Here is a 72,089-nt window from a genome sequence, read left to right as displayed (position 1 = left end):
TTTGGCGATGAGATCGGTAAAGGGATTCTTTTTTTTTATAAAATTTTGAATTTTTTGAGAAATGTCCGTGGTTGCTCTAACTTTCATCAATTTTGAGATATCGGGCTATTTATAATTCTGTTATATTCTTCAATCTTTTCTACCTCTATAATTCTTTAAAATTTGGTTGATTAGTCCCAGCTTTATACGTGATCAAAGGTCCATATGCGAAGTCCATATATGGACCATGTAGCCTGAACTCCCAAAGTTAATATCGACATTGCGTCGATTGTAAAATCCCACTTGTGCTACTAAGCTGATCCTCTATCAATTTATAAAAAAATTAAATTTAAAATTAAAAATTACGACAATAAATTTCCTCGTCACTTTTGAGGTACTATTGTTGACGCGTTTTTTTTTAAGTGGTTTCCCCTGTAGCCCTAGTCCACTAAAAAATAATATTAGGATGTAATCAAATTTTTTTATGATTATAATTATAATATTGAATTTATTTGTTAGAGAAGAAAATAAAAATATATATATAATATTATACATATAATATACTCCTAGAGACAGAGTAGAAAATATAAAATATTTTCTCTATCATTATATTTTTTACTGTATATATGTATACATATAAAAATTCGATCATTTTCTAATATTATTTTTTACACACTCGTCTTTATGATAAATATGATGCCTTGTTCACACACGATGCCTTGTTCAGACACGATGTCTTGTTCAGACACGATGTCTTGTTCAGACACGATGTCTTGTTCAGACCCGATGTCCTGTTCACGCACGATGCCTTGTTCAGACACGATGTCTTATTCAGACACGATGTTTTGTTCAGACACGATGTCTTGTTCAGACCCGATGTTCTGTTCAGACACGATGTCTTGTTCAGACCCGATGTTCTGTTCAGACACGATGCCTTGTTCAGACACGATGTCCTGTTCAGACACGATGTCTTGTTCAGACACGATGCCCTGTTCAAACACGATGCCCTGTTCAGACACAATGTCTTGTTCAGACACGATGTCTTATTCAAACACGATGTTGCAGATATAATGTTCTTACAAATCAGCATAAAAATATGTAAAAATACAATGAGTGCGTGTATGTGTATCATTCTGTATGTATTATATCCTTTAAATTTAAATTATTATTCTTTCGGAAAGGGCAGTAATTTTTTTTCTTTAATAATTTTTAGACAATGCCTACGCATCTTTATCATATCTGTTGAATATTTTTTAATAGATGGATTTTCTCCCCTTGCTATTGATATAGCAAATGCTGCTGCAAATATACCATATGATGCTAGGTCCGGCTGCTTTGTAACTTTTTCAAATATTACATTATTTTGGGTTAAATTAGGATATCGCTTTTTTATGTATTTTTGTTCAACTAATGTTAGATTGTCATAAGAGTGCGTCTCAAAATACAAACTGTCATATATATGAAGTTTTACACCGTCATAATAAATACAATGCCAGTGGTTGCCAGCCTGACAACCTCCAACAATCTGAACATCCGGGGTAAAAATTGGATTAACCCAATGTAAACCAGTAATAAATAATATATCAACACGAATAAATTGAATGTTATTTTCTATTATTTTCATAATTTCATTTAAAGGTCTATCATCTAGCCACAAATTTTTTTCTAGAACGTTTTCTTCTAAAGTTTGTGGGGGTGGATTAATCTTTATTGTATCTGCTATTTTTATATTTTTTTGTTGTCTTTCCTAAATACCTCATTAGTTTGTTCAGATATTACATTGAATAAATATTCTTCTGAATTTTTGTTCTTGTTAGAATAATTTTCTTCTTTTAATTTTTCCAACATCTTTACATTTGATATTAGTTCTTGTTCTGCTCGTTTAATCCGATAAAAATAGGTTTATGATCTGAGAAATAAGTTTCGTATACTCCAGCATTATAATTGAATATTTCCTTCGATATAAATATTACATCTATCTGCGTATTAAAGTTTGTAGTTGACACTTGAGTACTAATTGCACGAATTCATTTAAATGTTTTTCTAAAATTTCTCCTTTATTATACGAGTCGTAATTAAAGTCACCTATTATAATTTTCTTTTTATTAATAGATTTGCTTAAAATATTACTCAGTTCGTGCATAAACATGGTTCTAGGTACTGAGGGAGATTTATAACCGGTAATGATCTCTATCTCATTTATGTTTATGCGTATCAAGTCAATATGACGCTGTTGTCCATTTTTTTTTGTATATGGTCATCAATAAATGCGTTAAGTTCCTTCCTAATAAAACATATTATTCCTTTTGGTAAACGTTTATCGTAATTATCTGTTTGGAAAATAATATTAAATCCTTCAAATGTCAAATTGTCTGTTGTGATTGTTTGTGTTTCTGCAAAAATTAATAAATCTGCTTGTTTATACCATTTATCACAAGATATATTAATTAAATTTTTATTCAGTGACCGTACGTTCTGATAAATAATTTTTATTTGATTTCCTTTTATAATTTTGGAATACGACAATTTAAGACACTTCTCTTCTTTTAGACGTTTTATTTCTAATTCCAATAAATTATTTGTTGATGGTTTTTTTGGTGATGTTAAACTTCCAAGAATATATAAATCAGATAATTTGGTTACTCTACTCAGCGCTACGTACAACATTGGCTTCGTCATACGGGAATTATTTCTAAAATCAACACATACTTTTTCGTAGATTTGACCTTGACTTTTATGAATTGTCATAGCTTCAGCAGGTATAATGGGAAATAGTTCCCTTACGATTTGATATCCCATTCTCTCATTGACGTTCAATACGACAGATAGCGGTGATAGCGGAACTAAACACATTTCCATACAATTTTTAGTCATATACTTTATATATGGTCTTCGTTGTTCAACGCCAATTTTATTATTATTGAAATCAAGCTATATTTTAATTGGTTCATCTGTACCTGGTTTAAATGTTATATTTTTCAATATACCACAAGCTCCGTTAACTAGGCCTTCTTCTACATTTATATTAGTAATTATCATGTATTTGATACCTATTTTTAATATAACTTTGAAAGCCAAGCCACCACATTCTGTTCTTTTTCTTTTTTTTAATAACGTTAGTAATTTATTTCTTAATTTACTACTAACTTTTCCTAAAATTGTGTTTTTGGCTATACATTCATAAGCTATACCATCTTTTAAATCGATTTTTAATTGATTAAAACTATCAACTGAGCGATTATCAGCATATAATCTAATTGCATCTTTTGGAACGTATTCTTCTGTCGTTTCTCTTGACTTACACGGGAAAAAATTTTAAGTCTCTACAACCGATGGCCACGGCTATTATGACCTGACTCTGTTAAGCCGGCGGGTGAAGTTACAGAAGCTTCGGCACTCAGGCAGTTTTAGCCTGGGAGTGTCAAGCAGTTTGTACGGTACAGCGAACAAGCCGCGCTTGCCTGAGAGACCAGTCATACAGGCCTAACTCTCACTGTATATTTCTTCTGTGTGTGTATACACACACACACACACGACTGACAGATGACAGAAAGATATATAGATTATGTAAACTAAATACGATTGATAAATTTTATTCTTCAACAAATGGTTGTCTTTATAATAAATCTTTTTCTAAATGAATCTCTTTTTTAGGGGTAATTTCCAAACAATAATTTCAAAGTATATATACATTTGATCATAAACATTTACTTTATTATAGTTTAATTGTAAGCAGAATATGTAGTATATAGGATATATATGTAATAAAGGAAAAATTAATTTCTGTCGCTTTGTCAGTAAATATCCTTTTTTTAATATATACATAAAATAATAGTCGAATTATACATATTTGCTACATATTTGCTATACAGTATACATATTTGCTGACTTCAGTGGATCAGAAATATATTTCTTCAATAAATGTTGTCAATCATATAATGCTTTCATTCAGAATTTCTAATATACTGAAATCAACAAATATGTATATATATATAGCAGGTTATGTTTGTAAGTTATCAAAATTCTTAGTTCTCAATAACCAAGTTATATACTTTTTTCGTATCGAGTATACAACTTAAGTCATGATTTTTTGCATAATTGTGATAATAAGAACTCTGAATATTAAAAAAAAATATGCACTTTGAAATCGTTGTATAAAATTATCAAATTTCCACTCCTTCAATATTTGCACTGTAAAATTGTCCATTGTTTCTTCAAACAGTCTCAATGTATTTGTTAACTATATATATTACGCACAACAACACAAATCACAATCACAAATCACAATCACGACGATTGAGAGACGAACTTACGTATATGCTTACTAAAACGGTCACATATGCCGGTCCGCACGGTAATTTCGGCAGGACAGCTGTTTGGTTAAAACAACCGAAATAGTAAACAACGACAACTGAAGAGCGCCGTAAAAATTACTTTACCGTCGGGCCGCACCAGCTTGATAAGACCAAGGCTATTTTGGCCTGGCAATTTTAGGTGATTTTAACTTAAAATTTTTTCCCGTGTAATTAAAGCAATATCATTTTCACACATTGTTCCTTTTGCAAGGTTGTTAAGAGCTTCAATAAACGTTTTATCTTCTTTTTGTCTCATTATTTCTGTTAACTGAAAGAATTCAAATTCATTCCATAGAACATTTTCTGAAAATACGCTTAACATGCAAGATTTCGGACAGAGATATATTGAAGTATCCATAACCGATGGTAATTGATAAAGATCACCGACTACCAAGACAGAAACTCCACCAAAGCTTTTATCACGTCCCATTATTTGTCTTAATCTTGTATCCACTCGACTAAACATTGTACTACCTACCATAGATATTTCGTCTATAATTAATAATTTTAATTCTATTAAATTCTCTCGAATAGTATTTGCCACATCTGCTGACAATTCTGGCATTTGTCCTCCGTACTGTGCTATCGGTAAAGCAAAAGCAGTGTGTAACGTTACACCACCTATTAGAAATGCTGCTTTTCCTGAAGGAGCACATAATAATATTTTGACCGAATTATTTTTTTCTCCAGGTGTTTCGTTGAAATAATCCAATAATAACTGATAAATCGCGTTAATGACTGTGCTTTTTCCAACCCCTGCTGATCCGCTGATGAACAATTTAATTGGTAAATTACCAGTTTTGAAACAATGTAAAACGTGTATTGTGATTTCCCTCTGTTTGTCATTTAATTTTTGAAGAATACTCATCATTTCTTCTTTGGTCGATTTACGTGGACTGCTTATTTTTCGTTTAGTGTCCTTCGAATAATCTGTTACACCTGTTTGGCCAAATATATCTATCTCTTGCTCTTTCGGAATTTTTGTATTCATGAAAGATTCTACGTCCTCATCTTCTACGTCTTGTTGATCTTGCTGTGCCTGAGCCAACGCATTGTCAAGTTTTGCATCACCTATTACTGCAAAGTTTATTCTGTTTTTTTCAATTAAATGAATATTTTTTTTATAAAGTGTTTCACAATTTTGTGTCTCCACATTATCTGTTTCGTTTTTCCAAGGTAAGAACAACAAAACCTGTTCTCTGAAATAATTATATCGGTCTTCTTGCAATTTGTAACGACGAAATCTAATAATTTTCTGTTTTTTTCGTTCTCTAATTTCAATGTTTTCATTATATTTATTTTCACTATCACTTTGGTATGTAATTCTTTTCTCTTCATAGTTCGCTGCAAATTCGGCAAGACAAACATCAGATAATTTTTGATAATTCCAATTCTCGTATTTATCAATTATACTTTTGCAGTATATATCTGTTGATTCATCACTCATTTTTTTTAATGTTTGTCATTTTTTAACATACGAACACGTTCTTTTTGCGGTGCAGTGTTAATATAAACAACAGCTCTACTGCATAATGAAAGTGGTAGGCCAAGGACATGGTAAACAGCTTCTTGTGCAGACATAGTATTACCGTTTATGAAAACGTTTGCAATTTTTCTAAACTTCTGTCTAATATTCAAATTGCCATTTTCTAAATCTTTTGCTGCTTCTTTTAGTAATCGTGATAGTCCTGCGTCAACTTTTGTGACATAATTAGCACGATAAAATAATTAGCACGATAAAATAGCTTGTTTAAAATAAAACCCTAACGAAAATTGTCTTAAAACTTATATTAATCCGATTCGCCTTAATCTACCCTAAGTTATTGGATGGATAGCCGATCCTCAAAACCGATCCTCAAAAAATTTAAATTCGACGTTTTCGAACATAAGCAACACATTGGTATCGAAAACTCAAAAAACAATTTTTACTTCGGTCTTTTCTAGCCCTATTTCATATATAATTCTTTTAAATTCGGTTGATTAGACTTAGCTTTATATGCGATTAAAATTATGGACCTTTGATCGCGTATAAAGCTGGTTCTAATCAACCAATGTGATCGAAAACTCAAAAAACAATTTTTACTTCGGTATTTTCTACCCCTATTTCATATATAATTTTTTTAAATTCGGTTGATTAGACTTAGCTTTATATGCGATCAAAATTATGGACCTTTGATCACGTATAAAGCTGGGTCTAATCAACCAAATCTTAAAAAATTATATATGAAATAGGAGTAGAAAAGACTGAAGAATATAATAAAATTAGAAATAGATCGATATCTCAATATTTGCGGAAGTTAGAGCAACCACGGACATTTCTAAAAAAATTTTAAATTTTGTTTTAAAAGAACCCCTTTACCGATCATCGCCAAATTTAATACCAACCTTCCTTGAACGAGACTCTATCGATTAAAAAAAAAACAGCCCGATATCTCAATATTTGCGGAAGTTAGAGCAATCACGGACATTAAATCTGCACATACACACATACAGACATGCGATTTTAATGCGATATTTCGACATTTTAGAACACTCTGAACATATTGGCAGAAAAAACTCAAAAACCGATCTCTTTGTTGGTTTCTTCTACCCCTATTTCATATATAATTCATTTAAATTTGATTGACTAGACCCAACTTTATGCGCAATCAAAGGTTCATATATGAAATTCACGAAAACAAAGCTTCCTCTATGAGGAAGCAAAAAAGTGTGCAAATTAGAAACTTGCACATTGTTTCCTCATCATTACAAATCGCTACCATTGCTCCTATTTTATTTCGCTCATAAAACTTCCTCTATGAGGAAGCCAAACTAATAAATACTAATAATTACGCATCAAATAAAATACACGCTTTCTCATAAGAGGAGTTTTGTAAGCTAAATAAACTAGAAGCAATGGCAGCGATCTGTAATGATGAGGAAGCAATGTGCAAGTTTTTTTATTCGTTGATAGAATTATTCATTATTAAAATTATTCGTTATACACAATAAGATGTTTATTCATTATTTTTATTCGTTATTTTCTATTAAGAAATAAAATAAAATATGTAAAATTTTTGTTAACAAATGATAATACTTTGTAAACGTAAAGTTATATTTTCTTAATTACTATTTTTAATATTAAATTAAAACAAAGAAATTAAATAAATTTATAATCAATAAAATAAAAATAAAAATGTATTTTAATAAAAACCTGTGTTATTAGTTTTAATTAATAAAATAAAAAACAACATAAGAACCAATCCCATTTATAAATAGAAAAAGAAAAATATAACAAAAAAAGTATATTTTTATTATCTAGGAGATCCAGACTCTCAGATTTCTTGCATAGAAAAATATCCCACAATAAATTTAATTTAATAAATTGATTCCTTTTCGGCTCCGGTGGAGAGATTATTTTCATTTGCTACGATGATTATACAGCCAAATCTCATCGACTATCAGACAGTATGTTTGAAAAACGTATGCTTCTGATAGCTTTTTAAATGAAAATGTATTAAATAAAAAATAAATTTTAATAAAAATAATTACTTTCGAGTGAGTTTTTATAAATTAACTAAAAAAAAACATTCTAAAATCTATACTTTTAGGAAACTAAAGTTGATTATATACTTTTTTTATTATATTTCTCTTTTTTTATTTATAAATAAAATTAATTTTTATGTGGTTTTTTATTTTATTAATTAAAACACTGCAGGTTTTTATTAAAATAAATTTTTATTTTTATTTTATTGATTGTGTAGCGTTATGGCTACTTTTGTTCCGCTCGCTATCGTTCGCTCGCTTCAGAACGGTAGGATACGCAGTGGCGAGGTACCGTACCGCAAATGATGAGAAGTGCAAGTCTGGTAGACACAGTATATATTCTTATTGTTGGAGTAAGCGCTTCACTAACAGTTTGAATCGTTTCTATCCGGAAGCGTCAGGCGGCGCTTTCTATTCAATGGCGCTGTCCGCTCTATCTACACTTGCGCGCTACACACATCTACAGAACTTCACTTCCTGTATTCTGTTCTCGTCGCTTGTCAGAAAAATATATAACCTGCATTACATTGACTTTAGACTGGTTCGCCTGTATTTTACCTCCTCTCGCATTACAATTCCTACAGGTTATGGGCCCAGTATACTGACGAAACTGTGGCTTCAAAGAAAAAGAGGAGCTTTGCGCTGTACTGTGTATTGGTATTATTGTCTTTTTGCAAGGTAAGCGGCAAGCCGACCGTTTGTAAAAGATGGCACAAGATAATTTAAAATTCAGTATTCCATTGCTGAACGGAGGAAATTACGTTTTCTGGAAAACCAAAGTACGAGCAATACTAATATGCGACGATTTATGGGATGTTGTAAGCGAACCTAAGCCCGTACAGGTTAATGTTGCGTGGATAAAGCGTAATAACAAGGCCATGGCATGCATAACTCTGAGTGTAGAGGATAATCAATTGATACATTTTGCTCATTTTGATAATGCATATGATGTATGGCAGGCGCTGTCGAGAAAGTACGAGCGTTCAACATTTGGCAACAGGTTATATCTACGAAGAAAACTATATGGCATTCATTATCGTGGCGGATCTATGAGCAATCACATTGACTCAATTATGGAGGTGGTTGGTTTGTTACAAGGATCCGGAAAACCACTTGAGGATGAAGAAATTGTCGCAGTACTATTAGTAAGTCTCCTAGATTCATACGCAGGTCTTGTTACGGCACTTGAGGGAAGAGACGAGGCGGACTTGACAGTGGAATACGTAACCGGAAAGATGCTGGACGAATACCAGAGACGTATCGAAAGCGGTGAGTCAAATGAAACCAGTTCGGAAGTGGCACTTCAGTCGGCAGTTGTGGCTTTTAAGAAAGGTAGTAATAGCCAACGCATTAATTCTAACAAGGGCGAAAAAGGAAAACGAAATGACAAGAGAAATAATAAAGAGACGCGAACATGTTTCTTTTGTAGCAAACCAGGTCATGTCAAAGCCGATTGTTTCTCCTTTAAGAAATCACAGCAGCAGAAAAATACAAACACAGAACCAGGTAAATCTTCGGCGGCAAAGGCTGATGTTCAAAGCGATCATGTTACTTTCAAAGTGTGCGAAGAAGCCCGAATAGCTAAGACTGGGACGTGGTACATCGATTCCGGCGCAACAAATCATATGACGAACGAAAACGGTTTTTTCTCAATATTGCAAGAAACTGCTACAAAAATATATCTCGCTGATGGTTCTTCTGTTAAGGCAACTGGAATCGGAGATGGTCGTTTAGCTTGCAAGATTTCAAACAATCACATTCAAATGATAGAACTAAAGAATGTGCTCTACGTTCCAGAGCTTGATGGCGGATTACTTTCTGTACGAAGAATAACGGAACAAGGTCATCGAGTGGTATTCAAGAGAGATATCTGCACCTTCTACCAAGGACGACAAGTCATCGCTCTCGCAGACAACGATGGAAATATGTTTAGACTGAGAACAACTGAAGTAGAAGCTTCGACTCGGGTTGCAAACGTGGCTACATGCATACATCAATGGCATCGTCGTTTAGGTCACAGGGATCCGGCTGCGATAAAACTTTTAAGATAAAGGATGGGCAACAGGAATGAACGTAGCTAAGTGTTCTGATGAGATAGTATGTGAACACTGCATTAAAGGAAAGTTGGCTCAAACGAAATTCCCGGAAAGCAAAAGCAGAGAGAAAGAACCAATGAGACTAGTTAACTCAGATTTATGTGGACCGATGCAGACAGCTACACCGAGCAGTAACAGATATTTTTTAACTCTTATTGATGACTATTCTCGTTTTACAGTGGTGCGTTTGCTGAAATCAAAGGATGAGGTTCCTGGTATCATAAAGGAATATATGGCAGCAATGTACACAAGATTTGGTAGAAAACCAATTGCCCTACGTACGGATAACGGTAGAGAATACGTATCATCTGAGCTAACGGAATTCTTACGAAAAAAAGGAATACAGCATCAACTCACAGTAGTTTATATCCCACAGCAGAACGGCGTGGCAGAACGCAGAAACAGGTCTTTGACGGAAGCTGCGAAGTGTATGCTTTTGGACGCCAATCTGGACAATCGTTTTTGGGGAGAAGCAGTTTTAACCGCAACGTATCTGCAGAACCGGATGACAAGTCGCAGTATCGATAAAACCCCTGTTGAATTATTCACTGGAGAAAAACCAGATATTAATCATATTAGAATATTTGGATCAAAAGTATATTCGCTCATTCCTAAACAAAAACGCAGAAAATGGGATGATAAAGCTGAGGAAGGCGTGCTTGTCGGTTACGATGGAAACACTAAGGGCTATCGAATTTTGAACCCAAGTACAAATCGAATATGGATCAGTCGTTCTGTAAGAATAATAGAACACGACGTAAATCAAACCAGCTTGCATCAAATTTCACGAGATGAAGGAGCAGAAGAAACTAATGGAATAAAAGGAATCGAGTATGAGATGCCAGAGACAAGTTATTAAGAAGAAGAAGTTTCAAGACCAGAAGAGGAAATTGGGGGCAACACGTCTGACGAAGAATATGAGATGCCGCTATCAACACCGGAAGCACCAAAAAGACGAGTATCACAACGGACGAATAAAGGTGTACCTCCGCAAAAACTGGTCTATAAGGTACAAACAAATCCGGTCAAGGAACCGCAATCATGGACGGAGATGTTACAACTACCATTACGAGAACGACAGCCGTGGATTACTGCAGCTGAGAAAGAAATGAAGTCTCTAAACGAACATCAAGTATGGGAGCTGACTGATCTTCCACCAGGGAAGAAGACAATCACCTGCAAATGGGTTTTCAAGGCTAAACTAAATAGCGAAGGTCAAGTTCACACTTACAAGGCTCGCCTGGTAGCTAGAGGTTTCTGTCAGTCTCACGGAACAGACTACGATGAGACATTCGCGCCCGTGGTCAAGCATTTGGATGTGAAGAGTGCATATTTAAACGGACTACTTGAAGAAGAGATCTATTTGGAACAACCACCAGGTTTCCAAAAGCGTGGACACGAATCCAAAGTTTTGAGACTACTAAAGAGTCTCTACGGGCTCAAGCAGTCAGCGCGTGCATGGAATGAGAGGGCTACCGAGGCACTCACTGAGATGGGTTTTGAACAGAAAAATGCTGACAAGTGCCTATATACTAGACAGGAGAAAGATGGGAGCACAACCTACATTCTGCTCTACGTTGATGATCTTTTGATGGCGGGGACATCTACAAAGGTGACTCAGGAAGTAAGCAGAGAACTTCAGGGACATTTCAACATCAGGGAGATGTCAGCCATTATCTCGGCGTTCAGATAGAACGCGAAACAGATGGATCGTTCTTACTCAGCCAGAAGGGGAAGATCTCCAAAATGTTGGAAGAATATGGATTACTGGAACCAAAACCAATGGCTACACCAATGGAAACAAGTTTCTTGAGCTCAGGAGCAGACAATAGTACAAGACTACCACATAATTCTCAGTACAAAAAAGCCATCGGTTCATTATTATACATTGCTACAGTATCCAGACCAGATATTACTTTGGCAGTAGGTATCTTAACCCGCTGCGTAGAGAATCCTACAGAAAAAGACTGGAAAGCAGTCAAGAGAGTAATGCGTTACCTCGCATCTACAATAAACAAGAAATTAAGATTGTCTTTCTTTGGAGAAACGGAGCTGGAATGTTTCGTGGACGCAGATTGGGCTGGAGACACAACTGACAGGAAAGTCGACTAGTGGATATATATTTCGACTGGGAAATGGAACCGTAGCTTGGTCAAGCCGTAAACAGACAACAGTAGCTATGTCATCGACAGAAGCTGAATATATTGCAGCTTCATATGCAAGTAAAAAATTGCTATGGCTTAGACAACTACTGAAAGACATGAATATTCCTATGAAGGGGCCGACCATCAATGAAGATAACCAGGGATGTATACATCTAATTGAATCAGACCGGTGTGAAGCACGCACCAAACATATCCATGTACGGTATCATCAAATTCGAGATTTACGGGAGAAGAAAATAATAGCTGTACAATACTGTCTGTCTCATCTGATGCTGGCCGACCTATTGACGAAACCATTACCTAAGGAACGTTTCATGGAATTGACGAACGTTTCTATCCGGAAGCGTCAGGCGGCGCTTTCTATTCAATGGCGCTGTCTGCTCTATCTACACTTGCGCGCTACACACATCTACAGAACTTCACTTCCTGTATTCTGTTCTCGTCGCTTGTCAGAAAAATATATAACCTGCATTACATTGACTAAGACTGGTTCGCCTGTATTTTACCTCCTCTCGCATTACAATTCCTACACTTATAATAACGTATGTACAGCTTCTATATACAGGTTTTATGTATAGTGATTGGACGTGGCCCTGAAAAGGACCGTTGGTGTGGTTTATCTATGTGGCCCTGAAAAGGGCCGATTGTACCGCTCTACCGCGGTGAATGCGGTGATCGCTTAGCCCACGTGATGGTGGCACGGTCTGCGTGCCCTGTGAGTGGAGGTCCCGCGGTGATGCGGGCAGCGGTGACAGCAAGGGCGGTACGATGTACCGCGGCGATGTACGGCGGTGCAGGCGGATATCCCACGTGGTGAGATGTGCTCTCGGCGGACGGGTGAGCGGCCACGGTGGTGATTCAAGCCGAATCAGCTTCCACGCTCTCGTTAGGCGTTCCTGGGGCTGCGCTGGGTTGTCAGGCGGTAGCGACGGGCGTGACGTTGGTGGCTTGGTCCTGCTGTGTTTTCGCAGCGTCGTTAATACCAAAAAGTATCTCACTCTCGATACCTCCTTTTATAGGGAGCGTACGAGCCGTGAAAATGCTAGGTAATCCTTCCTGGTGCGGCCTTATATTCCGTCCTGGCGGAATATTAAATGCGAGAAAGCTCAGCCGCTTAGCGTGTGAGCTTGTTGTTATCCCGGTGTCATCTTGGGAACACGTGCTTTAGCGCGCTCGGCCGCTTGCCGTGCCACTGGCGCTCCTGCCTGGTGGGACGCGTGGAACGGGTTGCCGTTCCGTAGGCGCGTGCCTATACGCGCGCGGTGTGGCAGTTGAGCCGCCGCCGCGCCGTCTCTCAGGGCGCTCACAGCCGCCACAGATTGTAAATTTAATTTCTTTGTTTTAATTTATTAAATATTAAAAATACTAATTAATAAATTATATTATAACTTTACGTTTAAGAGTAAGGATTTTAATTTTCATTTGTGCATCATTTTTCGTTATCGATTTATTTGTTATACAATAATCGAATTATTTGTTATTCAAATAAATTTATTTTATTTGTTATTTTTTATTCGTTAGTCAGAATAAATTTTGGCCAACACTGTGCTTGAATCGATCGGCAAACTGCTAGGTTCGTCGGCATACTTGTTGACATTTTTGCTTATTAGATTATTTTCTCCAAATCCCGCTTACCTCTTCATGCACCTGTTTTATTTAAAATAGATAAGAAATCGACAGACATATTGAAATTGTTACAAAAGGTATCATTTAATTGTGCTTTTTGTTTCTTGAAATTTATCTGTCACCGCGACAATCCGTTTTTCTATATAAGTCTATTTTTATCCGATAACAAGATAACTCGTCCAGCTACATTCAGCTGTGAAAGTTTGCTACACTCACGAATTTATTATTTAATTTATTATCTTATTGTAATTTCTTTAACTCCATTGTTCAACAATATTACAATTTTATTGTACTGCAATAAAATGTTTTAGTAATATGATGAAAATAGAAGGTTGCAAAAATAACAGATATTATAGTGGCAATTGCGACGACTTACATAATATAAGCGCGTAGAGTAAATAGGTAATATTAGTACATCAAATTATAATTTATCTTGTATTTCTTTGCAATTAGATAATATCGAAAGAGTAGACAATTGCAATGGAAGAAAAAATGGAGCAACCACCAAGTAACACGTCATCATCACTATACCCTAATTTGCAGCCACCACCGACAATGCCGCTAGCACCACGTAAGTATAAAATTATAAAAATAGAATCTTAAACAATAATCATCACAGGCGCCGACTTTGTGGAGGTAGAGCACTTCTTTCCCCCTAATAATGTTATTGTGGAGTCGGCGCTCTCGCAATAATTTTAAAATGACGAGTTTTGATAATTAATGTACGTAGTTTATTTGCTACAGCAGGAATAATATCTTGTGGATTTACTGCCAAAGTTAGTCAAAATAAAATTAATTTTAACGATCCCTGTAACTATACGTGTACTGCCGTAATGGTAATTTTCTTCTTTATGATGCGTGTCCACCTGCAAGTAAAAACTCTCGATAGTAGCTCTCAAGAGTAATTATCGCACAAGGACATACTCCTGAGAGTAACCTAAAGGTACTCTCCATTTGCAAAAATCACTCTCGAGAGCTACTTTCAAGAGTTTTTACTCGCAGGTGGACATCATTAGAAGATTACTAAAACTTATTTACGAAGTACCACGACACAAAATCGGTTACATATAGAAGAGGCGATGCAGTTAGATTTAAATGCTATATTGCTAACGAGTTTATTAATCGAAACGAAAGCCGTTGTGCAAACTTTTTACGATTATAATAAGTGTAAGTTTTCTTTCCGATTTTGTATGTATACTTTAAATATTCTGTTTGTATCTACACTTTGTTATACACGTAAGCATATAATCTACATACTTTCGTATTCTTCTACCTCCCCCTCCAGATAATGTAAAGGTTACTTAAAAAAGTTTATTATTTGAAATATAAATTTCTTGCATCCTGCACTTCCCCAATATTTTTCCCAAGTTGGCGCCGCTGATGATCATGTTATAGAAAGCGAGTATATACATACAATATTTGTGCATACCTACCCTAATAGAAATATTTTACTGAAAATATAATGAAATTTTACTGAAACGTATTTGAAATTCTCTCTCAGTTGACTTCTTTCATTATTATTCTATTAAAATTTCAGTAAAAATTCAGTTTTTAGTTCAATTTAGTAAATTTCATGATATCTAATATTTATTAGTTATTACTTTTCAATAGTATAATTCCTTATATTTTACAGTATTACATTACATATTTTACAAAGAAAATTGTGATTTATTTTGAAATATATTCAGTATAACTTTTAATAACTTTTATTTTATTTTTCATCGATTTCATAGTTGTTCGCGCGCATAGAAAAGGACAGGCAAATGGATGAGAGACTATTCACACCAAAACGTGTTGCGGTCGGAAGAGTTGACATAGATTCTGCGACACCGGCTGCAAACCGACTCTCATGTGTTTCGCGCATTGAGATGTAAGTATGGAGTGGGAACTGCGATGCTACGCCCGTAGGCAGAAAACGAGCCTGAGACAGATAGATATTGTGGGATCCCTCTCTTTCTCTGTTGTATAAGACGTATGCGCATGTTGCTAAGAGAAAGATATAATTATCTTTGTCATACGAACGGCATGACAAATAAGACAGCGATCCCACTTTACCTCTCTCTCGGTACGCGCCATCGCGCCAGTGCTCTCCAGTGCTCTCTCCATACTTATATCTCAGTAGTTTCGCATTGTCGCTCTTGTTTTTGCAGACCATTGCCAGAATCTGCTGGTTCTGCACGTCGAGGTCGAGTGTGCTGCTGTTGGTCTGGCCATTTGCCATTTGCTATTTGCTATTAGTTTAATTGTCAAGAATGAATCTGTCATCATTGATTCTTCGGCAATCGTGCAGGACCTCTATGCAGAACCAGCCGATTCTAGCAATGTCCTGCGAAGACAAGAGTGAAAACGCGAAACGCATAAAAGTTGCGGTCTGCAGCCTATATCAACTCTTCCGGCCGCAACGCGCTTCGGTGTCAGTGGTCTCTCACCCACTTGCCCGCCCTTTTCCACTCACACGCGCGCGAACAACTATTATGAAATCGATGAAAAATAAAATAAAAGTTATTAAAAAATTATACTGAATATATTTCAAAATAAATCACAATTTTCCTTGTAAAATGTAATGTAATACTGTAAAATACAAGAAAAGTTGAATTATACTATTGAGAAAAGTAATAACAAATTTGTTTATAAATATCAGATATCATAAAATTACTAAATTGAACTAAAAACTGAATTTTTACTGAAATTTTAATGGAATAATAACGAAATGGAGTCAATTGAGAGAGAATTTCAAATACGTTTTAGTAAAATTTCATTAAATTTCAGTAAAATATTTCCATCAGAATAGTCGCATCTATGATTAATACTTCTGAAGTTTAACGTGTCTAATATGGTACACAGATACGGTACATACGATTATAACGGCGACAGTCTTTGGCAAGGAAAATCAACGTATGACCTGTCCACGTTGCAATGCTGATATAAGTACGCGTGTAGAATCGGCAGCAAACATGAAAACACATCTGCTCGCATTACTCCTTTGTTTAGGCGGGTAAGATTTTGAAATATAGAGTAAAAAAAAATTTTACCGGAAAAAGGTATGATTAAATCTGATGTTTTTTCGCAGATGTTGTTGTTGCGCACCGTTACCTTACTGCATGGATTCTTGTCTGGTCCACAAACATTACTGTCCAGCGTGCAGTTTCTTCCTTGGCGTATCCAAAAATTAATCAATTTTTGCACTAATTGCGATAAAAATATAAGAAAATACTGCAGAATTAGGGTAACTCCGGTATATATATGCCACAGCTAAGGAAAACTTAATTTATCGAGTACTATATTTACTATGTTTGAGGCAAATAAATTATACCAATAAAAACTTTATACTGTCTACTACTATAAAATATAGAAATATAAAATATTCATTCTTTGTATTTAATAAAAAAAACTTTTAGAAACTCTTGCATTTTTGGGTGAAATATACGCTTTATAAAAAATTACAAATGTTTATAAATAAGGCAATAAAATGTCATAATAGGTTATGAAATGTGTGTAAGAAGTTTATTAAGATGTAAGAATGATGAACAAATTATAAAACTGAAAAATTTTAAAAATAAAATAGAAGAGCTATAAATGCATTAAAGATTATATTGTTATACAATCCCAAAAAAAAGGAAAAAGAACACATAGGAGATTTCGAGTTTTACAAAGTGTCTGTAGGTACTATAGCATAAATCCCGCATGCTAACTTGCCATATATATTAAACAGGAGGGATATACAAGATATATTAAGTTAAACAAAAAATACAAGAGCTATGCACTTGTAGTTTGCTGTATTCCATCCTTTACTATCCCTCCTTATGTATCATGAATTAATCATTAAACCTTTAACAATTCCCTACAGTAATCATTTTACGTAGGTCGTATCACAAGATCGCGCTTCTTACTACGGTGAGAAATCGATTCAACTCACGACAGTTTCGTTAATATTAACAGTAAAAAACTTAAATTACAACACAATACTAATATGGCATAAAGGCACATAACAGAATAATTGCGAGCAAATACCTTCATTCCTTTTATTTTTTCTGACATTTGCGGCGTAAAACCCTGCGCGGCGTAAATATATACTGGAGTTACCCTATATTACGTACCATATCAATTATATCACATCCTCAGTCCTATTACTCGTGTCGGAGTGTGGTGGCTTCTCTTTATATACATGTGTTGCGCACGTGGATTATACACATTATATATGGGACCTACAGTTGAACGCCGATTCCAAACGGCTATAATTTTGTAGAAAAACGTTCTTGGCAAGACATACTCTCGATGGTTTACCATTGCCTTCCAAGAGGAGAACGAGCGAATATAATTTTGGCTCTGCCGGGAATCCAATAACCCGGGACTTCGGTTCAATAGACCATTGCGCTGTCTACTATAGGCCACAGTAATAGTACATACATAATTTTTTAAACTTATGTATCCATGACTCTCTACTAATACAGGTTTAACATTTCCTTCAGTATCGTAACTATACCACGAACACAATATTCCTACTTCACGATTTGATTCATAATTAATAATTGCATATTCCTTGGAAAATTCTTTGCATTTTCTACTTTTACCTTGAAGGTAGAAAAAACTTAAAATCAAACCCGAGAGTATTACATTTTTTTCGGTCTGTCGAAACAAGCACCACTCTCTGACAGTTACATCATCACAAGTTTTACAAGATTGTTATGTATTCGGGTTAGAGTTAGGAGATTAGTAGCAAAAGCCGAAGAGTATAACACACACAAGAGTATATTTATTCGTGTCTACAATATATAAGCGGGAAACTGGCGTCTAGCGACCGGCTCGAAACGTCGTCAGAGAGCGAGCTACCGGAAACCGGGGGGGATCGATCTATCGATGCGCGAGCCCGAACGAGAGTCGCCAGCGCGAGCTTCAAATAGATGGCGGGACTGTAATATGGTTGTATCTCATATGCAACAAAGATGGTGTTAATAGATTCGATCTTAAAGTAGATTTTGGTTTGAAGGAATATTCCTTTTCCATTACACGTTGTAAACGATCACTACTAAGGCGATTACAATTTTTATTAAGAAGCCAACAGATAGACGATTTTCTAACAACTATTTCTTTACCATGCGCATCTGTAACAAATGGTAAATGGACTTGTTTTATTTAATGCAAGGGTCGTTTTACCATAATTTTTCATGTTAAGATAATCATCAAATACGCATGATAAAGTGGACACATCCTCAAGAATATCTTCTGCTGGAAATTCGTCATCATCTTGTTCTATACTTCTAGAAATAGAAACTTCAGTAAAAGCTGATGTAACTGTATTATTTTCTCTAGTGCCGTCTACATAGTCATTCAAATTATTATTTTTATTATCAAAGGAGTCGACTTCCGAGTCATCAACTCTCGTATCAATTACTAATGGTAAATTGCAATTTAATTTTCCCGGCTTTAGACCAAACTTGTGAGTATCAGTGATTGCTTTTTTTCTAGCTTCATCAATAGCTTCGTAAATATCGTCATTAGTTGGTAAACTAGACTGAATTTGTATTGTTTTTACTTTATGTTCCATTCTCGAGAAATTAATATTTTTATTTAATTCGCTCGCTAAGATATCGCTTTGTAATTGTATCTTCTTAATTCTATGTATGACATCAAGTAAACTACAATTTACAATAGTCGAGTAACTAGTAGACATAGATCTGATCTGATGAAAAAATGCTTCACAGGGCTGACTACTAAACAATGGCGGCATGAACAGATGTGGCATATTGCAATCTCTTATAACTTTTGTATTATATTTACCATACTATGTGCATTAATTTCAATACAGGCATAACAATTTAAACTTAAAAAGTTATCTGTTAAAGTATACATTCTATTATTTTTTATCCAGTTGCGCCAAATTCGTATTAATTATAAACACAGAGTACCATAATTTAGAAAGCTTTTCCAAAGGTGTTAAATAAGGATCAGTGTATGACAGTATTATATAATTTAGTAATTTTAAATATAACACGGTACCCTCCGAATTAGAAATATGATTAAGTAATAATTTCCGAACATGTTTTTGTGATATTTTGTTAGCAGATTCAAAATTCATTTTGTCCTTAGGTTCAATATCGGACAAAGATAACAAATGCTTGTCCTTGGATACAATATTTATCAGTATTTTTAAATAACTTACAGAAATAAGTGTGTTTCCGAACGGTAGCAGAATAGAGGGTTTCAATAATCTGTTTCTAAGTTTTGTAGCTATGTGTATGGTATCTTGTACAAAATAATTGTCAGTAGGTATATATAGCATTGAACCAAGGCCAATTTGAGGTAAATTTTGGATGTGCCGTATTGCATACCTGTGAAATTCCTAAACGTGTTTCTATGCGCATTGCTTTTAATAAACGAGGGTCTCCATCTGATGAAAATCCGAGTACAGTTATTCCAAATGCAGCTAGTTCTTTAAGAATAAATTTCCAGCGTTTAGTAACATTCTGTGAGGTAAACTTATTATCAGTACAAAATAATGACAGACAAAATGGACCAGAATGTTCTGCAATGGGTTGTGCCATAATGGTATAAACTAATGAGACAGTCTTTCCTTCATTGAAATGACGTTCAATTTCCTTCGCTGATCTGGCCAGAAATGAATACGATACAGGCATTCCATGCTCATTAAGTGGTAAAACTAATCCTACTAACTGATTTGTTGAGGGATCATATTGAATTTTACCAGTTATTCTTGTAGCATCTTCCGAGATCCATACAATAGAAGGCAAGTTTCTTTCACGTAGGTAAGATTTCAATTGATCACAACGTAATTCTCCCTCAACTATTTTTTGTCTATTCTTTTGCAAATATCTACTTACAGACGTAGGAGAAGGTAATGGAAGATTCTTATACAGTGTTTCGTATAGTAATTTCCTTCCAAGCATAAATATATATGTTGAAAATAACTTGAGTGTCTTACTGTATCTAAAACCGGTATTTGACTCTCGGTTTGACACGTTTAAATTCTTTCCAGCAGAATCAATTAATATTTGTAAAAAAAAAGTATTTTTTTATCATAATTTTCTCTAACATTTTCTCCCGAGTTTTCTTCTTGAATTAATTCTTTAAACATATTTCTAACTCTTTATTTTTTTGTAAAATTAAGTCAATGTCATTTAAAATTTTAAAAAATTGCGGTATTCGAGTTTGGTTTTTTGCAATAGATCTATAACGTAATCTCTGTGCCTTGTAGAATCGAGATCTTTTGTCCTTGCGTTTTATAATTTTGTCTTTCAAGTTATTGGCGCGCGATGGTGAGGGTGTTTTTCTGAAGCAATATGCGCCTCGATTACTCCAGGAAGTTATTCCCCCGAACTCGTTTCAGAGATGTTCACCGGTTCATCGTCTTCAAGCTGATTTTGCGAGTGATTTTGTGGAGAGGATTGCAATAAAAAGTTCTCAAGAGGCATTTGCTTTGTCTTCTCAGTAGGATTGTTACTGATGTGTATCGGTGTACCACAAGGATTACCCGCATTGGAAAAATGAGATTTGAAGTGCCTCTCAAAATTTGATTTTACCCATCTCATTTTTCCTTGTTTCCCATATTCGAGTTTATGGGCTTTTGTCTTTTTCTGACATATAGGGCAAATAATATTAGCCCCGACTTTAGCAACATAGTCAGAGCTCTCTGAATCATCCTTTATTCCTTCTTCAATGATGGTTATTTCTATAGAAGCAGACGAAAATTTCTCAACAACTTGCTTCTCGACTTCTTTACTTACCTCTGTAAATAATAAATAATTTTAGGAAATTGAATTTAACATTATTTTAATTTAGATTATTATTACGTAGTTACATGGAGAAAACACTAGTAATATCACCTGGCTAATGTAGCAACAGCAATTATTAATACAATATTTATTTAACGTTAATTCACATAACTTTGTTTTCTAATCATAGAGAGTACGAATGTAACAACCAAGGTAACAACCATAGCTGTTTTCTCCGTGTACTTACATAAAAATTAGATATTTGTATTAAATTATATACTTACTTTACTTTGTTTCTTTAACCATACCATTATTAAGGCATAAAGACTGTCATGCTCAGCGTTCAAATTGATATCAGTGGAAGTGTCAGGATTTGATCTACTGTTGGCATGCTGCGAAGAGCTTGGTAAGGAGTCTTCATCAAGGTCTTCATTTGGAAGTTTACTTGCCACTTGACTTGCATAGACTTCTTGCTTCTGATTAAAATTTTCTGTTAATTTTCGGGGTTGACAATTGGATTTTTTAAGTCTTAACTCAGGCATAAAATACATTCTATCCGTGGAGAGTTTGTTAGCAACGAATTTCTGTATTTCATCGAGTAGTGCCTTATGTCCGGTTGGAATGCGGAACTTACTAGGACAAATATGATATTTGTTGAAATAGTCGCTGTACTTTTCACCCTCTTTTATGAACTTGAGCATTTCTGTTCTACCAAACAATTCCAGCTCTTTAGTAGTATCTGCCGACATTTTCTCTATAGCAATGGGTGTGTCATATCCTTCAAGACGCATGATATTTTTTAAGTATACAGGAATATTCAGCCCCATTCCTTTCTCTATAATGTGCCACATTACGTCTGTAGCTGTTTGATCCTCTTCCTGAGTCTCTGTCTGAGTTCCAATAACACTAAAGTAGATTTTGTTACTTAGGTATCACCGCGTCGTACTTGTTGCCAAGCTGGCTACCGTCTTCTCGGTCATTCTTGTCGTCCATCATACTCTGATTAGAAAACACTCGAGAAAATAACTATACTAGAATCCAGCAACGTTAAGAGATTGTACACGCACGTTTTTGACACGCAGCCATCTCATTCCGTGGTTAACCTAACCTAACTTTACTGGGGAGGGCGCTTGCGAGAGCGATTGATAATCGATCGTAATCAATAGAACACGTCACGATGCGACACGGTTTCAACACTGTATACGAGATTTGATATGATATTATCAAATTTCACTGAGGATTTCATGGTGATTTCATGGTGATTCCACATGATTTCCAGTGATAACATGGAGATTCAAAATGATTTCTGCTGATTCCATATATGATTTCTAGTGATTTTATATTTCTGATGGTGATTTCATATGATTTCTGATGATTTCATATGATTTCTAATGATTTTATATGATTTCATAATGATTTCGGGGACATTGTCCCACGATTTCATTTAGTGGTTACCCCCTCGTGTTTAACGTAGGTACATCCCAGACAGCACACATGGTCAAAAGCGGGACATAAGACGTCTAAAAGACATCCTTTGGACATCTTTCAGACGTCTTACAAAAAATGACTAAAAGACGTCTTACGTCCCGATTTTGGACATTGTGCTGTCTGGGATATTATAAAAATTTGAATTAAATATTTAACATTTGCGTTTGATACAATTTTTATAATTATTCACATTATACAGCCAATATATGATATATCCGTCGAGAGATAAAAATTTACCATTACAATGTTTCATATCCAAATAGTTAGTCATTAATGAAAATATTATTATATTCGAATTAACGGATAAAAATTATCAGATGTATTTGAGTCTAGACACTTAATTGCTTCTAAATGTCCGAATAATAAGATACTTAAAACGGTAGCTTTAGCCTCCAACTTTTTTATACATGAGTCACTGAAGAGAGTCCGATTTAGGGCCAAAACGTTTGAATTTTAATGTTTTAATGTGTTGACTAATTGTAAGATAAATATAATTTTCCGCATATTTGATCTTGCATCGGCTCTCATAGCCCATTATTTCTTAACTGGTAATATTAAGGAATAAAAAACATCAAATAATTGTTTTAATAATTAGAATATTTCGTTCAATAATATTCAATTAAATTAACTATTTATGTTTTTGACAGCCCGTGACGTCGACGTTTAATTAAAGCAACTTAATTTTTTTTCTGTTACTACGTTTACGCGAGTGTTACTTTTGTAGTAACTTACAATAATTCACTCGTTTACGCGGAGTAAATTATCGTAAGTTACTACAAAATCCCGTTTACGCGAAGGAATTATCGTAAGTTACTACAGAAGTAACGCTTGCGTAAACGTAGTATGTGTGAGAGATCGGTTTCGAATCTATAAGAAACGAGTGGATAAAAAAGTTTGATCTCGATTATGACAAACACAGGTTTGCCAGTCTCCGAAGTTAACGGAGTACTTTGCGTTATTTCAATGTCCGACTGAATCGATTGTTCAAAAATAGATTAAAGAAACAGTAGTTAGTATAGGCGGGTTCAGGCCCGGGAGCTCCGAGGGGGGGTGAGGGGGAGGGGGAGGAGCGGGGTATCGGGCTACACAGGGGTATCGGGTTACACAGGGGTATCGGGTTACACAAGGGTATCGGGTTACACAAGGGTATCGGGTTACAAAAGGGTATGGGATTTCGGGGGGGGAGGGGAAGGGGGGGATGAATCACCGGGATGACTCACCGGGATGACTCACCGGGATGACTCACCGGGATGACTCACCGGGATGACTCACCCGCGCCGCGGGTTCGCGGTCGCGGTCGCGGTCGCGGTCGCGCCGCGGGGGCCGCGCGAGGGTCCGCGGGAGCCGCGTGGGGGTCCGCGGGGTCCGCGTGAGGGTCCGCGGGGGAATATTCTCTCACACAGCATTGACATTATCTCTATTAGTACCTGACAGTCGGAAATCCTCAAAGTCTTGCGACATCCTTCGAAATAACTTTCGGGAATCACGGCCATGAAATAACGCCCACGTTTTCTTGACTGTCCACTGCCCGAAGAAATCGATCTATACGGGTCGGGTTTACCCACCCCTCCACGTTCTCAAATAGTTTCAGTTGGAAAAAGATTCCTGACATCATTCGGTTTCCTCTTTTGTTTAACACTCCTATCTCCCTGACAGTGAGATACGTTACGACGTTTATACTTATATGGCTTTGACGTAGCGGTATCCTCTGTTGCTTATGAAAGGGGTACGGGTGATCCGCCATCCACATTATCGAAAATCTCCTCATCGATATATAATAGTCTTGTTCCATTGCTACTTCACGTGCGTGGAGTACTACGTTTAATAAGCGTCTCACCAGAAACTTATACCCCTTAGTAGTAGACGTTTTTTTATCTCTCTACAAACTCGCTACGCGGTTCGCGTAAGCAATCAGCGTATCGTCCATGAGGGGAAATCGGCCCCTCGTCAGGCGGAACAGGTCCTCCCGCGCGCGGCCGGGCGCGGATATCGTGCCCCCAAACGGAAGCCGGGGCGCGGGAGGAGCGCCTTCAAACGCCTCTATAACGTCTTCAAACTGGGGAGCGTCGGGCCCCCTCAAAATTTCACTGTCTTCTATGTCTGTAGGCACAAAAGGTTCGCGCGGAGGCATTACAAGAAACTTAGTTTATTCACCCGAACACAAAAAAACACGTTTGTACACAAGAAACTTATAAAAAATATATACGTGTAACACTTTGCGCGGACTCGACGAGACTGAATTCAATGACGGTTGCAGAAGTCGACAGAGAAAAAATATAATGGCGGTGTATAAAAATGATAGTCGTAAGACAAAATATGTCTCGCACTACAAAGGCGAGCGCCGAGGTCCGCCGGAACATCGGCACCTCGCTTCTATGTTATGATATACGATAATGCAATATGTGATTACCAATTCGTGCAACCGATGCTCCAGCGGACGTCGCATATACGGCTCGAATAGAAATGCGCGCGAAGAAAATATAGTATGATTTATACGTAAAAAAACAATCCATCTACGCAGTACGTGAAAAAAACAAAGGAAGAAATGACGTCATCGGGACGATGATCGACCCCGATAACGCATCGAACCTGTAGGGACATGTTCGTCGTGAGCAAATGTTTTCTAGGAAAAGGGGGCGTTATCGCGTAGACTAAACAATTCGCGCTATTTTTTACGACGCAGTACGCGAGACAAAGGAAAAGATCTTTCAAAAAATCAGTTGGAGCGAGAGAGAGAGAGCAAAGGGTATATAATGAGGGATGAAGCGCATCGAGCCGCATTAGTGAGATTTGAGAGCGATACATCGGTCAAAGAGTATCGAGATTTATTGTGTGGTTAAACACGTTATCACGTTATCACGTGCAAGTGCTGTGAAGTGATATAATAAAAGAACTGGTGCGAAAGTGATCAAACATGGATCAATTCGAGCAAACCGAACGCGATCTATTGGAGCTGTCCGACCAAGTAGCTACCGTGGGAGAATTTTTCACATGGGCGCTGCAATGCGCGGAATTCGTCGAGCAGCTCGAGACACGCTGTAGTGCCAAACGTCAGCGGCTCTCCCGACAATCCAACGATCGGGCAAAGGCAATCGTTGGTTGCCAGAATTGCGCGACTCGAGGGTGTGAAGTTGCGATTGGAAAGACAATTTATCCATAGCGGTGGTGATTATGCGAACGCCGGTACCAGTGGCAACACGCGCGCGACAGAACTCGTATGGCGAGAAATCGACGCCGGGTTCAAAAAGCGTATAATGACCGGTGCGGTAATTAATACAGACCATATAGAACCGCGACAGTTTTTGGAAGACGCCTGCAGCGTCGTGTGCAAGCGAGTGCGAGACATTATAAAAACACATAACTGTGTCAAAGTGAACACCGCGTTCAACGGGGAGTTTGTGGCGGGTGATAAACGTGCCAATAAGAGTATATGTACAAATAACATAGAACTCTGTGATACATCGCACTTGCGCGAGTGGTACGAGCTACATGTTATCGAGCCCACATTAGCGAAACTCGAGGAGTTCCAGGAACGCGACAGTGGTTGGGCGTTGACTCGAATCCTCAATTTGACGGTGAGCGTCAACAAGTACATACAATCCTTTGCGCGCGGGGTGTCACATGAAATTGCCTGAAGACATTAAATTGAAGCACGCGGTGATCAATGTGCTGTCTATGGACAATGCATGTTTTGCGTGGGCCGTGACGGCTGCTTTGCATCCAGCCGAAAGACATCCAGAACGGGAATCTTCATACCCGCATTATTCAACGGTACTGAATGTACGAGACATTGAGTTCCCAATGACGTTGAGGCAAATTAAACAGTTCGAACGACTCAACGATATATCCGTCAATGTCTATATCATCGAGGGACAGAAGACTTCAAACGTTCTCCCGATACGGCTTACCGACCGCACAAGTGATAAAAAACATGTGAATCTGCTGTACATGCAGGACCCACGAGACGACAATGTTGGACATTTCGCGTGGATTAAACATCTATCCCGCCTCGTGAGCTCGCAATTGAGCAAGAAAAAGAACAAAAAATTTTTTTGCGATCGGTAAGTACCTATACTTTTATTAATAATATATATCATTATATATTTTTTTGTAAAAAAATTTATAATATTTGTGTTTCTTTTTTGCAGATGTCTTCACTACTTTAGTTCGAGCATGAAATTGGAAGTCCACACCGTGGAATGTCGAAAGGTAAACAAATGCGCAATCCGACTACCGAGCGAGGACAACAAGTGGCTCAGCTTCAAGAACCACAGCAGGAAAGAGCGACTTCCCTTCGTGGTGTACGCCGATCTGGAGTGCGTGCTGCAGAAGACACAACCGGATACGGAACACGCGTCATACGCCTACCAACATCATCGGGTATGTAGTATAGCATACTACGTACAGTGTTCGTACGACGAAACGTTATCGACGTATCGATTTCGTCGCGATAACGACTGTGTCGCGTGGTTCGTCGAGGAACTCAACGGATTGGCGCATCGCGTAAAAAACATCTTGTCCGACATTGTATGCATGGTAGACCTAACGCGAGACGAGTGGGAGACATTTCACAGCGCGACGAAATGTCATATATGCGAACAACAATTCGCGCCTGATGATAATAAAGTGCGCGATCATTGCCACCTGACCGGGCGGTACAGAGGTCCAGCACACTCGACGTGCAATCTGAATTATAAGGATCCTCACTTTATCCCAGTAATATTCCACAATCTGTCGGGCTATGACGCACACTTTATTATCAAGGAGATAGCTGCCGCGTTCGAAGGCAAGATCGATGTACTGCCTATAACAAAGGAAAAGTACATCTCATTTACTAAACACGTGAAAGACACCGCGGAAAAATCTGATTGGCAAAACGATATACAGTTAAGATTTATCGACTCGTACAAATTTCTTAGCGCGAGTCTCGCAAAATTGGCATCCTTCCTAGATAATGATAAATTAAAAATTATACGATCAAAATTTTCCACGTTATCCGACGACGATTTCAAATTATTGACGCGAAAAGGTGTCTTTCCATACGAATATGTGGACAGCGTCGAAAAGCTGGAGGATACGTGTTTACCGCCGCGCGATTCATTTTACAGTTCCTTGACCGGTGAAACCGTATCCGAGAGCGATTACGCGCACGCCGCGAACGTATGGCAGCGATTCTCCGTTCGAACCCTGGGCGAATACAGCGATCTATACCTGAAAACCGATGTTTTGCTGTTGGCCGACGTATTTGAAAATTTCCGCGACAGCTGCGTCGCGAGTTACGGACTTGATCCCGCGTACTACTACACTTTACCAGGCTTTACGTGGGACGCCATGTTGAAACATACGTGTATCAATTTTGAACTGCTGACCGACGTTGACATGGTCATGTTTGTCGAACGTGGTATACGCGGCGGCCTGAGTCAATGTTCCGGCAGATACGCGAAGGCCAACAACAAGTATATGGAGTCGTACGATTCATCGAAACCGTCGTCGTACCTAATGTACTTCGATGTCAACAACTTGTACGGCTGGGCGATGTGTAAGCCACTGCCCTACGCGGAGTTTCGATGGGTCGAAGACGCGTCAAATTTCGACGTTAACGCGATCGCTTTGGATTCGCCTACGGGCTATATTCTCGAGGTCGATCTCGAGTATCCGCAGGATAAACATGACGCGCACACTGACCTACCGTTCTGTCCGATGCGCGATAAACCGCCCGGCAAACGGCAGGACAAACTTCTCGCCACGCTGCACGATAAGGAGCGTTATGTCATCCATTATCGCAATCTGCAACAGTGCATGCGTCATGGTCTTCGCGTCACTAAAATACATCGCGTATTGCAATTCGCTCAATCTGAGTGGCTCCGCTCTTACATCGAACTCAATACAAAATTCAGGACACAAGCCAAAAATGAGTTCGAAAAAACATTATATAAATTAATGAATAACGCTGTTTTTGGAAAAACAATGGAGAATGTACGAAACCACGTCGATGTAAAATTAGTGACGACGTGGAAGGGTAGATATGGCGCGGAGGCAATGATCGCGCGACCGAATTTCCACAGCAGTAGCTTGTTTTCAGAAAATCTGGTAGCCATTGAACTGCGCAAACTCGAGGTGAAATTCGACAAACCGATCTACGTCGGCATGTGCATTCTCGACTTGTCGAAGGTGTGCCTGTACGAATTTCACCACGAATACATGTCTCCCCTGTACCGCGACTCGTGTAGAATCATGTATACCGACACGGACAGTTTGATTTATTATATCAAGTGCGACGACGCGTACGAGAACATGAAACATGATATAGCCCGGTTCGACACAAGTGACTATGCGGTAGATAACGCTTATGATATGCCTCTCGTCAATAAAAAAGTGCCGGGCCTGATGAAGGATGAAAACAATGGGGCCATTATGACCGAATTCGTTGGACTTAGGGCGAAAATGTACGCCTTGCGAGTCGATGGCAAAAAAGATTGTAAAAAAGCGAAAGGTGTCAAAAGTAACGTCATCGCGCGCACCATCACATTCGACGACTACACGCGGTGTCTGAACGATGAGATCGAAATGACTCGACCGCAGTCGTGCATACGATCGAAAATGCACGAAGTGTACACTATTAGCGAGACGAAAATCGCTCTGAGTCCGTACGACGATAAGCGATATATCGTGCCGGATTCGACCGATACGTTGCCGTGGGGACATTACCGAATATAACGTAATGTATATAATGTAATATAATGTATGTATGTATGTATGTACATATATATATATCTATGTATGTAGTATAACATATAAATGTATGTATGTAGTATATGTAATATAATGTATGTATGCATATATGTATGTAATGTATGTAGTATAACATATATGTATGTATGTAAGAAATAGTCCTCGAGTAAATATCGTATTATATATGAGAAGGGATATTAATAGAGATATCGCACATGTATTTAGTATTGAATATTTTTTATTATATACTGTATATGTATTACATATTTCAAACACTTTACATGTATCATTTTTATATTAAGAATAAAATACAGTTTGCACGAATTAAATCACATTGTCCTTGTGTATCCATGAGTTGTGTGATCCATCGAATCCCAGCCATTTTACGTAAACCTCGTCGCCCCTACTGCGCAGTACTTTCTCCACGAGATACACGTCAGGATAAGTCGCGCGATGCAACTCGTACTCGTAGAACGCTCCAGCGACGGATTTTCCACGATAGTCCTCGAGTAGGTAGGTTACGGGATTGGTATGCTGCACTTTAACGATCTTAAACACCTCGGTGGTCCAATTCGGCGTGTAACCCTTCTCGAAAATTGTTTTGTATTTGCTGACGCGTACCGAGTCACCCGTTTTGAACTTTGCCGGGCCCGCGATCTTTATCGCGCTGTACACCGTAGCCAAGAGTCTTTCGGCGATCGCGGGGGTAACGTCGACGGGTCGCATGCCGATCGTTCGATGTTTGCGCGCATTGTAATCCGACACGAGTCGCGATAACGCGTCGACCCACTTGTAAGTTCCATTGAGCGTAAACATCTTCCACATGTTGTTTTTTAACGTGCGATTGAATCGCTCGACGACCGACGCCTTCATCACCGAATACGTGGAATAATGATTTATACCGTGTTTTCTCACGAGACGTTGCACGTCGGTGTTGTAAAATTCCTTCCCCATGTCGGTTTGTAGATTACTAGGGCACCTTCCGCTATCTCGAATTATCTCAGCGATAGCGTCAGCTGTCTCGCTGCCACCTTTACCCTTGAGCGGCACGGTCCACGCGTACTTGCTCAACACATCGATGACGGTGAGTATGTAGTGGTAGCCTCCGTTGAAACGCGAGTACGGACGCATCTCGACGATATCAGCCTGCCACAGGTCGTCGTACCCTCGCACTATGACGTGTCTGCGGGGAAAAATTTCTTCTCGCCGGTGCGTGCAATTCGTCCACCAACCGTCGCTTTTCGATATTTTTATCCACATCGGTCGATTTTAACGGTCTCATGTTCGGTTAGCGTTTCGTTGACTGTCGATCGTCGTTCTTTGGCTGTACGTAACCGTTTCTGTTTATGTTTCTGCGTCGTTCATCGCTGTTTCTGAACCGCTCAGAAACCATATCGAGCCGTTCTCGAACCGTTCGTTGTCGTTCGTCGTTGTCAGTTAACTGCTTCTTGTCACTCATCGTCGTCGTCGTCGTCGACGTTCTTTAGCTGTTTGTAGCTTTTCCTGTCTCCGCGTAGTTCACAGCTGTTTCTAAACCGCTCGTAATCGTTCCTAACCTGTTTTTGAACCGTTCGACAACCGTCCGACAACCGTTCTTGAACCGCTCGACAGCCGTCCGACAACTGTTCTCGATTCGTTCGTTGCTGTTCGTCACCGTCGTTAATTAACCGTTGCTTCTCTTCACTCGTTGCCGTTCGATAGTCGTTTCTGCTGAACCGTTTCTTCATCTTTCATTCACCGTTTCCAATCTATCGATATTTGCACGTCGAAGCTCGTTCACCGCAGCCTGTAACGCTCGCACATCCTTCTCGAACGCGGTAAGCTTCTCGTCTGACTCTTTCCATTGATCTGTCAGACTTTTAAAGCATTGATCAACGTATATTTTGTTAACAGCGTCACCGTCAGTCTCAGGTTGCGCTACGCGACGAATCTTGCGCGATCTTGCATCAAAGTCCGTGGCGGCGCGACACAGAGCGTTGTCGCGCACGAAATTTCTCACTAATCCACTCCACCGACAATGAGATCATGTCGATCATCGAGGAACTTCGCGAGGCTGGGATTATTATAAATTAAACGGTGCGACAGCGATCCGTTCAATCGGTGTCGAAATGCCGATCAATAAATTTGGATTGTTCGAGCAGCGCGAAGACGCGACGAATACCATTTCCTATCATTATCGGATTAGTGAGAAATTTCGTGCGCGACAACGCTCTGTGTCGCGCCGCCACGGACTTTGATGCAAGATCGCGCAAGATTCGTCGCGTAGCGCAACCTGAGACTGACGGTGACGCTGTTAACAAAATATACGTTGATCAATGCTTTAAAAGTCTGACAGATCAATGGAAAGAGTCAGACGAGAAGCTTACCGCGTTCGAGAAGGATGTGCGAGCGTTACAGGCTGCGGTGAACGAGCTTCGACGTGCAAATATCGATAGATTGGAAACGGTGAATGAAAGATGAAGAAACGGTTCAGCAGAAACGACTATCGAACGGCAACGAGTGAAGAGAAGCAACGGTTAATTAACGACGGTGACGAACAGCAACGAACGAATCGAGAACAGTTGTCGGACGGCTGTCGAGCGGTTCAAGAACGGTTGTCGGACGGTTGTCGAACGGTTCAAAAACAGGTTAGGAACGATTACGAGCGGTTTAGAAACAGCTGTGAACTACGCGGAGACAGGAAAAGCTACAAACAGCTAAAGAACGTCGACGACGACGACGACGATGAGTGACAAGAAGCAGTTAACTGACAACGACGAACGACAACGAACGGTTCGAGAACGGCTCGATATGGTTTCTGAGCGGTTCAGAAACAGCGATGAACGACGCAGAAACATAAACAGAAACGGTTACGTACAGCCAAAGAACGACGATCGACAGTCAACGAAACGCTAACCGAACATGAGACCGTTAAAATCGACCGATGTGGATAAAAATATCAAAAAGCGACGGTTGGTGGACGAATTGCACGCACCGGCGAGAAGAAATTTTCCCCGCAGACACGTCATAGTGCGAGGGTACGACGACCTGTGGCAGGCTGATATCGTCGAGATGCGTCCGTACTCGCGTTTCAACGGAGGCTACCACTACATACTCACCGTCATCGATGTGTTGAGCAAGTACGCGTGGACCGTGCCGCTCAAGGGTAAAGGTGGCAGCGAGACAGCTGACGCTATCGCTGAGATAATTCGAGATAGCGGAAGGTGCCCTAGTAATCTACAAACCGACATGGGGAAGGAATTTTACAACACCGACGTGCAACGTCTCGTGAGAAAACACGGTATAAATCATTATTCCACGTATTCGGTGATGAAGGCGTCGGTCGTCGAGCGATTCAATCGCACGTTAAAAAACAACATGTGGAAAATGTTTACGCTCAATGGAACTTACAAGTGGTTTGACGCGTTATCGCGACTCGTGTCGGATTACAACGCGCGCAAGCATCGAACGATCGGCATGCGACCCGTCGACGTTACCCCCGCGATCGCCGAAAGACTCTTGGCTACGGTGTACAGCGCGATAAAGATCGCGGGCCCGGCAAAGTTCAAAGCGGGCGACTCGGTACCGATACACGCCGAATTGGACCACCCAGGTGTTTATAAGATCGTTAAAGTGCAGCATACCAATCCCGTAACCTACCTACTCGAGGACTATCGTGGAAAATCCGTCGCTGGAGCGTTCTACGAGTACGAGTTGCATCGCGCGACTTATCCTGACGTGTATCTCGTGGAGAAAGTACTGCGCAGGAGGGGCGACGAGGTTTACGTGAAATGGTTGGGATTCGATGGATCACACAACTCATGGATACACAAGGACAATGCGATTTAATTCGTGCAAACTGTATTTTATTCTTAATATAAAAATGATACATGTAAAGTGTTTGAAATATGTAATACATATACAGTATATAATAAAAAATATTCAATACTAAATACATGTGCGATATCTCTATTAATATCCCTTCTCATATATAATACGATATTTACTCGAGGACTATTTCTTACATACATACATATATGTTATACTACATACATTACATACATATATGCATACATACATTATATTACATATACTACATACATACATATATTACTACTACATAATATATATATATACATACATATATACATATATACATTACGTTATATTCGGTAATGTCCCCACGGCAACGTATCGGTCGAATCCGGCACGATATATCGCTTATCGTCGTACGGACTCAGAGCGATTTTCGTCTCGCTAATAGTGTACACTTCGTGCATTTTCGATCTATGCACGACTGTGGTCGAGTCATTTCGATCTCATCGTTCAGACACCGCGTGTAGTCGTCGAATGTGATGGTGCGCGCGATGACGTTACTTTTGACACCTTTCGCTTTTTACAATCTTTTTTGCCATCGACTCGCAAGGCGTACATTTTCGCCCTAAGTCCAACGAATTCGGTCATAATGCACCCGTTGTTTTCATCCTTCATCAGGCCCGGCACTTTTTTATTGACGAGAGGCATATCATAAGCGTTATCTACCGCATAGTCACTTGTGTCGAACCGGGCTATATCATGTTTCATGTTCTCGTACGCGTCGTCGCACTTGATATGATAAATCAAACTGTCCGTGTCGGTATACATGATTCTACACGAGTCGCGGTACAGGGGAGACATGTATTCGTGGTGAAATTCGTACAGGCACACCTTCGACAAGTCGAGAATGCACATGCCGACGTAGATCGGTTTGTCGAATTTCACCTCGAGTTTGCGCAGTTCAATGGCTACCAGATTTTCTGAAAACAAGCTACTGCTGTGGAAATTCGGTCGCGCGATCATTGCCTCCGCGCCATATCTACCCTTCCACGTCGTCACTAATTTTACATCGACGTGGTTTCGTACATTCTCCATTGTTTTTCCAAAAACAGCGTTATTCATTAATTTATATAATGTTTTTTCGAACTCATTTTTGGCTTGTGTCCTGAATTTTGTATTGAGTTCGATGTAAGAGCGGAGCCACTCAGATTGAGCGAATTGCAATACGCGATGTATTTTAGGTGATGCGAAGGCCATGACGCATGCACTGCTGCAGATTGCGATAATGAATAACATAACGCTCCTTATCGTGCAGCGTGGCGAGAAGTTTGTCCTGCCGTTTGCCGGGCGGTTTATCGCGCATCGGACAGAACGGTAAGGTCAGCGTGCGCGTCATGTTTATCCTGCGGATACTCGAGATCGACCTCGAGAATATAGCCCGTAGGCGAATCCAAAGCGATCGCGTTAACGTCGAAATTTGACGCGTCTTCGACCCATCGAAACTCCGCGTAGGGCAGTGGCTTACACATCGCCCAGCCGTACAAGTTGTTGACATCGAAGTACATTAGGTACGACGACGGTTTCGATGAATCGTACGACTCCATATACTTGTTGTTGGCCTTCGCGTATCTGCCGGAACATTGACTCAGCCCGCCACGAATACCACGTTCGACAAACATGACCATGTCAACGTCGGTCAGCAGTTCAAAATTGATACGCGTATGTTTCAACATGGCGTCCCACGTAAAGCCTGGTAAAGTGTAGTAGTACGCGGGATCAAGTCCGTAACTCGCGACGCAGCTGTCGCGGAAATTTTCAAACACGTCGGCCAACAGCAAGACATCGGTTTTCAGATATAGATCGCTGTATTCGCCCAGGGTTCGAACGGAGAATCGCTGCCATACGTTCGCGGCGTGCGCGTAATCGCTCTCGGATACGGTGTCACCGGTCAAGGAACTGTAAAATGAATCGCGCGGCGGTAAACACGTATCCTCCAGCTTTTTGACGCTGTCCACGTATTCGTATGGAAAGACACCTTTTCGCGTCAATAATTTGAAATCGTTGTCGGATAACGTGGAAAATTTTGATCGTATAATTTTTAATTTATCATTATCTAGGAAGGATGCCAATTTTGCGAGACTCGCGCTAAGAAATTTGTACGAGTCGATAAATCTTAACTTTATATCGTTTCGCCAATCAGATTTTTCCGCGGTGTCTTTCACGTGTTTAGTAAATGAGATGTACTTTTCCTTTGTTATAGGCAGTACATCGATCTTGCCTTCGAACGCGGCAGCTATCTCCTTGATAATAAAGTGTGCGTCATAGCCCGACAGATTGTGGAATATTACTGGGATGAAGTGAGGATCCTTATAATTCAGATTGCACGTCGAGTGTGCTGGACCTCTGTACCGCCCGGTCAGGTGGCAATGATCGCGCACTTTATTATCATCAGGCGCGAATTGTTGTTCGCATATATGACATTTCGTCGCGCTGTGAAATGTCTCCCACTCGTCTCGCGTTAGGTCTACCATGCATACAATGTCGGACAAGATGTTTTTTACGCGATGCGCCAATCCGTTGAGTTCCTCGACGAACCACGCGACACAGTCGTTATCGCGACGAAATCGATACGTCGATAACGTTTCGTCGTACGAACACTGTACGTAGTATGCTATACTACATACCCGATGATGTTGGTAGGCGTATGACGCGTGTTCCGTATCCGGTTGTGTCTTCTGCAGCACGCACTCCAGATCGGCGTACACCACGAAGGGAAGTCGCTCTTTCCTGCTGTGGTTCTTGAAGCTGAGCCACTTGTTGTCCTCGCTCGGTAGTCGGATTGCGCATTTGTTTACCTTTCGACATTCCACGGTGTGGGCTTCCAATTTCATGCTCGAACTAAAGTAGTGAAGACATCTGCAAAAAAGAAACACAAATATTATAAATTTTTTTACAAAAAAATATATAATGATATATATTATTAATAAAAGTATAGGTACTTACCGATCGCAAAAAAATTTTTTGTTCTTTTTCTTGCTCAATTGCGAGCTCACGAGACGTGATAGATGTTTAATCCACGCGAAATGTCCAACATTGTCGTCTCGTGGGTCCTGCATGTACAGCAGATTCACATGTTTTTTATCACTCGTGCGGTCGGTAAGCCGTATCGGGAGAACGTTTGAAGTCTTCTGTCCCTCGATGATATAGACATTGACGGATATATCGTTGAGTCGTTCGAACTGTTTAATTTGCCTCAACGTCATTGGGAACTCAATGTCTCGTACATTCAGTACCGTTGAATAATGCGGGTATGAAGATTCCCGTTCTGGATGTCTTTCGGCTGGATGCAAAGCAGCCGTCACGGCCCACGCAAAACATGCATTGTCCATAGACAGCACATTGATCACCGCGTGCTTCAATTTAATGTCTTCAGGCAATTTCATGTGACACCCCGCGCGCAAAGGATTGTACTTGTTGACGCTCACCGTCAAATTGAGGATTCGAGTCAACGCCCAACCACTGTCGCGTTCCTGGAACTCCTCGAGTTTCGCTAATGTGGGCTCGATAACATGTAGCTCGTACCACTCGCGCAAGTGCGATGTATCACAGAGTTCTATGTTATTTGTACATATACTCTTATTGGCACGTTTATCACCCGCCACAAACTCCCCGTTGAACGCGGTGTTCACTTTGACACAGTTATGTGTTTTTATAATGTCTCGCACTCGCTTGCATACGACGCTGCAGGCGTCTTCCAAAAACTGTCGCGGTTCTATATGGTCTGTATTAATTACCGCACCGGTCATTATACGCTTTTTGAACCCGGCGTCGATTTCTCGCCATACGAGTTCTGTCGCGCGCGTGTTGCCACGGTACCGGCGTTCGCATAATCACCACCGCTATGGATAAATTGTCTTTCCAATCGCAACTTCACACCCTCGAGTCGCGCAATTCTGGCAACCAACGATTGCCTCTGCCCGATCGTTGGATTGTTGGAGAGCCGCTGACGTTTGGCACTACAGCGTGTCTCGAGCTGCTCGACGAATTCCGCGCATTGCAGCGCCCATGTGAAAAATTCACCCACGGTAGCTACTTGGTCGGACAGCTCCAATAGATCGCGTTCGGTTTGCTCGAATTGATCCATGTTTGATCACTTTCGCACCAGTTCTTTTATTATATCACTTCACAGCACTTGCACGTGATAACGTGATAACGTGTTTAACCACACAATAAATCTCGATACTCTTTGACCGATGTATCGCTCTCAAATCGTATACTAATGCGGCTCGATGCGCTTCATCCCTCATTATATACCCTTTGCTCTCTCTCTCGCTCCAACTGATTTTTTGAAAGATCTTTTCCTTTGTCTCGCGTACTGCGTCGTAAAAAATAGCGCGAAATTGTTTAGTCTACGCGATAACGCCCCCTTTTCCTAGAAAACATTTGCTTACGACGAACATGTCCCTACAGGTTCGATGCGTTATCGGGATCGATCATCGTCCCGATGACGTCATTTCTTCCTTTGTTTTTTTCACGTACTGCGTAGATGGATTGTTTTTTTATGTATAAATCATGCTATATATTTTCTTCGCGCGCATTTCTATTCGAGCCGTATATGCGACGTCCGCTGGAGCATCGGTTGCACGAATTGGTAATCACATATTGCATTATCGCATATCATAACATAGAAGCGAGGTGCCGCGATGTTCCGGCGGACCTCGGCGCTCGCCTTTGTAGTGCGAGACATATTTTGTCTTACGACTATCAGTTTTATACACCGCCATTATATTTTTCTCTGGCGACTTCTGCAACCGTCATTGAATTCAGTCTCGTCGAGTCCGCGCAAAGTGTTACACGTATATATTTTTTATAAGTTTCTTGTGTACGAACGTGTTTTTTTGTGTTCGGGTGAATAAACTAAGTTTCTTGTAATGCCTCCGCGCGAACCTTTTGTGCCTACAGACATAGAAGACAGTGAAATTTTGAGGGGGCCCGACGCTCCCCAGTTTGAAGACGTTATAGAGGCGTTTGAAGGCGCTCCTCCCGCGCCCCGGCTTCCGTTTGGGGGCACGATATCCGCGCCCGGCCGCGCGCGGGAGGACCTGTTCCGCCTGACGAGGGGCCGATTTCCCCTCATGGACGATACGCTGATTGCTTACGCGAACCGCGTAGCGAGTTTGTAGAGAGATAAAAAAACGTCTACTACTAAGGGGTATAAGTTTCTGGTGAGACGCTTATTAAACGTAGTACTCCACGCACGTGAAGTAGCAATGGAACAAGACTATTATATATCGATGAGGAGATTTTCGATAATGTGGATGGCGGATCACCCGTACCCCTTTCATAAGCAACAGAGGATACCGCTACGTCAAAGCCATATAAGTATAAACGTCGTAACGTATCTCACTGTCAGGGAGATAGGAGTGTTAAACAAAAGAGGAAACCGAATGATGTCAGGAATCTTTTTCCAACTGAAACTATTTGAGAACGTGGAGGGGTGGGTAAACCCGACCCGTATAGATCGATTTCTTCGGGCAGTGGACAGTCAAGAAAACGTGGGCGTTGTTTCATGGCCGTGATTCCCGAAAGTTATTTCGAAGGATGTCGCAAGACTGAGGATTTCCGACTGTCAGGTACTAATAGAGATAATGTCAATGCTGTGTGAGAGAATATTCCCCCCGCGGACCCTCACGCGGACCCCGCGGACCCCCACGCGGCTCCCGCAGACCCTCGCGCGGCCCCCGCGGCGCGACCGCGACCGCGACCGCGACCGCGAACCCGCGGCGCGGGTGAGTCATCCCGGTGAGTCATCCCGGTGAGTCATCCCGGTGAGTCATCCCGGTGAGTCATCCCGGTGATTCATCCCCCCCTTCCCCTCCCCCCGCGAAATCCGATACCCTTGTGTAACCCGATACCCTTGTGTAACCCGATACCCCTGTGTAACCCGATACCCCTGTGTAGCCCGATACCCCGCTCCTCCCCCCCCCCTCACCCCCCCGCGAAATCCGATACCCCCCCTCCCTCACCCCCCCTCGGAGCTCACGGGCCTGAACCCGCCTATACTAACTACTAGAAACCTTCTTAATTATGACGATTTTTTTTAAAGAAAGCGTTATATACAATGAATGTTGCAATTATTAAATAAACGTGATATTCTTTTAAATATTACATCGTAGCAACCTTTTTCTATTCTCGTCCTTTTAAATCTTTACTCTAAGGTTCTATAAAGAAGATATCCTTTTCCAAGTCAATCTTCTCGGCCACGTTTAACGCGTCATGGTATACAATTGCGCGACTACGCGAGTGCTTTTTACTATAAAAGATTTGATTAAAATTTAGAGAAGATGTATCTCTAAGCTTTAATATCAATATGATTATTTATCATGTATTAAAATGTTCGCCGGAAGTTCGCTCTTACTTCCCGGGGAAACGAATTCTGATAAGCACGACGTAACACTGATAAAGCTGACATTTGGCCGATTCTCCTTTCTGTTGTCTATCGCTGCTCTTTTCCGTGTTCACCATAAATTGAAACGGCCAATATTTATATCTTTGGATGTAATTTTGATATTTAACACGAATCGTTCGGTCTTTATATTCAAGAGATTCCAGTGAATATGTTATATACTTGACAAAATGCTTCCTCATTGCCTCGCTTCCCACATCGCGCAACATGCTGCGATTCATAAAGTTCCACTCGATCCTAGCACACTCGTCCTGGCAAACTTTCTTCTGCAATTTACACATTAAGTACTCCGTTCGGTCAAATTGCGAAACGCCGCGCTCATTTGAGATAGCCCACCTGTATATGTCGAATTCTGCATCAAGCGTATTTCTCACACGTGCATAATCGTGGCCGAGTTTCCATTTAGAAATTCGGGCGCGACTTGATAATTTTGATAGTGCTCTTATAATCTATGTTGGTGAAGATCGAGCGTGGAAATCTCGTTTTTTCCGCATTCCGATGAGGATCTCGCTCGATACTATACTCGCAAAAAGAGGCATATTCCTCTTTCATTTGTAACGCCCGTTGTATATCCGGCCGTTACCCCCTCTTACCTAGGCATTGGGGAAAATGCCAGTTTTGCAGGGATAAACATATAACCAAATTGTAACTTTTTAATGATAATTTTTAGGGTGGCTATAGTTATGTGAAAGCTTAAGTATTATTTTGCAAAAATCCCGAAGCGATTATGACGTTGGATTATTCATATTTCTATACTACAGCATTTCTTAACTATGGCATCTTCCTTCAACTTACCTTATATATAATTCTCTTTAACTTATTCAATATTCAATTCCTACATTATGTATTTACACTTATTGTTAGAAAAAATTTTTTGGATTCTGGAGTATATGATATAATTTTCACTAAAGAATTCCTGACGTAAAACATTATCGAGATAAGAAGAAATTGAAAAACTCTAGCAACTATACGTCATTTCTAATATTTTACAAGATATCTATATCTGATATTACTTTCTGAATTATTCTCAGCCTAGTTCATAATCTAATTGAACAATATCTCTGGAAACAAAAAGTATCAAAAAAATGCATTATTCATTGTTTATTCTTTTAAAGATTCCAAGATCCCTAAATACATATATAAATTTACTTGCCTCTTATTAAGGATGTATGTGTGACATCTCAAAGCATTACCAAAAATCTAAAAATTTCATAGATTGTTCTATTATTATGTCTAAGTATCTATGTAAAATTTCAGCAAAATTCTCTTACTGGTTTAAAATTTATTGTAATTAAAGATGTATTGGAGGTGCTTCAAATATATTCAGAAAGTGCTGTAAATTGTTTCTAAATTAAATTAAAAATACTTTGTAACATTTTGAAGTTACTTAAGAGTTATGTATGGAGCTCACGTGTATATAGTTGCTGCGTGTACATATTAGTCGCTAAGTTGATTGTTTGATGTTCACGTTACCTATTACAATAGTTGATAAGTTGCGTCTCGTATCATTAGTTAAACATTGTTGAATCGTTGCCGTCGGCAACTTAAAATTCGCGTTTAGTGACTTGCGCGGAACGTTGGCGGATCGCGATCGTTAGCATGGCAATATTTCGCGCGACTCACCCGACTCGTGCTGCCCGCCCGCGGGTGGCCCGCCCAATTATTGGATCTTGGTACTCGCTCGCGCTGCAATTCGCAGGTGCGTGAGCCGAGGAGTACCGGAGCAGACATTCGCTGTTCGAACGTGAACTCGTCAACACACACATTTTTTGGAGCACGAGGAGTCGACTCCCTTTAAGCTCGTGCCTTGCTTGCGTGTTTCTCTACTGTATCGCTCGCCTGCCTATCTCGGGCCTTGCCTGCTTTCCTTGCACTGCTTGCTTGTCTATCGTGCCTTGCCTGCTTGCTTGCCTGTTCGCCTTCTCGCTTACAACGGAGGACTTGCCAGAAGGAAGGACGAAGGAGAGAGAGATAGAGAGAGAGACGAGAGAACACCATCCGAGAGGGCAACGGGCAACGAACGGTGAGTCGCTTGGTTTCGCATTCACGGAGAAAATTGTTACGGTTGTTACAACAATGTTCTCTATGATTAAAAGAGAAATGTATGTGAATTCAAGTTAAATTGATATTACATTGAATGTAGCTGTTAAGATATGCCCATTTATACAGTTGTCATAACTGTAGTTCTTACGATACGTAACATTCGGTTATAATACCCTCGTATATGGTTGCCTCAACCAAAGGATTATTGCTATCCTTCTTATGTGGTCTGCAGCACAACTATTATGGTTGAGAGATCCATAAGATATAGCTGCACGGTACAGCACTGAATCACTGCATGATTGAGAGTTTAGTTCCATTGCGCGCGCAAAAGAATTTCTGCATAGAATAAAATGGATTTGATAAGGATGTTTTAACTTTAAGGCCTATCTACATAAGACGCAGAACGCGAGTCGCAAGCACACACACAGTCTACATGTCAATCTAACCTCTTTGTGTATAGAGGTTAGATTGACATGTAGACTGTGCGTGTGTCTTGCGACTCGCGTTCTGCGTCTTATGTAGATAGGCCTTTATAAATATACTTTTTTCATAAATATATTTACGAACACAAAATTTCGTAATGAGCCGACACTGGTTTCTGACATTCACCCGACATTATAAGAAATATATCATATATCCAATTCAAAATTTTATTACTCTTTTTAAACTGAATTTGTTTCTTAAGATAATTTTTGAAAAATTATATATTTGCGCTGGTTGACATATGTAGACTATATATAACACTAACATTAAATTAAGAAGTGGTCTACCACGTAAGGCAGTTGGCTCACGATCCAGAGGTCCCGAGTTCGAATCCCACCAAGGTAAGTGTGTTTTTATATGTGTTTTTTAAATACGAGAAAATATTTATAATCATAGACTGCATCTTAAGAAACAAATTTAGTTAAAAAATAGTAATAAAATTTCGAAATAAATAATTTTTTTGTATCGAATAATCGGCACGTGCGCGTGCACCCGGCGTGATATCTCTCGTCCTTCGTCGCACTTGGCACGTCGCGACGAAGATATCCGCGTAATTGTCGTTTTGCTTGCGTGCGCGCCATCATCTCGAGCCCCCTTGCTAATCGCTGCATAATCGTTGCAGCACTTATCAATTCGGAATAAGCGGCGCGTGCACGCTTCGCCCCGCGTGATCTCTCTCGTTCGTTCGTCGCATCGGCACGTCGAGACAGAGACATCCGCTGATAATCGTAGATTTGTTGGCTCGCGCGCCATTATTCTAAAATTCTGCATAATCGTTGCAGACTTCGTCGTGAAAATTAACATTGCTAAAGGCGATCGAATATTCGAGTACATTCCATCGTCATCGATTGTTTGTTCGAACTCGAGTCGTCCGTCCCCCCTTCGGTTTTGGCGAGCGGCGCGGTGCTTTCGCCCATTGTTTCGACCAAAACGGTCTCCGCCTTGGTCTCCGCATTCCGAAGCGAGACATACTTCGTACGTTGTTATTGCTGGCTGCCATCGCCTTCGTTAGCTATCTCTGTAAATATCATACTCCGACTTTCATCGGGCTTCAAGATGAATAAGGGCTGTAAGTCGCGGCGCGAACTGTGCGTTCGGCGTATGCGAGAAATACATCAATATTCGATGCTCGCGGTAGACAACGTGGCTATGAGACCAACTTTTCTCGTTCATTATCCGACGGTTGCCCAATTAGTTCAGGATTTGGAGGAGGCTCACCTCTAAGTAATACAAGATGCTACTGATGAAGAATTCGCCATTGAAGACGCAATACGTGACGAGTTTGACCAAATGCATTTTGTCGTGATAGGGCGGTATGAAAGCTTCGGTCCCGCGCGGGGGACCGACGCATTCTCGCGGGGTTAGGGATTCTTTAATGAAGGATAAGACACCGAGGGTGCAGGATGCGGATTGGTCGTCCGCCATTAATGGGATACTTCCGCTTTGAGTATATTAAGAGTATATAAAGATAGTGTACAGCTAATGTATAGTATATGTCACTAATGGCCGCAGGGGAAAGTGATCAAAACAGGCCGTATTGTCCTCTAAAAAGAGGCAGGAAGAAATGTAAGAAATATTATAACTGATAAAGTGAGGAAAAAATAAAAGTGTAAGTATTGTACTTAATAAATCCATTTTTATTACAATTGAATGTGATTTTATATTATCATTTAACACTGAAATGAGAATACATAACCTCAACTATAAATCATCAAATTAGCTAATATTGATAAATATAAATTATTTAGAAAATGCGATATTGCAAAGCAGTTAATTGTGGCAATTCAAGTAAAAAAGGCTTCAAAATGTGCCATTTCTCTACCTCTCCGAACCAAAGAGCAAAATGGATAAAAAATGTGGGGCGTGATAACAGATTTCCTAAAAAGTATTCAACATTATGTGAAGTAAGTATTCAAGTTTTTTGTGTTTTGAGTTTACTTATATTTAACTTATATTTAACTTATATTTCTTATTATAGAAACTATTTTCGGATGAAATGTGGTAAAATGCACAAAAAATTGGGAAAAAAAAATTAAACCCAACAGCAGTTCCCAATCGTTTTGACCAGCTAACTCTTTCTTTATCTTCACTTACAACTATTTTAGGTAATTATTTATACTATTCGAATAATAATCATAAAAAAATTGGCAAGTAAATGATATTACTTTGATTTCATTTTAGAAGATTATATTGAAGAACAAACTTCAAGCAATCATTCTGAACACAATTAATCTTTTTCGATATTTTTGTTTGACATTTAATGCAGTTAAAGAAGTATTTTTTATACCTGCATGTTTCATTTATTATTAATATTATTTATTAATAATATTCAATATTCATTAATTCATTTTTATTGTTATTTTCAGACAAAAATATCCTAAGAACGTGTAAATCAAATCATGCAGACCATTATTATTCGTCATACATGAATGTTCAACATTAAAATCAACGAGATTTCTTGTATTCATAATTTTTTGCGTTTTTTGAACACGAACAAAAATGTCTATAATTTAAATTTCGTTTAATTATAAATAATTTTAAATTGTACATATTATTTCAAATTTTCAGCAAATTGTTCATATCTGTCTTATTTGAGCGAAGCAAAGACTAATACTTCTCTCGAGAAATCACGCTTTTGACTTATTAAAGAAATAAAAATGTTTTCTTTATTTTATTCTTAAATTATTTAAAAACTACTGAACCCATTGATTACAAATCCTTTTTCTGAACCCTCAAAACATGGAGATGTATTAAGAATACAATTTTTGTTAATTAAACTACTGATCGTAATATTTTCCTTATTTTCTAAAAAGTTTTAATTTTCAGAGCTGGAAGTTAATAATATACATTTGCTCAGACTATCGCGTCAACACATTTTTAGTATAAAAATGATTTTAAAAATTGTTCTGTCTTTTTTTTATTTATTGAATTTACAAATTTGCTAAATTTATATAAAAACTTAAAAAAAAAATTATTTATTGCATTATTTACTGCATTTATTTACTTTTTGTGATAAATTAAATTTATCAGTATTTATTGTGTTATTATTTACTCAATTTCTTAATTTACTGAATTTATTTTATTTAATTAAGTTTTATTTATTTACTTCAATTTAATTGAATTAATTCTTCAATTAGAATTAAATTTATGTAGACATATTTTCGATACAGTTATTTTGTTTTATTCAAAAATGACGCGTAATATGCCTGCCGTCACTTCCGCTCCCATTAATGGCGGCTTCCCGATAAAAACAGTACGTGGATCCACGTTATTGCTACGTGGATTTGACGTGAATGTGACGTGACTGTTTTTATCGGGTTTGTCTCATCCCTCATTAAAGGATCCCTATCGCGGGGTGCGCCGCACGCGCCCCACTCCGCGATCAAATTACCGAAGATCGCTCTTCGTCAATTTGCGGGTGATCTCGCGTTATGGCCGTCCTTCATCGCTTTATTCGACACAGCGATTCACGAGAATCCTAGCGTCTCCGCCATCGAAAAGTTTCAATACATGTTGGCCTCGTTATCGGGCGAGGCTCTTGGCGTCGTTAAGAATCTGCCTTTGACCGCGGAAAATTACGTGATCGCGTATGATATGCGCTTCGAGAGCGCTATCAGAACAAACGTAAATTAGCTACGCAGTACTGGCGGTTGTTCGCACACGCCAAGCCCTTGGTTGCGGATTCCGCCGAGTCCCTCCGCGTGTTATTGGACGTATTCACGCGGGCCCTGCGAATGATGGGCTATCCCGTGGATGAGTGGGACTTTATGCTGCTTAATTACCTGTTGGAGAAGCTTACTCCTACGCTACGGGAGAAGTTCGAAGTTACCCACATGTCGGTGGAATCACCCCGGTATGATCAGTTGACGAAATTTCTATCGGGGTACTGTACGGTTCTCGCGTCGGTATCGGACTTTTCGGCACGGTCGAACACTTCAAAATCTCAATCGTCAAAGAAGGCCGCGTCGACTACTTCACTCGTGGCCCAGAGTGACTCGTGTATTAAATGCAAAGGGCAGCATCAATTAGCAAAATGCACCGGGTACCGGGTTCTTGCAGCTCTTAGCCCAGGAGCGGCACAACTTCACTCGCGAGCAGGGACTTTGCTTTAATTGTCTCCGCGCAGGACATAACCTAAAGACTTGCCCTAGCCTTTGGACCTGCCGGTCATGTCAGGCGAAGCACCACTCTCTCCTGCATTTCGAGCAGGCTAGCGTCCCGTCTCTTGCGACCGCTCCGGCGGTCACTCCGGTCGTTGACACCGCGGCACCGGATAATACAGGCGGAAACTAATCGATCATTCCATAATCGCGCGCCCTTCGCCACGCGTGATGTCTTGTTGGAGATACGAAGTGGCTCCACTCGAACTAACTGTCGCGACATTACCGACGCCTATCTATTCTATTTTCTGATACTCATAGTTCAGTTCAGTTCTCTTTCTGGCGTCGCACGGTTGACCACGTGTAACCATAATCGTTGTAATTCTATACTGAATAAAACCGCGTTATATAGAAACAAACTCTAATTATCACCCGCCAACATGTCTCTCGCCTATTCGTCGCATGGGCCTGTTCGAGGCGAAGATATTTGTGTAATTGTATACGTAGTTCGTTTGGACGAGGTCGAGTCTTACATACTTACCCCGTCATCGTGCACCGTCGAGTCACCACACACTCACGGTGCTTTTGGACACCGCCGTCTTGGCGCATCACCACTCGGGTGACGCCGAACGGTAGAACCTCATTACCGCCGTCTTGGCGTAGCACCATCGTTCTCCCGCTATCACGGAGGGCTTCGGGTGTCGCCAAACGGCCGGACCTCATTTGGAGGTCATAGACTCCCGCCGTCTTGGCGTCTCACTATTGTTCCTCCCGCTATCACGGAGGGCTTAGGGTGTCGCCAAACGGCCGGACCTCATTCGGAGGTCACAACTCGTCACGCGTGATGTCTCTCGTCCGTTCGTCGCATGGGCACGTTCGCGGCGAAGATATTCGCGTAATCGTAGTTCGTTTGAACGAGGGCGAGTCCCTACACTCTCGCCCCGTTATCGTGCACCGTCGAGTCATCACACACTCACGGTGTCCGTGGACACCGCCGTCTTGGCGTGTCACCACTCGGGTAACGCCGACCGATAGGACCTCATTACCGCCGTCTTGGCGTGTCACCATTCGGGTGTCGCCAAACGGCCGGACCTCACTCGGAGGTCATAACCGTCGAGTCACCACACACTCACGGTATCTTTGGATATCTCCGTCTTGGCGTATCACCATGGTTCCTCCCGCTATCACGGAGAGCTTCGGGTGTCGCCAAACGGCCGGACCTCATTCGGAGGTCATAAACTACCGCCGCCTTGGCGTAGCACTATCGTTCCTCCCGCTATCACGGAGGGCTTCGGGTGTCGCCAAACGGCCAGACCTCATTCGGAGGTAAACGAGTGTCGCTCACACGCGCGCCGCTCGATTCGCTTGACAAAACCCCTTATCGCGATTATTCGGGTCGCTTCGTTGTCTCGTATCCATTTGTATCAGATCCTCCTATTTTCGTGGATTCTCGGTCGATAGCCGTTAATAGATTGCGCGCACTCGAGCGCCGATTCAAGTCAAACATGGAATTTCGTGGAATTGCGTATTAGTTATAATGCATTCACGCAGGATCATCTCGATGACGGTCATATGGAGATGGCGGACGAGCCCCTCCCTCGGACGGTCGCGTCTTTACCGCACCGATGGAAGACCTTCGCTCGCAATCGCGTTGCGCGGATATCGTCGCGCTCGATCCACCTGACTCCATATACTCATCGTTAGATAGATTTTCGTCGTTAGATAAGATTTGTAGAATAATAGCGTACCTCCTAAGATTTACAAGTCGATCCAGGGCCAAACCGGTGCCCGCGATCTTGGCCGTGGATCAACTCGAAGCGCATTCGGCGTTATTAATCATAACAAAACTCGTACAATTGGAATCCTTTTGCGAAGAGATTGATTGAATTAGAAACGGGAAGGGACTACACAAGCCTCTTCTCAAACTCGCTCCCTTTTGGGACCCAACGGGTATTCTCAAGGTGGGCGGCAGGCTCATCCACTCGGGATTGACCTTTGAGGCCAACCACCCTGTGCTGCTACCGAATAGACACCGACTCATCGAGCTTGTTATAGAACAGGTACACCGTACAGTTACACCCAGATAAACGCACGCTTCAGTATGTGCTCGCCCAGCAGTTTCCGAGCGAATCCTCGCGCTCTTCATCCCCCCCCCCCCATGGCAGACCTTCCGGTCGAAGGGGTCAGTGCCGTCAAGCAATTTTCGATTAGCGGTGCAGATTTCGCGGGACCGTTCTCGATAGTTCCTCGTCGGGCTTGTGGAGTTTCTTCCTTCAAGCACGAGGATATTAAGGTTTAAAGTTCAAAGTATAAACCCTAATATCGTCTAAATGGTTATATTTATGAAAAAAATATAAGAGACCTTTTTTGTAGATTGTTAAATTTTCTACAAAAATATGTATTGATTATTTCATAATTTTTGATAGTCGATATGATAGAAAATTCATAAGAAGCAAAAACAAGTTTTATAAAATTTATCAAACTTTAACTTTGAATATCTTTTGAACGGTTAAATTTATGAAAAAATAAAAAGAGATCTTTTTTTGTAGAGCGGTAAATTTACTACAGAAAATCTATGTGGCACAATACTGTATTACTGTTTGTTAGATAGTTATAAAATTTTTTCTATCTTACTAAATGAAAAATAAAAAATCGCGATGAGCGACCTGATAATATTAATATTAAGGGCTAAAATTTTAACAGGTATCTTATTTTACCTTCCTGCAAGTATATATGCTATTCGTGAAATGAAAAAAAAAGTTGCTCCAAAATGACACACCCTAATATAGGAAACTCAAATTTGAAGTCTTCTAATCAATTTTACTGGTGTTATGATATAATTCATTGATATTTTTAACAGAAAACAGTCAATATGATTATATCTGTAGTTTTTAATTCACATTTCGTAAACTTGTGAGCAACGACGAAACTTTTTAGACTAATTTACGTGTGAATAATTTGACAACGGTTTATTCGAAATACGCGATAAAAACAATGTCTTCTTCATGAATCGAATAACCGATGGTAATATAATTCTGCAATATCTACGCATATTTCTATCTTAAGTGGAATTAATTATTTTTTCGATTAATTTTTTGATTCTCCAAGGAAATTACTGCACGCTGGACAGTAATGCCTATGGGCTCGATAAGAATCCATGTAGTAAAGACACGGTGCACAACACCAGCATCTGCGAAAGAACGTCAGATTTTTCCGGTAAAATTTTTTTACTCTGTATTTCGAAATCTTACCTGCGTGAACAGAGGAGTACCGCAAGCAGATGTGTTTTCGTGTTCGCTTCCGGTACTACGCGCGTACTTATATCAGCATGGCAATGTGGACAGGTCATATTTTGACTTTCCTTATCAAAAGCCATCACCGTTACAACCGTATGTACCGTATCTGTGACTACATTAAAGTAGTATTAATCTTGGATGATTAGGTACGCAAAAATATTGTCTGTATGCGTTATTGTATGTATGCATTTTTATAATATTATTAAGATAAATGTACCAATGCCTGGACAGTCAGTGGACACGTACCTATGTCTGGACACCTTTATCATTTTAGTTCTTAAATAAATATAAATTAAAATCAAAGATGAAAATATTTTTCTTGTATTTTGAAACTTTAGTTATAGCATCCAAACGTTAATAGACTTATTTAAGGACTAAAATGATAAAGATGTCCAGACATAATAGGCACGTGTCCACTGACTGTCCAAGCATTGGTACATTTACCTTATTACTTAAGATTTTTTTTTCATAAATTTACACTTACGTGGTGGTAGCAGCATTGTCGGTGCAGCTGGCTGCGGATTAGGGGATGGTGATGTGTAACTTGGTCCTTGCTCCACATCTTCCATTACAATTGTCTACTTTTTTGTTATTACCCAATTGCAAAGAAATGTAAGATAAATTATAATTTAATTGATGTAACGTTTAATCACATGTTTGCACTCTCTATTCGTCCTTTGTATGTAAAATCTAGTATTATCTACGCTTATATTACGTAAGTCGCAATTTTCACAAAAACGCAATTGCTACTATATGTTAATTTTACAACCTTTCACAACCTTTTACAACCTTACAGCAAAGTACATGCTACCTGCAACTAAATATTACTTGTTCTACAATAATTGTAAGTATTTGATAAAGGAGAGGGTGCAAAAGTCGTCATGTTTTGCCCTCAATGTAAAACATGCTTTCCTACCTTATTTGTGGTTGAAAGAAGAAGAAAATAATATTCTTTACATCACACGTGCGTGGAAAGTGGCACATTACGCGCGTGACACGCGCGTAATGGGCCACTTTCCACGCACTTGTAATATAAAATAGGGTGTGTAACACGTGTGTTAAGTTGAAAATTGGACGTGCGGAGTGGACGCACGAGCCGGAGGCGAGCCTTGTTGCACTTGTTACACAAATAACTATTATATAACACGTGCGTGGAAAGTGGCCCATTATTGCGCGCCCGTCATCTGTGCGACGGATTCCACACACGAGTCGAAACAGTGCGGTAATGTTACATTTTGTAATATAATGTAACATTATAATGTAATTTTAATAAGGTTTTACCAAAGAAGTTTATATAAGTTGTCTATAAAATAATTATTATTTGAGAAAGAATTGTCGATTTATGTAGGTGTGTCTTTTTTATTTAGAATAAAGCAAAGTTTAATACTTACAAGGCCTTTTCATTATAATTTATTATTTGACTATAATAATTTTTATTTTTAAATAAGGTAGGTCTTATTTGTCCCTGTACCTTATTAGCATTTTAAGATATTACTTTTAAGACGGTTTTGAAACAAGATCTGCTTATAAATTGAGATATTAACTCGTGACGTCACGTTTTCAATATGGCCGCCACAATAATAAGGACACTGTTCTAATCTCCTAACCTGACTGTGTTGTTTAGGGAGTTCAGCTCGAACTGTCATATCATATATGTTAATCGGAGACGGTGAATCGGCCCATATTTACAGTGAGGAAATAATAATCAATATCGAGTCGAAATCGATTTATTCTAAATCGAAAAGTCATCGAAAGTTGTACCATAAATCAATCGAAATCGATGAATATTTCAATTATTTTTTTATATACGTGTTTGACGTCCATTAGACGTTAATTCGATGGGTTATTTCTCGCTGGGTATTGTGGCGGCCATATTGGAGACGTGACGTCACGAGTTAATATCCCAATATCGGCTATAATCTTCACCGATCCACCATATGTAAGCGAATGGAGAGAGAGTCTTATCACCATTTATAGAAAATGCAATATAATACTTCTCCGGATAATTAATCATAAACTTCGTAATTTTTCTTCGAAAGTTTTTAATTCAATATCAGTGGAACAAATAAAAAAATAAAAAATGGTATTGATTGCTGCTCTTAACTCTAACTAGTACACTTTCAAAATTTAACAATATTGATTTATGAAATAATTATTTTTATAGTTATTCTTTGGCAAACCCTGCTCGGGTGGAGAGGCCACACGGCTGGAGCAACGGATAACTGTATTATACTTCACGATCGATTCGCGCTGCTCGCGACGGGAGCGAAGTATATGGAACTCACTATTGTAACTCGCGACCAGCGATGACTCGGCTACGTTCTTACGAGACAGAAATTGATTGGCTGATTCCCGAGCGAACTACGCGAACCGAACTTGAAAAGCTTTACTATTGAGAACGGAATACGGAGTGCGAATTCAGGGCTGTGAGACCCCAATATATACTGGAGTTCGGTGACCCCGCGCGAGAGCGGATGAGTCCCCACAATTTATCGAAATATTGTATTAATTATGAAAATAAAAGCTTTGCATTAGTGAACATTGCAGGACTTCTCCTCCAACTCCCTTACATTCTTCTTATGCGCTAGCCATTAACAAAATGTATTCTTTTATTAAACAATAAAAACTCTACAATTTAAAATTCGGTTTTTATGACTGTCTTATGAATAGTAGCTTGTCCGGTTTCGAATGTTCACGTGAACATGCTCCTCTCGCAGGAAGCGACTATCTAAGGTTATATTCGCGGGATTACGTTGTGCCTTTATTCGCGTGTTTAACATGCGTCTTTTGTATAAGCAATCGTTGTAACAATTTACACTTAGTGCGTCCCGGCTTTGTGCAAGGGTTTCGCCCGTTACACCAACGCCCGTCCGTCACGCTGCAACCACGTGAACGTGCGCCGAACGATGCGCGGCGAGCCCGCACGCTATCCTAACGAATTCAAATTCGGAAACCGAAATTTAATAATTAACGAACCCGATGCGTTTCCCTGGCGAAAGAACTTCTTTTTTGGTTCTCTCCGCAGGGATCGCACTCAGGATTTTATATTTAACAAATGTTTATCAAAAAGGACTCCATAAAAATATGTACATACATAGATATATACATATGTTTACACGTTCATACAACTACGGTACATTTACGCTTACTTAGTATTTCCTGCAAAGAAGAATTGAGTTATAACACTATTGCAATCAATTTAAATATAATTTATGTAATTAGTCGTATCTGACTGAGTGCCGAATTGAAGGCACGGTGCTTACGCGGGGACTCTGATTGGCGGAGCCGTGTATGTACGAGGCGCGCTATTTCAAAGCGTGATTCCCGTGTTGCGCGCTTCGCGGATTGGCTCGAGTGCGTTCCGTTGTCGATGTTTTTAGGGGTACTTGTGCAGTGCAAAACCATGAATGTGGTTTCGCACGTAACACCCCCCTTCTTAAGTTAGGAGCAGCGACGTAGAAGATGCGACCGCGAGGTCACGAGTGCAGCGGTCGTCTAGGGATGAGGCATTGGTCCAGCCGTGTCTCCAGCTTCCTCAATGCGCAATGGACGGTATTTAATTCGGCAGCCGTATCCAATACCTCGCGATGCTTAGGGGTGGAGTGCCACGGCATTCGTGAATCCGGGTTGATAATCCGGTTTGTTACCAACTCAACGCTATCGTTGATTGTCACCGACGAGCACGGTGCTTCGCTCGACTCGCAGCGGGATTTGTTTTTGAAATGTGCATTTGGTCTCCACTTCATGGATATTATGATTGCGAGACCTCCGATTATTAGGACAGCTGCAACTTCGACGATGAGTTTAGAGGTGTTACGTTGAGTGGTGTCGCCGGTGAACGGCCCCATTTCGTCGTCAATTGATTCATACGTTGAGATGGATGGCAACGGCGTCTCTCCAGTCATCTGACTTCTCCAAGGCAATGTTTTTGGGTTGAGGGTCTTTGGGAGAACGGCCATCAGTTCCATTTATGGGGTAAAAGAATACCACCAATTAATTCATACATGGCGGCATTGTCCGTGCTGCAACTAATCTCCGTCCCCGTTAGGGAGATTATTCTTGTTCTGGGCATCAGGTAGGCAGGTGCGTCGTTGACAATGACCGTATTTCAAGATAGCAGTTCCCGGTTGGTCTCCTTCGTACGGGGATGATGGCACATGGCATATCTGCGCGGCTTCCCCACAAATGTGTGCAGAGTATCCAGGTTTGCCCATAATGGAGTAGGCGAACATGTGTGGATCTAAATGGGCGTGTAGCACAGCAGCCCGCATTTCGGCCTCTTTTTTAAGGCACTTTGTCAATAAAATATCAGTGTAAAAAGCTTTAGCGTTAGAACTCAAATCGTTTATAAAAGTATAATAACGTGACGGCATAATACTAATATATGAACGCAACTTATTTGTTAAGTTTTTCGGTTTTGAACATTTTGATATATTGCTGCAGAGCTCTTTGATTACGAAACGCGGATGTTCCGTCTAAAAAACAGTAGAGTTGCATACTTCGTGTGGTGTACGGACGAGAAGAATTAACTTGGTCGCATTATAACGAAAGGTGTAAGCGGTCGGTTCATTAACTGAGCTCATTTTTAAAGCAACCCCGGTACAACACTTTAAACGGCGCTACGTCACATCCGTTGTAGAAGAAAGGGGGACCAAAAATTATTGTATCCTTCCTCGTCTACACACTGCAATTCACTATAACTATAATACATTTAGTACCCGTAGGTAGCGTAATCTTATCAACTATTAATTCTACTACTGGAACTGAGTAACGCTTAGAATGAATTAGACAAGTTTCATTGGAATGAAAAAGATTTAATGGCGTACGAGGAAAGAATAATGAATCTACAGAAAGAAGAAGCCATTCTTGAATATAGGCTTGATCTTGCTAAAGACGAAGGTAGAGACGAAGGCATCAAAATCGGTCAAAAGCGCGGCATCCAAATCGGCGAAGAAAAGGGCAGAGCGGAAGGCGAAAAACAGGCTAAAATTGCTGTGGCTAAAAACTCACTTAAACCCAGTGTCTCCATTGATGTTATCTCTGAAATTACTGGCCTTTCCCCAGATGAAATAAAAAAGCTAAGAAATTAAACGATTATATTACCTTATCCTTAAATCTCTAGCTTGAGTTATATGACCTTGAACAGAAGTATCATTTAAATAGGGCTATAATGAGAAAGACCATTATACGAGCATTAATAGATGTTACGGAAAATTTATATCTAATTTTTGTATCTATTATTGTAACACACATATATTCCAACTATTCACTGTGCTCCGATCACAGCCGGACTTAATACACAGTTATCATTAAAATGTTAAAAAACCCTTCCATCCCCCCACAATTAAATCGACACGATTTAATTATTAAAAAACTGTAAAGAATTTAAATCATTTAAATAACTTTTAGGCTCCAAGCTTATTTGTTGTTGTTTTACGTCACCCACACAGCACAAAACTTAACAAATACCTTTCAGAGACCTTTGTAAAGAGTTACAAAAAAGATCTCACAAATGTCTCATATGTGAGATCAAATGTCTCATATGTCTTAGATACGTGAAAATGTCCGCTATTTTGTCACAAAGAACTTTATGAAAGGTTGCACAGACATCTCCTAGAGATTTTGCTACCATCTCTGAGTTGTTTTGCAAAACATTTTGAGTACATTGCAGAGATATCTGGCAATTATTACATACGCTCATATAGTAGGATAATTAAAATTGTTAGGTAAGAAAGGACAAACCATGTTAAATCACAAAATAAATTGTATTTGATCGCATAAACATTTTGTTCTTGCATTTACTTAATTACAATCTCATTTATTCCATATTTGAGGCTATCTCTTTAAAGTTCTCCCATTTCTCTGAAGAGATCCTATATAAAGTTATATTAATTTTTAATTTTATTAGATTTTACTTTATGTATATTTTTGTTCGATATTTAGTCCCGAATTGAAAGGTCGCTGACCAAGTTAACAAAAAATAATTTTTTGTATGTACTTTATTATTTTGTATTTAACCTTTGTTGTGCACACGGGGTCGAATAGACCCCAGCGTTTTTTCAAACGCGTTTTTCTAATACGTACAATACGTACAAATATTAAAAATTAAATTTTTTATGCATTTTTTAGTAAAAAAAGTACATTTTTCGGTTTCTTTAGTTAACATATTATTTATAATTCTTTTATGTTGCAAGATATTAATGAAACCTATTAGACCTAATTTGGAAGCTTTGAACAATAGCCAGCAATTTTGTTTGAGTCAAAATAACGAATTGTACGTCTGTAATAAACAATTAAGTGACTGGGGTCTAATAGACCCCCTGTGCACAATACGTAATTTTGAAGAGGTGTGCACAACAAAGGTTAAATGGAGTTGCAAGATTATTTTTTAAAAGACATATAGAAAAATTTTTAAAAATATAGAAAAATAAATCAATTAAATATTTAATATTATTCCTTTCTTCACCGTTTTATTTTGTAATGCAAGTATATAAATTTATAATTGCAAAAGACAAGAACAAAATATTTTCAAAAAGGGTTTTATTATAAGACAATAAGTATAAACCATTAAGTATATAATTTTAAATATGTAAATGAATAGAATATTACAAAAAAAAAACAGTTTCTTAATGTATAAAAATATTAAATATAATTATCATTGCACATAAAATATCACTTTATGATAAGTAAAAAAATAAAACACATTACGAATATTAAGAAATAAAAAATATTAAGGAATATGAACGTTAAGAATAAAACAATATTTTTTTAAAACACAGAGGACGAAAACGTTCTTAAAAGTCTGTTACTTAAAAGTCATGTATCAAAATGATAATTTTAAATTAGCTTTTATCGGATGATGTACTTTTTTCCTTGTCACCAATGTTTAGTAAAGAATTCCTTTTCGGATTTTTTAGTCCTACATCATGAATACCTATCGGCAGTACTTCTGTTGTGATTGTACGTAGGCACAACAAAGTAATAAAAGCTCTTGATTAGGAATAGTATTATGCCTTTATTCACTAATAGTATAAAATGTAATCTTAAGGGGATCCTGCAGTGATAGGCGAACTTCCTCGATGTTGATAATGTCAACCTTTCTAATTTTGTTTTCCCTATATCTGTCTTTGTCTAACGAAATGACATCTGTCCTTTTTTCGATTGCTCACCATCTCTTGCAAGATCCGGCAACTACTGTTGCTGCTCTTCTTGTCATTCTGCATCCGTATTTGCATTACTAAAATAATTTTTCGATGGATCTTTTTTTGTACGCATTGAATCTTACTTCTACTGGCACGATATTATTCCTACATGTTTTCCCAAGGGCAGATGATAAACATTATGTATGTATAATGTAAACATTATGTATATAAACATTATGTATGCATATAATAAACATACATAACATGTGTACATTATGTACATTATGTACATAAACACATTGTGTACATTATGTACACATTGTGTACATTATGTATATAAACATTATGTATGTATAATAACTGCAGAATTTTTGTTTTAAGCAAATATTGTCGTCAGGTGACAGCTGTGTATGTGCCCAAATAAGTAATATTTTTAATTTTTTGATGTTTTTGATATAAAATCGCGTTTGTTACCCTAGATTTTTGTGCGTACTTTAATTCTGTAAAAGATTTTTGCAATTCTATAAAGCCAATTAAAAGATCCATCAAAAAACGATAATGTCGGTAAATCATACGGCTGCAGGATCCCCTTAACGATCGAGAATGGGTGCGTTCAGCCGATACTCCGCTAGCCTAGCAATCGTAAGCAGTCGCTCGTTTTCGCTCGTTTCCTCTCCTTTGACCCAATGGATTAAAAGGAGAGGAAACGAGCGACTGCTCACGATTGCTAGGCTAGCGGAGTATCGGCTGAACGCAGCCAATGGTTCCGACTTGCTTCGTGTGTCTCGTGGTTCTAACAATAGACTATCGTTCACGCTCTCGGCCGGTAGTCCCGGATGCCATCCTATCGATGTCTCGATTTATCGATGTTCGCACGCATTGCTTTTCACTATCGATCGCGCGCGAAACTAAACTCGACTCCACATAACAACTTCCATTGTACATATTATTTCAGCTGTATGTAGAAACCTTTCATGAACATCACGTAATAGTTATTTGTGTAACAAGTGAGGTAAGATGAAAATTCCCGGGTGTGGAGTTTTCATCTTTACACACGGCTTACACTCCCTATTTTATGTTGCAAGTGCCTGGAAAGTGGTCTATCACGCACGCGTAGCGTGCGTAATGGGGCACTTTCCATGCACGTGTTGCATAAACGTTTTAAATGTTATGTTTCTACGTTATGTTTTTTAGATGTATTAATAACGTTTTAGTGTTATTTAGAAACTTTTTGAAAACTTTGAAATATTTCTGAAACATTTCTGTTGAGTTTTGTGCTATGTGGGCATTAACTTCCAATGTACTATCTCTGCTGTATATATAATATCTGTTGCATCGAGGTGCGGTAATATGGAGAAAGCAAATAAATATTGGTTGAAGGAGGATGTAAGAAGTTGTGGATTTTGTAAGTTGAGTAGGGATAATTTGGAACATTATGTAATAAGTGAATGCACGGTGATTGGCAGACTGGTTTGTAAATTTAGATAAGAGCTATAAAGAAGACTAGATACACTTTGTAACGATGAATTAGGAATAGAAAAAGAAAGGATACTAAAAAAGCTGTAGAAAGAGAAAGAGAGGAAGCGGAAACAGGTTAGAACATAAGCGAATGCGAGCGAATGAAGTCTGTTAATAGCCGAGATTTGTAGTTTTATATAGTGTGGATGGATGAGTGTTTAAGGTCTATTTGTAAACCAAGTTCATTTTCTTGGCTTTAAGCTTGAAAATAAATATATATCTATCTAATATCTGTTGCATCGATTGATTTAGCGTTACATCTAGTCCCTTATTAAATTCAGCCATAAACTTATCAAATTTCTCTGGACTTAACTTACCAGGACATCCTGCTTCTCTACCAGGACACGCTTTCTCTACATATGAATTTAAAACCCCTAAAATCTTATTAAATTTATCACCCATATGACTTTTCTACTAATTTCTTCTTGTACTTTTATAAAGTCAATATTTAATCGATGTACTGATATTTTCCCAGATAGCCAGCCAAGTCTGTTCGAACAAATAATGCCAAATACTTGCTACAAATTTTGGTTTCAGAATGGTACTTTGCATCAAAATTTGTTTTATCAAATGTTGTCGACAAACTGCTAGCAAATACGTAGCAAAACATGCGTGCACAATTGACGCCAAATTGATACCAAAAATATCGAGCAAAGCTTAGTAGTACCTGATAACAAATTGCCATCAAATTGCCGCTAAAATTAGTTGACAAAACCTAACGCCAAATTAATGCCAAATATTGAGCAAATTTTGGTGACAAAGCTTGAGAACAAATTGACGCCAAATACCGAGCAAAGCTTAGCAACTACCTGATAACAAATTGGCACCAAATTGCTGTTAAAGTTTGTTGACTAAACCTAACACCAAATTGATGCCAAATATTGAGCAAATTTTGGTAACAAAACTTAAGAACAAATTGACGCGCTCGAATTCCTTCGCGTTTTGCAAACGCCCGATCGTTTCATTCAGATGGCGCGACGCATGAGTCGCCACTTTCAAAGCGCCCCCACCTCCTTCCTCGCTCTTGTTCAGATGGCCGCTCTTGCTGCGTTTCTTCAGACGAGAAGAGTACGTTTTCTTTTTTTCGTAACTGATTGAGCTAAGCGGCACGTATTTTGAAGACCAACCGAGCGAGATTCGACTTCCCAAGGAGAGCTCACCGCCAGGAAAAGGAGAGCTGCGGCAGCTTGCGTCCGAAAGGGAGGATTGAGGCAAGGAGTCCAGTCCAGCGAGCAGGGCTCTTCCGATATTCTCATTTGGGACGCCATATTGGAAGATCGACATTGATCGTAGTAGTACAAGGGGCGCTGTAAGGTTAATTCTCGTCTTGAGATCTTGGAATTGATCTCATTCTTGTGACTCTGGTTTATATTCTAGCCCTAGAATTGATCTCGTAGACAAATGCAGAGGCCCCCCTCTCTTTTCTTTTCTTTTTTTTTTTACTTTAATTTTAATCAGTAATCCAGACTCCTTAATTCCGTCCTGTAAGATCTGGTTTTGAATTCTCGTCTTGAGATCTTGGAATTGCTCTCATACTTGTGGCTCTGATTTATATTCTAGCCCTAATGTAATTTTAATATATGCATTACAATTTTACACTGTCAAATAATAAATAATATTGTTTGATAATAATAACAATAGTATAGATAATAGTAACAATTTTATTATTTGACTTATTTTATTTTATTTTTGACAACTCGTATATACATTAATTGTGGCTAAGGTTTATACTATGTCATAGTGTAGATTTTAGCTACGTTTCTGGCAAGTCAGTCCAAAGTATGCGGCTTTATTCTTTTTTCTTTTTATCTATAGCAATTTTATTTTTTTTTATTTTTTTATTATTTATATGTATTATCTCTTATGTATCAGGTTTCTGAAGAAGACTAATTGTAAGTATATAAAGTCGAAACGTAAAACGTTAATTGTATTTAAAATTTGTTTAATTAAACGAGATTTTGTTTTTAAAGAGTGAAAACAAGATCGGCCCCATTTTTTTCGCATTTGATTTTGGTCATGAAGTAGGTACCAAACGAAAGGTCTCGTCAATCTGATTACGGATATGTCAGTCTCAGAGTGTATGACGGGGACAGGAATGCCTTCTCACTTGAAATTGCATATCGGGGCATATTCAGAGCACGTGCTCCGTCTCTAGATATTCGTTCATCATGACTGTAAGGGTATCCTCACAAGACTCTCGTATAGTAAAGCAGCGTAACGTAACGTGGATCAGCGCACGAGAAACGTATCGGTTAAGGTGTTATACGTTTTTTGTGCGTTGATCTACGTTACGTTACGCTACATTACTATACGAGTCTTGTGCGGAAGCTCTTAATTACTCGTCAAAGTTGTCCCAACATATATTTTAAGAATATTTTATAATAATATATTTTAAATAAATAAATAATTCATTAATAATATAATCTTAGGGTGTATTAATTAATAATATAATATCAGGGAAAATTACGTTTGAAAAGTAACTCGTTACCGTAATTCGTTACTCATTGAAAAAGTAACTTATCGTTACCGTATACAACTCGTTATTCTTAAAAGAAGTAACTCGTTACCGTTACTCGTTACTCATTGAAAGAAGTAACTCATCGTTACCGTAACTCGTTACCGTTATTCGTTACTCATTCTAAAAAGTAACTTATCGTTACCGTAACTCGTTATTCTCATTGCAAGAACACCGAAAGAACGGTTTTGCTGAAGATTCAAATAATTTAGCTAGATACAGATCTGAAAATAATTTGATTATATTTTGTTGCACTATCAAAATAATTATGTAGAACGTTCAAACTAATTTCTAAAATGTCAAAATTTTTTACAAAATTATTATACTCTAGCGACCTACTATAATTATTTTGATCTTGCAACAAAATTATTTTCTGTATCTAGCTAAATTTTTAGATACTTCAACAAAACCGTTCTTTCCGGGAGTAACTCGTTACCATTGCTCGTTATTCATTGAAAAAAGTAACTCATCGTTACTGTATATAACTCGTTATTCTTATTGAAAGAAGTAACTTGTTACCGTTACTCATTACTCATTGAAAGAAATAACTTATCGTTACTGTTACATTAAACAGATAGAAACAGAATAATTGGATTACATAAAAAAGGCTCATAAAAGAATCAAAGAATTTTCTGAGATATTTCAAATTTTGTTAATGATATTTTTTAAATATGAAATATTTTGTTGACTTTTTGATTGACTTTACCTCGATAATTTTATACATAGAATAATGAAAGAAATCGATTGTAGTAAAAAGAAAACAGAAAAAATTATTTTAAAAACTTTGCCAGATAGTAAAATAATTTTTGATCCAAAGAATAGTATACCGTTACCATATGTGAAAAATCTGAGTGAGTCTATAAGTCGAGATCTAAAAAAAGTCAATATTAGTACTTTATATACGGTCCCTAAAAAACTCGACTGCATAATAAAAAGAGGGAAAGACAGGATAGATGATCTTAATCAAACCGAATTAGTTTATAAAATAAACTGCAAAGATTGTAATGTTGCGTACATCGGGCAAACGAAACGGCATTTATGTACGCGTCTCAGGGAGCACCAGAATGATATAAAGAGGAACGTCAGTAATCATTCCGTGGTTAGTTGTCACAGAATGTCATATGGACATGACTTCAACTGGAATAAACCAGTAATCTTACATAAGGAGAAACAGACTAAGAAGAGGGAAATAGCAGAAATGTTTTTTATAAAAAAATTCAACGATAATATAAATTTACAAAGAGACACAGAGAAGCTCAACGCTCTCTACGAACGTATTATAGAAAAGACATAATTTCCTACTTCTTACTCTGTTCCCCCCTCTTGATCGCTTTGTGCGGTACTGTTTTGTTGTTATCCGTGTCCGCACATTAACAGTAACATCGCCGACTCGACAAGTTCTTTATGAACGATCAAATATGCCGTGTCAACGGTCTTCTATATATTTTAATTATCAACAAACAAATTATGTAAGCACTTTATTTTTATTAATTGTGAACTATATATGTACATGTCGTAATACTTTTTATCATTAGTTTTTAAATGTGGCGTAGCAGGCATTATGCCTAACTAATTAATAGTTTGTACTCTTAACGCTTGAAAAGGACCTAAACCCGAGGTCGAAACGTATAGCGTGCTATTATAAAGTTGGCCAGTTGGGTCGAATAAAATACACCTAAGCTGTATAAGATAAAACTGACAATGCATCTTCTAAGCTTGTTTTTTGTGTTTCATAAGGACGTGTTGTAACTACAATTCTTGCCTCAGTTTTGTCTTTTAAAAATTTTAATAAATTAGTAATTTTCTTTTGTTTATCAGCTGGTTGCCCAGTATCTCCTTCTTTTTGATCAAAGCTAATTTCATCAAAACCATCGAATAGCAAAAATATATTGTTCTTGTTCTTGTTCTTTAGTCTGTGTTCAAACAAATTCTTTGAAAATCTATCTCCTAATCCTTCTTTATCTATCGCAGAAAAAAATTTAACAATTTTTTAAAAATATTTATTATTTTTATTATATTCACTAGGAAGTTTATCTATCTCACTCTCATAATCTCTTAAATTAACTCTTATTACCCAATTCAATTTATTTTGATCCTTATAGGATTCAGATAAAAATGTCAGTGTTACTGACTTACCCATACCTGGTAAATCAGCAATGACAGCTGGAAACCTGCTTGCATCCTTGTCAAAATTTGTAAAATATGAACCTAAACCATCAGCTGTTTTACTAACAATCAGCTTACTTAATTCTGATGTTTTATTTTTAGAACGCTTCCAAACTAGGCAATTACTTGTAGTTTTCTTGCTTTCAAACAAGTGAATATTGAAATTCTTTAAGTCTTTACTGTTAGACAGGTCACTAAAACTTTTTTCTTTATCTGCATTATTTAATATAACAATAGGTTTACTTCCATCAAGATTATCATCTGTAGAAAAAGCTATTTCATTTCTATCAATTTTGTACAGCTGTTTAAATTCTTCTTTTACATCATTCTTTCTTGTTATATTATTTGTTATAGCATCAACAACAAATATGTCTTTTTTATCTTTATCTTCTTTTGTAACATATTCACGAAGCTCACCTGCATCTATCTCTATCTGATTAAACTCACGAGGAGTATAAAAATTAGGATCATAATAACTATTCCACATAAACTTGTTGTCTTTCGATTCAATAAAATGAATTGTTTTATCTGGATAATCATGACATAATATTTCAAAATCTTTTATATTCTTATCATGATCTTTGGTAATTAGTAAAAAAAACTTGTTCTTGTTCTTGTCATTTAAGTCACGATTGTCGAATGAACATATTTTTTCCTTAGTGATTCCAAGATTTTTGAGCTCTTCTTCCTTTATCCCACTGATTACAAATAAATCATCTACAACATCTTTAAAGCGCTCTATTTTAATCTCCTCAGATATTATATTATACGCAGGAGATCCAGAATCACTCTTTTGTGGTACTTTACTACCTACGTTGATTTCCTTATTATTAATAAGCTTAGATAATACTTCTCCATCTATTAGACATTTTGACCTTTCATCTATTAATTTATCTAGACTTTTCTTTTCTCCTTGAAACACAACTTTTTTTCGTTTAGAAATTTTTTTTTGTGATTCAGGGGTAAGATGAATTACGCTATTCTCTTCATCTTTTTCTTCAATATATTTAATATAAGATTTATCAGAGAAACCATTTTTAAATTTATTAGCTAAAGCATCACCTTCTTTTGTAATGAGAACAATTGTTTTGCTGGATTTGTTTTTTATAATATCTTTCAATTTTTCGTATAGATTTTCTACATCATTCTTTTCAGAATTGCATTCAATTGCCAAAAGGTCAGCTTTTTCGAAGGCTTTTAAGGGGATGCTGGAGCCGTAGCCGAACTCGATCGGCGTCGGTAAAGAAGACCGGCGAACTATATCTGTCCTTGTATAGACAAAGATATAGACAAGGATAGCACGCTACATTGCACGCACACATACGCACGATGCACACCGACATTATACTTTTATATTACGCTTCCAAATCTTGATTTGGAGGGTTTATCGATGTTTTTCTTGTTGTGCAATTCGGGGGAACTTGTTTTCGCGTTCGTACCAATGGTATATCTCTTATATGAAATACATCTTGTGACGAACTGACAGCTCGCCGCAACTCGAGACGCCATATTGGGATAAGAGTAGGATAAGGAAATCTGTACTTCCGTAATTTTTTCTCGTTTTCTATATAAAATCGGAGTTTCCCCGAATCATTATAATGTATGTACTGCAATTCTGGAGAAGGATTTTTAATTCTGTCAAATTAATACGACGCTACGTGCCGACAAAAAATGCCGGTAAAACAGACGGCTCCAGCATCCCCTTAATATACGATCTTGAATTAATTGTTTCGAAATCGTTTCTAAACTGACAAAAATATAACTACCTTCATTTATTTATTGTTTGATAAACCTTAATAGCAGTCAAAGTAGTGAACTTAGTAACAATATTGAAAATTTTATCAGAAGGAAAAGAGTCGTTACTTTTCCTATTTTCATCATCAGTATAAAGCTTTGGAATAAATCTCTCCTCAAACTCAATACCATATTCCTTTAATTTAGCTGTATACATTAACGTTAGACCTACTATCAAATAATTAATTTTTTTTTCTGCTTCCTCAAAAAATTCATTAACCTCTTTAGCGGTTGAAATAAACTCTTCTTTCTCTAAGTTTAAAGCATTAGCCACTCTTACTAGGAATTCGTATGCAATGTAATCAGTTTCAAATTCAAAGCCTGCATACCACGAACATTTTTTTTTGATAAATTTCTCTAATTCTTCCTGAGAATAGTTAACAACAAATGTTAAATGCTTAAAAAATTCCTCTATCTCACCGTTTATGTTATTTAAGCTTTTCTCTGGCAAGACTTTATTAGACGGTAAATTTTTTTCATTATTATTTTTAATATCACTATTCTTCATTCTTTTCCAAAAAGTTTTCTCGCTTATCAACCATTCTTTGCAGGTTGCAAATTTTGTAACTGTAAAATAATATTGCTTAAGCTCTTCGTAAATTTTTGAACCATCGTCATTTTGATTTATTAATTTAAACTCCTTAAACTCAGTTTTTAGTGACTCTCTAAGTTTATTTAAATTGTCATTAAGTTCATCTTCCCAGAATACTTTACTAAATCTAACTTTATTTCCTTCATTTTCAACAAGGACATAATTAGCTAATTTGTCAATATTATCTCTAATTATTGTACTATGTCTTTTAATCTCGACATTATATTTATCATGTTTTTTAATTAGTGATGCAATTTTTTGAGCAAATTTGTCAGGTTCTGATATATCAAAATTATTGCTTAAGTTTTCTTTTTTATTTTCAAACGCTAATTCCAATAATAACTCTCGAAAATTTGCAACTTGACGAGATAGTCCAACGTCCTCTATAAAGTCAGAGTGGAATTTACCAGATTTATCAATTATCTTGTTTTCTTTAAGATCATAGAAATAAGAACCTAGAAGACCTTCCTCAGTTACAGATTCATTTTTTAATACATACCTTAGTAACTCCTCAATCAGCTTAATTGAATCGTATGTTCTTCTTAGATGTTTAATTACCTTTTCTTTATTAGGATGGCCATCACCTTTCCTAAATCCCAAATGCTTGGATTTCTTAGCAATTTCTTTTCTTATGGAATACAAAATTGGAATATTACCTTGTGGTTCAAAATCTTTTTCCTACTCACCATTAAAATCAATATTTGTGGCGATAATCAGTTTATCTATTTTGCCATTTTCATATTTGGGATTCTTCTTTATTTTATCTCTGTAAGAAAGAAAGTATTTCTCTAAAGCAAAAGAACGTTTGTCTTCTTTATTTGACCTTGAAAAGTTTTTCTTTTGTTTGGGCTTAAGTAAATCTTGTAGAGTTTTCTTTTTTGTTGAATTTTTTCTTTTTTGTTTAAGTTTTTGTTAAGCTTATGCTTAGCTTGTAAAAAATTATATTTATATGAATTTGGCTGATCAGTTTCACATGTCCAAACCAAATCATCAAACTTCCCAGCGTCATGATCTTCTGTCTTAAAATCTATTGTTTTAAACTTAAAAATATCATTTTTTAAATCCTCTAATCTCTTTTTTTTTATCCTTTAATCTATCTTTAGCTTCCAGTGCAACTATCATCATCCACTGCACTTGGTAAGCAATTCCATGATAAGATTTAAGCAGTCCTACAGGTTGTCGTGATTTTGTATTTTCTTCCCCATTTGAGCTCTGTTCTCGAGACCCTGATTTAGATTCTACATTAGCTTTCACAAACCGGTCATCAGGACTAGAAATTTCTGGATTTTTTGCATTACTGTTTTCTGATTTATCTTCTCCTGATTCATGTTCTACATCAACTTTCATAGTATAGTTACCAGAACTAGAAGTTTTTGGCTCTTTCGGAACTAGAAGTTTTTGGCTCTACTCTTTTCTGATTTATCTTCTTCAGAATCAATTTTAGTTTTCTTTTGCCCTTGCAATACTTTTGCAAATTGAGGGCTATTGCCCTGATCAAATTTTTTTTGCTTTTATTAGAGTCAGATGGAGATTGGTCACGTTTCCTTTTGTTATCCTTTTGCTGAGCTTGATCTAACATTTGAATGAAACTTATTTGTTTATTAGGATTGCTGCTATCAAGCTAATTAGCTAAGCTTAGTTAGTGGTATTTTACCTTTATTATTTGTGATGTTTATCTTTGCCTGTTTACTTAGAAGTAATTGCACAAGTTCTTTATTACCTTTAGAAGTAGCAATATGTAAAGGGGTATCTCCTTGATTGTTTTTAATGTTTACATCTATGCCTTGCTTTTCTAGACGAATCTTAACAACATCTTGATGTTCTTTACTTACAGCGACAAAATAATGATCAAATTGATGCAAAGATTATTGCAGATTATTGCCAAAGACAGGAACCTTCCCGTTGGACACCACCTCCTCCTGAAAAGAAAAAATTAAAACATCTTTATCGTTGTTCAACTGCGCTAAAAGATAAATTAACATTAATAAGTAATTATCTAGAAAAAAAGAGAGACTGCCTAAAGAAGTTGCAAATGCGTAGGAAAATCTTGCAATAAACATAGAACAAAAAATAGAAACAATAAAAAATTCCATACGTGAACTATTAAAGCAATACAAAGAGTTGTTAAAAATTTTTCAATTTCTATTGACTATTCCAGGCGTAGGAGAGGAGTCAGCAACAGCTATTTTAGTTGAAGTTTCTGACATAAAAGCTTTTAGAGATGCTAGGCAATTGGCAGCATATGTAGGCGTTATACCACAAAATATATAACGTCAGGCTCATCTCCTATATATGCTAAATCCAGACTAAGCAAATCCGGTTCACAAATATTATGTAAGGCACTTTTCCTTACTGCCATAGTAGCTAAGAATCACAATCCTATTATTATGAGCTTCTGCCAAAGACTAAAAAAAAGAGGTAAGCATAATATGGCCATCGTTAGTGCTGCAATGCGTAAGTTATTCTATACCATTTTTAGTATTCTAAAATCCAAAAGTGTTTTTAATCCTGAGCATATAAAAAACTACAGGACTAGAAGGTTGACTGAAGGTTTAGTAATTTAAAATAAAAAAACTTGCACATTGCTTCCTCATAATATTTAAGTATGCAAATTATAAATTTGAACATTACTTCCTCACAATTTTTAAGTATGCAAATTATAAATTTGCACATTGCTTAATCAACATTTTATTTCGCTCATAAAGCTCTCTCTGATCTATGAGAAAACCTGTTTTTTATGCATAATTATTAGTAGATATTTATTAATTTGGCTTCCTCATAGAGGAAGCTTTATGAGCAAAATAAAATGTTGATTAAGCAATGTGCAAATTTATAACTTGCATACTTGAAAATTGTGAGGAAGTAATGTTCAAATTTATAATTTGCGTACTTAAACATTATGAAGAAGCAATGTGCAAGTTTCTACTTACCCACTTAAAAACTATGAGGAAGCAATGTGCAGGTTTTTACTTGCACACTTAAAAACTATGAGGAAACAATATGCATGTTTCTATTTGCACACTTTTTTTATTGTAAAGCTTTATTGCAACTAATATCTGTTATACTAATATCTGTTATACTCGGAGACCCCCGTAGCCCTCGGCGGGGGAACAGGTGAATCGTGGAAAGAGAGCAAAAGAGTGTCGAAAAAAGGATTTATAGAGGCGTGGGAACGGGGAAGAGGGATGCAGGCGTGAGGAAGGTGGAAAGGAAGAAGAGCAATTGGAGACGAAGCGGGATATGTTGCAGAACGGCAGATATCTGTTCAAGAAGAAGAGGCAGGCTTGAGAGGTTAGGAGCGTGGCGAACTGGGGGCTTATTACGGTTCTTGAAACGAGGTGAAAGTTTAGGACAAAAGTGAGAAAATTTACTAGCGTATCTATGATTTCATTGGTTGAAATCTAGTAAATCTGTTCATTTTTATAATTTTCACCTCGTTTCAAGAACCGTAATCGACTTCCTGGGCGAGGAAGGATGTGGCAGCGGAGGCGAGAGAGGTGGAAGTTGACACGCGCCGTTGCAACGGGTGCGATGGAGTTGTGTCGGGATTGAGAGATCGACCAATAGAATCGCAAAAAGTCGCAAATAGAATCGGCGTGAGTCGACGGGACCCCGACTGTGACTGAGGCGGCGCAGGGGGCTGGCCCCTCCAAAAGAGTGGGTTGGCGCCACTGCGGGGCGTCGAGGCGCAGTCCGGGGTTTGGTACCAACTGCACGGGCTGGATTGGGAGATCGATTGTTGCGGAGACAATGAGGTCGATGCGCAATCGATCGAGATTGGAGGGCTGACCGTAACAGTGGAATGCATGGTCGATAACGCGTGGTCGGAAACTGAGGTACATGCGTCCATGTGAGGAAAAATCGAAGGAGATCGAAAAATTGAAAAAAGCCGAAAAAATTGAAGGATGCCGAAAAATCGTAGGAGATTGAAAATTGAAGGAAACCAACAAATTGAAGGAAGCGGAAAGATCGAAAGAAACCGAAGAATTGAAGGAAACCGACAAATTGAAAGAAACCGTAAAATTAATGGAGGCCGAAAAATCGAAGGTGACCGAAAGTTGAAGAAAGCCGACAAATTGAAGGAGGCCGAGAAATTGAAGGAGGCCGAAAAATTGAAAAAAGTCGAAAAATCGAAGGTAGTTGAAAAATTAAAGGAGGCAGAGTAATTATAGGACGTCGAAATTGAAGGAAGCAGAAAAACTAAAGGAGGCCGAAAAGTAAAGCAGGTCGAAAAATAGCCTCTCTCTCTCTCTCTCTCTCTCTTTCTCTTCCCCCCCCTCTCTCTCTCTCTCTCCTCTCTTCCTCCCTCGCCTCCCTTCTCACTTCTCTCCCCTTCCCCCCCCCACCCTCCCCCCCCCCTCCACTCCCTCTCTCTCTCCTCCTCGCTCTCCCTATCCCGATTCCCCCTCCCCTCCCCTCTCCTTGAGATCTTTCCTCCCTCTCTCAGAGAGAGAGAGACTCCCTCCCTCTCTCTCTCTCTCTCTCTCTCTCTCTCTCTCTCTCTAAAATGCTACAAATTGAAAAATATTACTTTTTTATCTACTGAAGTTCAATTCCGTCGTATACAATTCTTTCAGATTCACTCAATTATTTCCTAAAAAATTTGAAAAATTTTGTAACCGATTTCCAAAAAGATGCCGGTTCCCAAAAAGATCGGTAACAAAAAATTATACAGTTTATAGCACTCCCCGGGAAATTTTATCCGTTTTATATACAATTCTTTAAAATTCGATCAATTATTTCCCGAAAAATTCGTCAAACTTCTGATACCGGTTTCCAAAAAGATCGGTAACAAAAAATTATATACTTTATTATAGCACTCCCCGAGAAATTCAACCCCTATTTTATGTACAACTCTTTGCGATTCGGTCATTCAGAACCTATTTCCAAAAAGATCGGTAACAAAAAATAGTAACACTTTATAGCACTCCCCGGGAAATTATACTCCTACTTCATATATAATTCATATATAATTGATATATAATTGATATATAATTCATATATAATTGAGATTCAATCAATTATTTTCCGAAAATTTAGAAAAATAAAAAAAACCGGTTTCCAGAAAATCGGTAACAAAAAACTATACACTCTACACTTCCTGGGAAATTCTACCCCTATTTCATATACTTTTAATAAAAATTCGGTCAAATGGTTTTTAATTCGAAAAACTTCTGATACCGGTTTCCAAAAAAATCGGTATTAAAAGTATATAAAATGGTGCAAATAGGAATTTTGCACTTGGCTTCTGTTCGAGATTCCGTTAACGTTGCGCCGTTCGATCAGATGGCAGCATCGATCGGGTATCGACTCCCGATCACCGCGGCAGCTTGCGCACGCACGGGCGCGCTCATCGCCAACGTCTTCCTCGCGATATTCAGAGTCGTACAAATGGCCGCGCAGTGATCAGACGCACGACGTGTGCTCTGTGCATTTTTGATTGTGACTACACATTGAAATGCCCACTGCAGTGATTACAGCTGCCGAGATACTGCATTAACATGTAAAGCGACCGCTCATCCAGCTCTACTCGGGTACATCAACACGACGACTCAGGCTCACATGTGCGCAAGTGCCGACCGCCACGTGTCTTACCGGCTCACGGGCTAATCATCACGAGGAGGGCAATTAATATAATTGCCTCGCCCACTCACGAACGATATACAAAGACTTCTTATACAAAGACTTCTTATGCTTAGTGAACTCCGAAAGACTGCCCACCATCCTCAGGTCAGACTGTATATATCTATTTTCGTATTAAAGACGGCTCAGACTGTGTTCTGAGTTACATTTTATATTACAGAATAATTAATTAACACCTTCCACGCGAGTCCTTCTCATCCCGCTTCCATCGCCGGGATTAATCAGCGATTTCGCGAACAGCTTCCTCATAGAGGAAGTGACGTCTTAAGATGCTAATACAGTCCTCTGATTGGCTGATGACGCCTTAAGACTATACTTAAGACGATCTTGAATATAAGACCCGACTATGAATACCGGCCTTAAAGAATTATATAAAATAAAAATAGAGAAGACTGAAGAATATAACAAAATTAAAAATAAACCAATATCTTAAAATTTACAGAAGTTAAAGCTATTACAGACATTTTTCTAAAAATTAGGGTCCTTTGATCGCGTATAAAGCTGAGTCTAATCAACCAAATCTTAAAAAATTATATATGAAATAGGGGTAGAAAAGACTGAAAAATTTAATAAAATTAGAAATAGATCGATATCTCCAAATTTGCGGAAATTAAAGCATAAACAAACATTTCTAAAAAAATTTAAAATTTTATTAAAAAAATAACCCCTTGATTATATTAGCAATTTTTATTAATTCTATTCTATTCTTCAGTTTTTTCTACCCCTATTTCATATATAATTCGTTAAGATTTGGTTGGTTAGTTCTGGACTTATAGAAATTTCGGTAAATTTGGCACATACACACACACATACACACACACATACAGACATTTTTTAAAA

At 38.4% G+C, this 72,089-nt stretch overlaps 2 protein-coding genes and 1 long non-coding RNA gene across 3 annotated transcripts; all 3 read left to right on the top strand.

Moving 5' to 3' along the window:
• The first annotated feature begins 24,856 nt into the window (after nt 1–24,856).
• Nucleotides 24,857–30,031, top strand: LOC139822193 (uncharacterized). The gene is made up of 2 exons (XM_071793816.1): nt 24,857–29,722; nt 29,777–30,031. The coding sequence occupies exon 1, from the start codon at nt 27,138–27,140 to the stop codon at nt 29,679–29,681; it is 2,544 nt and encodes an 847-aa protein (XP_071649917.1). The 5' UTR covers nt 24,857–27,137; the 3' UTR covers nt 29,682–29,722; nt 29,777–30,031.
• Nucleotides 30,032–32,597: 2,566 nt separating this feature from the next.
• Nucleotides 32,598–33,524, top strand: LOC139822314 (uncharacterized). Its single transcript, XM_071793923.1, has 2 exons — nt 32,598–33,091; nt 33,212–33,524. Exons 1-2 carry the CDS (start codon nt 32,598–32,600, stop codon nt 33,522–33,524), a joined length of 807 nt encoding a protein of 268 aa, XP_071650024.1.
• Nucleotides 33,525–39,531: 6,007 nt separating this feature from the next.
• On the top strand, nt 39,532–58,769 carry LOC139821943 (uncharacterized). Its single transcript, XR_011734394.1, has 4 exons — nt 39,532–44,387; nt 44,462–44,588; nt 44,850–50,594; nt 50,676–58,769. It is a non-coding gene; the product is annotated as an uncharacterized lncRNA (long non-coding RNA).
• Nucleotides 58,770–72,089: the final 13,320 nt, after the last annotated feature.

Source organism: Temnothorax longispinosus, chromosome 11 (genome assembly GCF_030848805.1).
Source record: "Temnothorax longispinosus isolate EJ_2023e chromosome 11, Tlon_JGU_v1, whole genome shotgun sequence".
In the NCBI taxonomy this organism is placed as follows: domain Eukaryota; kingdom Metazoa; phylum Arthropoda; class Insecta; order Hymenoptera; family Formicidae; genus Temnothorax; species Temnothorax longispinosus.
The sequence above is the reverse complement of the archived record's forward strand: the minus strand, read 5'-3'. Positions and strand labels throughout refer to the sequence as shown.

Excerpts from the sequence above, each read along its gene's own strand:
- LOC139822314 (XM_071793923.1), top strand. The coding sequence starts at position 32,598 with ATGAGACCGTTAAAATCGACCGATGTGGATAAAAATATCAAAAAGCGA. Across the intron at positions 33,092-33,211 it reads CTCAATGGAACTTACAAGTG|CGCGATAAAGATCGCGGGCC; the intron begins GTTTGACGCGTT and ends TACGGTGTACAG.
- LOC139822193 (XM_071793816.1), top strand. The coding sequence starts at position 27,138 with ATGAAATTGGAAGTCCACACCGTGGAATGTCGAAAGGTAAACAAATGC.